At 43.3% G+C, this 72,089-nt stretch overlaps 1 protein-coding gene and 1 pseudogene across 1 annotated transcript; one reads left to right on the top strand and one right to left on the bottom strand.

Moving 5' to 3' along the window:
* Window positions 1–21,457: 21,457 nt before the first annotated feature.
* Window positions 21,458–58,550, bottom strand: NCR3LG1 (natural killer cell cytotoxicity receptor 3 ligand 1). Its single transcript, XM_063437598.1, has 13 exons — window positions 58,380–58,550; window positions 51,580–51,930; window positions 50,621–50,947; window positions 49,359–49,457; window positions 48,350–48,826; window positions 47,603–47,977; window positions 44,595–44,912; window positions 42,113–42,421; window positions 39,670–39,978; window positions 38,337–38,645; window positions 27,876–27,935; window positions 23,734–23,793; window positions 21,458–22,115 (listed from the first exon to the last, which is right to left on the bottom strand). The coding sequence occupies exons 1-13, from the start codon at window positions 58,465–58,467 to the stop codon at window positions 21,811–21,813; spliced, it is 3,387 nt and encodes a 1,128-aa protein (XP_063293668.1). The 5' UTR covers window positions 58,468–58,550; the 3' UTR covers window positions 21,458–21,810.
* Window positions 53,122–53,724, top strand: LOC134579074 (keratin-associated protein 5-1-like; annotated as a pseudogene).
* Window positions 58,551–72,089: the final 13,539 nt, after the last annotated feature.

The following is a 72,089-nucleotide window of genomic DNA, read 5'->3' as shown; positions in this document are numbered from 1 at the left end:
ATGCGGGCTGGTTGTTTATTTGACCTTCGAGAAAACAGGGGGCTGGCTGCACTCACCTGAACATGCATAAATAGGGTGCTGCTGGGAGTCAATTTATACAATACAAAAGAAAATCCAGAGCGCACTCCCTTATCCACTAAACACTATTTGATCTTGTCGGAAAATAATTCCAAATTATTTACTATTTTTTCATAACATTTTTAAATAATTGAATGTAATTAAACATATTTTCATTTTGTAATATGTTGATTTTATATGCTATATTGGTATATTTATTTTATATGGGATATATTATTTGATAATTTAATATGTTGAAAAAAACATTTTAAAAGTTTATCCAACAATATGAAATAGAGGGTGTTGTATAAAATCCAGTCATCGATATATGCAGAATTGTTTTGTGCTCCCTTCCTCAGGGTGTGTTCACTGTAGCAACGAAGCTATTGTAACATTCGGTATTATCTATCTCTGATAACACTTGGATTACTTGCACTGTTTCATGCGCATATTTGTATTGTATTCTTGTTTATTTTCTTATGTGCATATATGTATTGTATTTATGTTTATTGGTTACCATAGAAATGCTGATATCCTTCATGCTGTCCGCCCACGCCTCCCATGCCTTACCCTTCTGTCAGTTCCTACATTGCCTTGCTGTAAGATATAGGGCTTAATTCAAAATTCTGGTTCTTGCTTTCAAATCTGCTCCCACCTATCTATCCTCCCTAAAACACAAGTATGTCCCGTCTAGGCCCTTACGCTCTGCTGCAGACTTACATCTATCTTCTGTCCGTACTCCCACCTCTGATGCTCGCCTTCAAGTCTTCTCAAGGGCTGCACAGTTCCTGTGGAACTCGCTTCCCTCCTCCGTTAGATGCTCAGTGTCACGATTCGGGGAACCCAACACGCTAACACACACACACACAGAAAAGGTGCAGTACCGGACCTTAGAGTGACCGGGCTAAGCACACACAGAATAGTCAGGAGACAAGCCGAGTAAGGGGAACCAGAAGACAGAATAACGAGCAACAAGCCGAGGTCAAAGGGTAGGAGAACATCACAAAGTCAGATTAACAAGCCAGAGAGTACGTAACCAGAAACACAAGTTCAGTATCAATACTAGCAAGCAAAGACCACAACAGGGCAGGGAGGAACAGGAAAGGTAAGTATTTAAACCATAAGGTTAATTCTGATTGGATAATTTCCAATCAGAATTAACAATCACACGTGGGAGATATCTAAACCTCCCAGTGTGATTGAGGCACTGTGCCTTTAACGCCGAGTCAGGTGACTGACCCCGGCATGTAATATATTGGGCGGTCTCCCAGCGTGCAGCGTCATGCATGCTGCCGCTGGGGGACGTGGAGGAAGACGCGGGCGGCATCCGAGGCTGGAGGGATGCCGCTCGCCGAGCCCAGGAGGAGGAGGGGACCGCGGTCGGCTGGAGGGTTAGTACCGCGAGCGGAGTGCAGCCTCCCCTCGCAGCCGCCCGCGGGCTCCCGACATTACCCCCCCTCGAAGAACTCCCGGAGGGCGGGAAGCAGAAGGCTTCAAAGGAAACCGGGCATGAAAGGAGCGGACCAAAGAGGGAGCGTGCAGATCAGAGCTAGAAACCCAAGACCGCTCCTCAGGACCGTACCCCTTCCAATCCACCAGATATTGCAGCCGGCCCCTAGAAACACGAGAGTCAAGAAGGGCAGCCACCTCGTACATGTCACTAGGGACAGCGCGAGGGGAAACGGGCCACCCGAGGGGGACGAGAGAAACGGTTACACAGCAAGGGCTTCAAAAGCGAGACGTGAAACGTGTTCGGAATACGCATGGAAGGAGGCAAGTCAAGGGAGTAGGAAACGGGGTTAACCCTACGTGACACCTTGTAGGGACCAATAAATCTGGGAGCAAATTTCATCGAGGGAACCTTGAGACGGAGGTTCCTGGAGGACAAGCATACCCTATCACCCGGAACATAAAAAAGGGGCCGCAACCCTACGGCGATCAGCAAACTTCTTCTGAGCAGCTGCTGAACGAGACAGTGCAACATGGACCTGATCCCACATCTTCCGCAAAGAGGCGAGGTGCTGGTCCAAGGCAGGCATTCCCTTGTCGGAGAACGCACCGGGAAGGGCAGAAGGCCGAAACCCATAAGCAACCTCAAAAGGACTTAAGCCAGTAGACAAATGAGACACCGTATTCCAGGCAAATTCAGCCCACGGAAGGAGGTGAGACCAGTCATCCTGGTGCGCATTAGTGAAGCAGCGCAAATACAATTCCACAGACTGATTAGCACGTTCGGCCGCACCATTAGATTGCGGGTGATAGGAGGAAGTGAACGACAAGGAGACCCCCATCTCAGCACAAAAGCCCCTCCAAAAGCGATAGACAAATTGAGGGCCCCTGTCAGATACGATATCCTGAGGTACCCCATGCAAGCGGAACACTTCTTTGGCAAACACCTGAGCTAGCTGAACCGCAGAAGGCTTAATTCTTAAGCGGAATAAAGTGCGCCATTTTAGAGAATCTATCCGTCACAGTCAATATCACTGTCTGACCATCAGAAAGAGGAAGGTCTACAATGAAATCCATGGATAAGTGGGTCCATGGTTTCTTGGGTATAGATAGAGGCATCAGTAGACCCTGGGGTCTCACATTAGGGGACTTACACTGCGTACAGACCCGACAAGCCTGTACAAAATCCATTACGTCTCGCTTAAGTGAAGGCCACCAGAACTGTTGAAGGAGGCCCTTATAGGTTTTGGTAACCCCCGGATGACCAGCAATTTTGGCGGTGTGAAATAAAGTCAACAACTTTTTTCTGTCATTTGCTTTAACGTATAGTTTACCAACCGGCGTCTCAGGGGGTGCTTGGGTTTGGTATGTCTTAATACTATCAAGGAAAGGAGATGAAACAACCAAACGGGTAGCAGCTATTATCTGAGACGCAGGTACATTAGGTTCAGGAGTCGGGTTAACAAATTCTAATGGTTCATGCTGTCGAGAGATAGCATCTGCTTTGGCATTACGGCAACATTGTCTATAGGTAATCACGTATTGGAAGCGTGAAAGAAATAGAGACCATCTAGCCTGCCGGGCAGATAACCTTCTAGCATCCGCTATATAGGAGAGGTTCTTATGGTCTGTTATAACCATAATTTTGTGTCTAGAACCCTCTAATAAGTACCTCCATTCCTTAAAAGCTAACTCAATAGCTAATAGTTCCCTGTTCCCATCGTAATTCCTTTCCGGATCAGACAACCTTCCTTTTAGAAAAATAACAACAGGGATGGAGGGGTTTGTCATACGACAACCTCTGTGACATTACTGCTCCCACACCCGACTCAGAAGCGTCTACTTCCATAACAAAGGGAAGAGAAGGATTAGGGTGGTGCAACACTGAAGCAGAGGCAAATGCTTTCTTGAGAGTTTCGAAGGCCTTAAGGGCTTCAGGAGTCCAAACCCTAGGGTGTAGACCTTTTTTAGTCAGCTTCGTTATAGGAGAGATAAGTGGTGAAAAGTTTTTTATAAATTTCCTATAATAGTTGGCAAATCCTATAAAACGCTGGATAGCCTTCAGTCCTTGGGGAAGTGGCCAAGACAGTATGGCTTCCAATTTAGCAGGATCCATACTGAAACCCTGTTCAGTAATTATATATCCTAGGAATTGCTCAGAGGTCTGATCGAATAAACATTTTTCTAACTTACAGTAGAGTCCGTTCTGTAATAACCTTTAGAGCACCATCCTAACAGGGTTATGGTGTGACTTCAAATCAGGGGAATACACAAGTATGTCGTCAAGGTACACCACGGCACAGACATGCAATAGATCCCTAAGGACATCATTTATGAGGTCCTGAAACACAGCAGGAGCATTACACAGTCCAAAAGGCATGACCAGATATTCGTAATGCCCACTGCGTGTGTTGAACGCTGTCTTCCACTCGTCATTCTCCTTTATACGGACAAGGTTATAGGCCCCCCTGAGGTCTAATTTAGTGAAGAACTTAGAACCTTTAACGCGATCAAACAACTCAGTGATGAGGGGGATAGGGTAGGCGTTTTTAATCGTTATATTGTTCAGACCCCTGTAGTCTATACATGGCCTCAAATTGCCCTCCTTCTTTGCCACAAAGAAGAAACCAGCACCAGCAGGGGAGGAGGACCTTCTAATAAAACCTTTACTTAGGGATTCCCGTATGTACTCCTCCATGATCTGGTTTTCTTTCTCAGAAAGAGGGTAGACCTTTCCCCTAGGAGGCATAGTACCCGGTAACAGGTTTATGGCACAGTCATACTCAAGATGTGGAGGTAGCTTATCTGCCTCCCTTTTTTCAAAAACCAAGGCAAGGTCTGCATATACAGAAGGGACAGAAACCGAAAGTGGTTTAGCCGTGGGCACATTGAGTAAACAAACAGGATGTACATGAGCCATACAGTCTCGTTGACAAGATTCCCCCCAGGAGAGTATTTCTAAACAACCCCAGTCAAGTACAGGGTTGTGCTTAACTAACCAGGGAAAACCCAGAACGATGGAGGCAGTAGGAGAGTCAATTATTTGGAAGGTTAACCTTTCCTTGTGCAAAGCACCCACAGACATAACTATTTCCTGGGTTTCATGGGTCACCAGGGGTTTCTCAAGTGGTCTACCATCTATGGCCTCAACGGCCAAGGGTGTGGCCTTTCGGATCAAAGTCAGGGCTGCGGTTTTGGCAAAGTTCTCATCCATAAGGTTGTCTGCCGCACCTGAATCGATCAAGGCTTTGGTTGTTATAGTGGTTTTATTGACCAAAAGAGAAACCGTAATAAACGGTCTGGAGATGGACACATGAGGGGACAAAGTCATAACACCCGAGGCCGACCCCTCTATAGGCCTTAGGTGCTGTAGTTTCCCTGTACTTTAGGGCAGGTGTTACAGTGGTGCCCCCTCTTACCACAATAAAGGCATAACCCCTCCCTTCTACGGTACGCTCTTTCGGCCTCAGTTAACCCCGTAGCACCCAATTGCATGGGTTCAGGGGATGGTTGCCTAGGAGCGGGTAACGCTAGTAGTACAGTACTGGGTAGAGCAGGTAACACCCGTGTATCCAGCCGTCTTTGACTACGCCTCTCTCTAATACAGTTATCAATAAGAATCATATAGTCTATAACATCATCTAGAAGAACAGGCAATTCCCTGGATGCTATTTCATCCAGTATATAAGCGTCCAAACCCTCCTGAAAGGCTGTTACAAGGGCATCATTATTCCAAACCACTTCAGCTGCTAGAGTGCGGAATTCGATAGTGTAATCCGCTACAGATCTGTTACCCTGTTGGACCCTAAGCAGAGCTTTGCCAACAGAAGCAACCCTACCGGGTTGATCAAACGTGCGTTTGAAAGCTGTCAGAAAATCTGCAAAGGACATAGGAGACGTATTCTCCCACATGGGGTTGGCCCATGCTAAAGCTCTCCCGGACAAGTGGTTTATCGAAAAGGCAATTTTAGATCTGTCAGTGGGATAGGAACGTGGATTCATCACCAAATGGATGTCGATTTGGTTGAGGAAACCATGACACAATGCTGGGACACCGCTGTAGCGCTGTGGCGGCGTCATGTGAACTACATGAGCAGGAACGGGTACTGGAGTGGGAATGGGTTCGGGCACAGCAGCAGCAGCCTCCTGAACGGCAGGCTGCAAGTTTGCAGTACGAGCCAGTATGGCTTGCAAAGCTTGAGCAAACTGATCCATACGGTGGTCCAAGCCATCCATTCTAGCCTCCTGATTAACTAGGAGCTGTGGTATGTCAGCAGGTTCCATTATGGCCCTGTTGTAATGTCACGATTCGGGGAACCCAACACGCTAACACACACACACACAGAAAAGGTGCATTACCGGACCTTAGAGTGGCCGGGCTAAGCACACACAGAATAGTCAGGAGACAAGCCGAGTAAGGGGAACCAGAAGACAGAATAACGAGAAACAAGCCGAGGTCAAAGGGTAGGAGAACGTCACAAAGTCAGATTAACAAGCCAGAGAGTACGTAACCAGAAACACAAGTTCAGTATCAATATTAGCAAGCAAAGACCACAACAGGGCAGGGAGGAACAGGAAAGGTAAGTATTTAAACCATAAGGTTAATTCTGATTGGATAATTTCCAATCAGAATTAACAATCACACGTGGGAGATATCTAAACCTCCCAGTGTGATTGAGGCACTGTGCCTTTAACGCCGGGTCAGGTGACTGACCCCGGCGTGTAATATATTGGGCGGTCTCCCAGCGCGCAGGGTCATGCATGCTGCCGCTGGGGGACGTGGAGGAAGACGCGGGCGGCATCCGAGGCTGGAGGGATGCCGCTCGCCGAGCGCAGGAGGAGGAGGGGACCGCGGACGGCTGGAGGGTGAGTACCGCGAGCGGAGTGCAGCCTCCCCTCGCAGCCGCCCGCGGGATCCCGACACTCACCCAGTCTCCACTCCTTCAAAAAATCATTAAAAACCCACTTCTTCATAAAAGTGTATCAATTAAACTGTAAATAGCTCCCGACTGATTCCTCTCTTGCAACTGTCATTAGTCTAATACTATCCTAACCTTTTGTGTCACTTTACCCCACTCCCTCTAGCATGTAAGCTCATTGAGCAGGGCCCTCAACCCCTCTGTTCCTGTGTGTCCAACTTGTCTGGTTACAACTACATGTTTGTTCGTCCACCCACTGTAAAGCGCTGTGGAATTTTTTTGCGCTATATAAATAATAACATAATAATAATAATGCATCAGTTTTAAAAGATTTGATATGCTATAAAATTATGATTCAATATATTATATATGCTGCATTTATACTTTCAATGTATTAATATGCACTATGATAATATAATGCTCAGTATTTTGTAGGTATCCCGATAATTACCAACTTGATATGTATTATATAACGCCATTGGAGCTCTTTTCCTTCACATATTTACTTTGTTGGAATCCACTTGCAATCCCTGGGCAGGGTTCTATATCACCACTCGGACTACCTCTGAGCTAAGTATATTTAGCTTTTTACTGTGTGAATGCTATTTTGCCATTTACTGACGGATTCCCCCTTTCCTGGTTATTGTTTGTCCTGTATATTGAGCCTTTGGCCCACATTCTATAAACATATATAACTCATCACACACTATTTCTGTATTTGAAGATGATGATATACTGACTTTGTTAAACCCATTTAACTACTTCCTTACACTTTTACAATAACTTAGAGAATTATGGAAGCTCTCTTATTAAAAACTTAACATAAGTAAAACACATACTCTTCTAATTGGATTGTTTATCCAACAACTGAGTGAGCAACTTACCTAATGGGGTTACCATTCCAAAATCAGCACATATACTTTTTAAACATAACTACCAACCCTAGCTTTACCAGCTAAAATGTGAATGCCATAATTGGATACACATATGTCTCTCCTGGGAAGGCCATATAAATGTTTTCAAAATGTTTATTTTCTGTAAGTGGAGAAATGGGAGTAACTAACCTCTTTTGGTACTACCAGGCAGTGTTACTGGTCCAAGTTGTTAATATTCATTCCCCAATAGGTAAATTACAGTAGTCAGGTTTAAAGTGAGCTGCATATCCCTCGACATTACTGTTAGTCATTGTGTGGTGGGCCCCAAAAAGATATCTCCCACAGATCCTTCACTCATTCCTTACCACTAATTTTATGATTCCAGTGTGGGACTTATTCTCAGTTAAATTAGATCCCTTATTCAAATTTTTACTACAAACACCTATATCAACTTTGAATATGGATTCCTCATCATTCATGCCTTGGAAGTGGACATCAAGAGGTATTGAAAAAGTGGAATGATATCTGGGCTTGTATATTTGGTTTCTCCCAAATTTAAATACTCACAAATATTTTACAATAACTGGTTGTCTGAAATCCTGTACTTCAAAATACTATAAGGACAAATCCCGAAACAAACAAAACAGACAATAAATGAACAGTTTTATTTGATTTGTGATTTGGAATTCTGCCAGTGGCAACAAAAAAAAAAAAAAAATGATTGATAGAAAAAAGATGATTGATGGTTAGGGGACAGAAGTGGCCAAAAGAGAAACTGAGGAATAATAGAAAAATCTATCTTTATATATCGGTTGACCACATCTGATTCTTGGAGTTTGTTGTGTATATTTATAAATTATATGTTTAATAAATATATAATATAAATATAGATTGTATTACTGCTCCTCCTCTTTTCCCCTCTATTGGTAAACCAAATAACGTAGAAATGCTCCTTTCTTTGTACTGCACATTATAAACATAATATTTATGTATATAAATTATATACATAGTTTTATGTATTTAATACAGGAAAAACTTATATAGTTTTTCCCCAATTAAATGCATGGGCAAAATTCGTTCACACCAAAAACAATTTGACTTGACCAAAATATTTGAAGCTGATCCGAATATACTTTCTTTTACCAGCAATTAATAAATCTAATTCAGAAATATGCGAATGCTTCTTGGAATGACTTGTCTTCTCTGGCATTGGAAATTAGAAGCATTATTTCTTATTTTTGGAATGCCCTGATTCAGAATAAGTTACTTTCTATATGTTATAAAGCACTTGTGCATAGCATGCATCCCAAATAAGACATGTTCATATTTGAAGCAAGGAGACTGAAAGTGTTCAATCTCATTCTTTTACTAAAAACGTAGCCATCGCCAATGCATTAGAGGGCATATCTTGATGTTATAACCTTATGGAAGTCCAATAAAAGCTTATTTATAGATGGTACTCCTTTTAAATTTAAAAAAACAAATTTTTTTAGCACGTGCTCCCCTCCATCTTTGTTGGTGCTGCCTATCACAAATTGTTACATTTGGAGGGACTGCAACTATCTAACTCCCTTTATGGATGGAGATTTACATCCGAATGGCCCAACTTTGAGATAATCATATTCCTAACCAACCAGCCACTGCTTTGCTCTTGTGGTTTCCACCGTACATTCCTTATGAAGCTCAAGTTTTCGCAATTCATTTATTTTTGGTGGCTGATAGGAAATACATGGAAATCTTATCTATGACTTACATTACCCGAACTGCTTCTAAAGACCCAAACTAATTGTATGAAAAATGTGCTGCATATTCAAGCTAACATAAATGCAAACTTGGAAATGGCAGCCAGTAGGTGCAGAAACATTGGGGGTATTGGGGGCTCGTGTTTCTGCCAGAAAAGGCTTATGAGAATTGTGGTAATTATTACTGTTTGTTTTGTTATGCTTATATATTGTAACTTTATATTTTGCATTATGCTTATTGTACCAATTATTGGTTTATTAAAGTATTTGCATAACTCTTTGTAGTGATTTTAGTGTGCATTCTCTATTTGATATATTCTAAAGAGTTTAATTTAACCATGAAAATATGTTTCAACAAATCGTGTCAAAAATATACCAAAAAGACGATGATCTTCATAGAAATGGTCCTCATAGAGAACTGGATGTCACCTGACATGTTCATCATTATAAAGTCATCAAAGTAAATAAGACAATATAAACAGACAGCAAACATGTATGTAAGAGACTCCACCGATATAGTTCACAGATGTTCACATTGTAGAAATGAAAACTATTCAAACCAATAATCAAGGGTCACCATCTGTCCAGAACTTGGGGGTTGGCAATAAAACTAGAAACACAGCAGAGCACTGGGTAGAAGAGTTCTGCCCTAAATGTAATCTATCATTTCACAGTTATTCACTACAGTGAGAATTGTTGGGAATTCAAAGAAATTACAAAGTGAATTTCAAATTTGAGGCCACAATAGTTGAAGTGGGTAAGTTCTCATAATTAGCTATGCTTCCCTGTTGCCAGCGCTACCACGGGAGTAGCCTGGTTGGAGCCCAGTTAAAGGAATGTCGTAGTAGGCTCCTCACTCTAGACCTGGTACTGCTGCTGGCAGGGCCGCCACCAGAAATTTTGGGGTGCCTAACTGAGCTCAAGGTCTGGGCCCCTGGGGGCCGGCCTCCAAAACTGCCCACAGGAATACACACACAGACACAAACACATTCACTGATACAAAAGGACACAGATACACACACACACACACACACACACTGATAAACACACTGATACATACTAACACACATACTGATACGCATATAGGCATACATACTGACACACACATACTGAGACATACACACATATACAGACACACAGGCGTACATAGTGACAGACACATACTAACATACAGACATACATGCATAAGGACATACAGACACAGACACATTCATAATGACATACAGACAGACATTCATACTGACATACACACATTCATTATGACATGCAGACATACATACACTGACATTCATACACACATAATGGCATGCATACAGATAGACATACATGCATACAGACAAGCATACAGACATGCATACATACATACATTCATACTGGCATACATACATTCATACAGACACTGACATCCATACATACACACATTCATAATGACATACAGACATACATTCATACTGGTATTCACACATTCATACAGACAGATAGACAGACATACATACATACACACATTCATAATGACATGCAGACATACATACACTGACATTCATACACACATAATGACATGCATACAGATAGACATACATGCATACAGACATACAGACATGCACACAGACACAGAGGCGGCTCTCTAATTAGGCGGTTTAGGCGGCCGCCTAAGGCCTCGCGGCCGCCTAAACCGCCTGTTGGCAGAGTGTGTCAGGTCCTCGGTCACTGACCGAGGACCTGACTACAGGAGGGGGCCCGGCGGCTTGCCCGGTATGCCGCCGGGTGCGAGGCCCCTCCCGGCCACAATCGCAGACACTGGTCTGCAGCTCCGCAGTGTGCAGAGCTGCAGACCATGTGACTCGCGAGAATTGGCCAATCAGAGCGTTGCCGCGGGTTACCACGGCATCGCTCTGAAATCTCGCGAGATTACACGGTCTGCAGCTCTGAGGAGCTGCAGACCGTAAGCAGTGGCCACCGGACCACCAGGGAGCCCACTGGACCACCAGGGAAAGGTAGGCTCTCCCTCCACCACCCTCAGGCTCACCCCCAGCTTCACCACCCACCACCCTCAGCCTCACCCCCCACCACCATCACCCCCACCACCCTCAGCCTCACCCCCACTTCCACCATCACCCCCCACCACCATCACCCCCACCACCCTCAGCCTCACCCCACCACCATCACCCCTGCCACCCTCAGCCTCACCCCCCACCACCACCATCACCCCCCACCACCCTCAGCTTCACCCCCCACCACCATCACCCCCACCACCCTCAGCCTCACCACCCACCACCACAATAACCCCCAACCACCCTCAGCCTCACCCCCACCACCATCACCCCCACCACCCTCAGCCTCACCACCCACCACCACCATCACCCCCACCACCCTCAGCCTCACTCCCCACCACCACCACCCTCAGCCTCACCCCACCACCATCACCCCTCCCCACCCTCACCATCACCCCCCACCACCCTCACCATCACCCCCACCACCCTCAGCCTCACCCCCCACCACCATCACCCACCATCACCACCCTCAGCCTCACCACCATCACCCCCCACCACCCTAACCATCACCCCTCCCCACCATCACCCCTCCCCACCCTCACTCCCACCACCCTCAGCTTCACCCCCCACCACCGTCACCATCACCCCCCACCATCCTCAGCCTCACCCCCACCACCATCACCCCTCCCCACCCTCACCATCACCCCCACCACCCTCAGCCTCACCCCCACCACCATCACCCACCATCACCACCATCAGCCTCACCACCATCACCCCCCACCACCCTCACCATCACCCCTCCCCACCATCACCCCTCCCCACCCTCACTCCCACCACCCTCAGCTTCACCCCCCCACCACCGTCACCATCACCCCCCACCACCATCACCCACCATCACCATCACCACCCTCAGCTTCACCCCCCACCACCATCACCCATCACCACCCTCACCATCACCCCTCCCCACCATCACCCCCCACCACCCTCAGCTACACCCACCACCACAGTCACCATCACCCCCCACCACCCTCAGCTTCACCCCCACCACCATCACCCCTCGCCACCCTCAGCCTCGCCCCCACCACCCTCACCATTACCCTTTCACCCTCAGCCTCACCCCCCCCCACCTTCAGCCTCACCATCCCCCATAACCCCCCACCACCCTCACCATCACCCCCCACCACCCTCAGCTTCACCCCACCACCATCACCCCTCGCCACCCTCAGCCTCACCCCCACCACCCTCACCATTACCCCTTCACCCTCAGCCTCACCCCCCACCACCCTCAGCCTCACCATCCCCCATAACCCCCCACCACCCTCAGCTTCAGCACCCACCACCACCCTCAACATCACCACCCTCAGCATCACCCCCCTCACCCCCCTCAGCATCACCCCCCTCAGCCTCACCCCCCACCACCCTCAGCATCGCCCCTCACCACCCTCAGCATCGCCCCTCACCACCCTCAGCATTACCCCCCACCACCCTCAGCATCTCCACCCTCAGCCTCCCCCCACTCACCATTACCCCCTCTCACTCTCACATTACCCCCACTCTCACATTAGCCCCCCCACTCTCACATTAGCCCCCCCACTCTCACATTAGCCCCCCCCACTCTCACATTACCCCCCACTCTCACATTACCCCCCACTCTCACATTACCCCTCACTCTCGCATTACCCCTCACTCTCGCATTACCCCCTCTCACTCTCACATTACCCACTCTCACATTACCCCCTCTCACTCTCACATTACCCCCTCTCACATTACCATCACCCCCGCTCCCTCTCACATTACCATCACCCCCCGCTCCCTCTCACATTACCATCACCCCCCGCTCCCTCTGACATTACCATCACCCCCCGCTCCCTCTCACATTACCATCACCCCCCTGCTCCCTCTCACCATCACACCCCACGCTCCCTCTCACCATCACACCCCCGCTCCCTCTCACCATCACACCCCCCGCTCCCTCTCACCATCACACCCCCCGCTCCCTCTCACCATCACACCCCCCGCTCCCTCTCACCATCAGCTACCCCATACACATAGGGTCTCAGACAAAAACGCAAACATGCTCACAGAGACATACATTCGCACACACAAGGATACTCTCTGTCAGACACACTCTCAGGCACATACACAGGTAGACAGTGCATCAATGTGTATATGTGACACTTTTTTGTTAGTGGGGCCTCATGTTTGCGTTTCGCCTAAGGCCTCATAAAGTCTAGAGCCGCCTCTGCACAGACATACATACAGATATACATACAGACATGCATATATATATGCATATGCATATATATATATATATGACATATATGTCAGGGTACCTGAAGCCTCTACCTCCGAAAGAGGTAGAGACTTAGTAGTTTACTCCTCCAGCAGGTCGGCTTCCTCCATCCCTCGCGGCTCCCCTAGACACTCTCACGCCGGCCGCGAGGGACTTACTCTGTTTCCCTCTGGTATCCTTGACCCGGCTTGTTCCTCGCTCACCTGTCCTCTCGTTCCCTCGACCTCGGCTTGTTTCTGACCATTCTCTTTACTCTCCGTACGTTAGTCCGGCCATTCTAAGGTCCGGTATACGTACCCTGTCCTGTTTGTACTTTGCGTGTTGGATCCCTGTCCCGATCCTGACATTACGACAGGGCCAATGGATCCTGCAGGTACAAACAGTCAGGTTGGTCCTTCTGATTCCAGGTTTGACGCCATGGAACACAGAATGGACCAGATGGCACTAGCACTACAGGCGCTATTATCTCGTGCCAATAACCCACCTGAGGAGATCCGTACTACTTCCATCTCTCCTGTAAGTTCTGGCCTAGAGGTAGCCACTGTAGGTGCCTCTTCCCGTATTACCCCACCTGTACGTTATGGTGGTTCACCGGAGAAGTGTCGTGGTTTTTTGAACCAGATTAGTATCCACTTCGAACTGCAACCTCGCTCCTATCCCACAGATAGGGCGAAAGTTGGATTTATTATCACCCTACTCATTGAGAAAGCTCTGAGATGGGCCAACCCACTATGGGAGAATGATAACCCATTGTTATATAATTATAATGCCTTTGTAGCTGCATTTAGAAGAACTTTTGACCCTCCTGGTAGGAAGGTTAATGCAGCCAGATTACTGTTGCGCCTGAGACAGGAGAACCGAACACTTGTGGATTATGCACTAGAGTTCAGGTCTCTGGCGTCAGAAGTCAAGTGGAATGAGCAGGCTTATATAGATGTATTTTTGAACGGGCTATCAGATATTATCCTTGATGAGGTTGCTACTAGGGAGCTTCCTGAGAATTTAGAGGACTTAATTTCGTTAATTTCTCGTATTGATGAGCGTTTAAGAGAGAGACAGAACACTAGAGAGAGGAACTTCAGACCTGTCTTTAAATTAGCCCCTACATTTCAAAGTCCTGATTCCAATACCTCACTGTATCCTGAACCTATGCAGATAGGCAATACTCGCCTCTCTGAAGAGGAGAGGCAGTACAGGAGAAGGGAGGGTTTATGTATGTATTGTGGAGCCAGAGGTCATTTGCGTCTGAATTGTCCTACTCGCTCGGGAAACGCCCGCACCTAAGTTTCTCTAGAGGACAGGCCTTGGGTGTTTCTATTTTGTCCTCTACGCATAATTATAAAGATCACAGGCTTCTGCTACCAATTTCTTTAACGTGGGAGAAGGGAATGCTAAAGACCATGGCCTTGATAGATTCCGGAGCTGCTGAGAATTTTATCGACCAAGTCTTTGCTACTAAACACACTATCCCATCCCAGTTAAGGGATACACCCTTGGCCGTTGAGGCCATAGATGGTAGACCTCTACTTGAGCCTGTTATCTCTCGTGAGACTATACCCATTAACTTAACTATTGGTATCTTACACGAGGAGAACTTATCACTTATGCTCATTTCATCTCCTTCTGTTCCCATAGTCCTGGGCTACCCATGGTTAAAGAGACATAACCCTATTATCGATTGGGAATTAGGGGAGATAATCTCATGGGGCCAGGGTTGTCAGGAGAGGTGTTTACGCAGGGTGTCTCCATTGGCTATGATTAACACACCAGATAGTTCTACCCAGTCTACAGGGAGACAGATACCTCCTCTGTACATAGACTTAAAAGCAGTGTTCGATAAGAAGAACGCTGATACACTACCCCCACACAGGACCTTTGATTGTAAAATTAATCTTTTGCCCGGCACCATGCCCCCCAGGGGTAATGTATATCCTCTATCCATTAAAGAGAATTCTGTTTTAGAGGAGTATATTCAGGAGAATTTAGACAAGGGATTCATTAGGAGATCCTCTTCTCCCGCCGGGGCTGGATTTTTTTTTGTTAAAAAGAAGGATGGCTCACTCAGACCATGTATTGATTACCGAGGTTTGAATAAGATAACCATTAGGAATGCCTATCCGATCCCCTTGATTACCGAGCTCTTTGATCGGCTAAAAGGTTCTAAGATTTTCACCAAGTTGGACCTCAGAGGGGCATATAACTTGGTGAGAATTCAACAAGGTCACGAGTGGAAGACTGCGTTTAATACCCGCTACGGGCATTATGAGTACACGGTCATGCCTTTTGGACTTTGTAACGCACCGGCAGTATTCCAGGATCTGATTAACGAAGTTCTTAGGGAATTTCAACAGGATTGTGTTATTGTATACCTGGATGACATTCTCATACACTCTAGAGAGATTGAGACCCACCATAGACAAGTCAGAAAGGTATTACACAAACTTCTACAATACTGCAAATTTGAGAAATGCAGCTTTGACCAGACCCAGATAGATTTTCTTGGATACGTGATTTCTGGGGAAGGCTTTAAGATGGATCCTGACAAACTCCAGTCTATTCTAGATTGGCCATTGCCTAAGGGACTCAAGGCTATCCAGAGGTTTATTGGGTTCTCCAATTATTATAGGCGCTTCATTAAGGGTTACTCTTCTATTATTGCACCTATTACCAATATGACCAAACAAGGGGCTGATACTAAGACTTGGTCTACTGAAGCTCTCGTTGCTTTCAAAAATCTCAAAGAACTTTTTGCTTCGGCTCCAATATTAGTCCATCCTGATACGTCCTTGCCGTTCCTACTTGAGGTCGATGCCTCTGAGACAGGAGTAGGTGCCATTCTCTCACAAAGGTTGGGGGTGGATAAACCGTTACATCCTTGTGTTTTTTTTTCCAAGAAACTTTCTGGGCCTGAAAGCAGGTATGACATCAGAGACAGGGAATTGTTAGCAGTCATTAAAGCCTTGAAAGAGTGGAGACATCTATTGGAGGGCACCTTACATCCGGTTACTATTTTGACGGACCACAAAAACTTGTCCTATATTGGGGAGGCTAAGCGTTTGTCCTCTAGGCAAGCTCGTTGGTCCTTATTCCTGACTCATTTCAATTATGTGCTTACTTACAGACCTGGCTCTAAGAACTCTAAGGCCGATGCTTTGTCTCGACAATATGAACCTTTCACTGTATCTGAACCGATTCTTTCTTCTATAGTTCCTAAATGCAAGATTGTTGCTAATACGAATCTCAGGATTCATTCCCCGTTACTGGCCGAGATCATTAAGCTGCAACATCTAGCACCTAAACAGACTCCTGAGGGTCGACATTTCGTTCCTCCTACTCTTCAACTGGAGCTGTTGCAATGTTTCCATAACAGCAAGATGGCGGGACATCCTGGTATCCGCAAGACGTATGCTTTGATTTCTAAAGACTTCTGGTGGCCTGCTTTACGTAAAGATACTAAAGATTTCATCGCTGCGTGTGAAGTGTGTACTAAGACCAAACAACCTCATACGCTCCCAAGTGGATTCCTGCATCCCTTAGAGGTACCAGAGAAACCATGGTCTTGTTTGGCCATGGACTTTATTGTCGATCTACCTATCTCTAAAAAACATTTTATCCTCACCGTGGTTGACAGATTCACCAAGATGGCCCACTTCATTCCCTTGCCTAAACTTCCATCCTCCCCAGAGTTGGCAGAGATATTCGCGAGGGAGATGTTTCGCTTACATGGGATACCTTCCCAAATCGTATCTGACAGAGGGTCCCAATTTGTTTCCCGTTTTTGGAGATCCTTTTGTTCTCAACTAGGTATTAAATTAAATTTCTCTTCTGCCTATCATCCCCAGTCTAACGGAGCTGCTGAACGTACTAACCAAAAGATTGAGCAATATCTACGTTGTTTTGTTTCCGAACACCAGGACGATTGGGTCGGTTTGATTCCTTGGGCGGAGTTTGCGCACAACAATCTCGTTTGTGACTCTACTCATTCAAGCCCCTTCTTCATGAACTATGGCTTTCATCCATCTATTCTTCCCTCGGTTTCTCCTTCCCAAGGTGTACCGTCGGTTGATGTACATGTTGCCAATTTGAGGAAGTTGTGGGATCAGACTCGACAAATTCTTCTACACAATTCTATGCTGGTTAAGAAACACGCCGATAAACGTAGAAGGGCGGCTCCGATTTTCGTTCCAGGCGATAGAGTATGGTTAAGCACTAGGAATATTCGGCTTAAAGTTCCTTCCATGAAATTCGCTCCTCGATATATTGGTCCTTACAGGATCTTGACTCGAATTAACCCAGTGGCGTATCGTCTAGCTCTCCCAGCTGCCTTACGCATCCCTAACTCCTTTCACGTTTCATTGTTGAAACCCCTAGTCTGTAACAGATTCTCCTCCACGATCGCCCCTCCTCGCTCTGTTCAGGTGGAGGGTCAGGAGGAGTATGAGGTTAACTCCATCATTGATTCTCGTATCTCTCGGGGAGAGTACAATATTTGGTCGACTGGAAGGGATATGGTCCTGAGGAGAGAAGTTGGGTACCACAAGAGGATGTTCATGCTCCTCGCCTTCGCAGGGCGTTTCACTCACGCTTTCCGTCTCGTCCCGGTTCCTTCCGCCCGGTGGGCGTATCTGAGAGGGGGGGTACTGTCAGGGTACCTGAAGCCTCTACCTCCGAAAGAGGTAGAGACTTAGTAGTTTACTCCTCCAGCAAGTCGGCTTCCTCCATCCCTCGCGGCTCCCCTAGACACTCTCACGCCGGCCGCGAGGGATCCGTCTCATTTTATGACGTCACGCACGCTGCCCGACGTCATGACGTCAGTCCGGACCGATCTGTCACTCAAGTGACTGGAAGCCACTCAGGACTCGTCGGAGGCGGGTATACTCACTGTAACCAGGGTATTTAAACCTGTTTCTCCCATTCACTCATTGCCCTGTCATGGTTCTAGCCTGTCTAGTCACACAGTGCTCTGGCGATTTCAGTTATTCCTTTGGTTCCGACCCGGCTAGTTTGACTTACTCTGTTTCCCTCTGGTATCCTTGACCCGGCTTGTTCCTCGCTCACCTGTCCTCTCGTTCCCTCGACCTCGGCTTGTTTCTGACCATTCTCTTTACTCTCCGTACGTTAGTCCGGCCATTCTAAGGTCCGGTATACGTACCCTGTCCTGTTTGTACTTTGCGTGTTGGATCCCTGTCCCGATCCTGACAATATACATACATTCATACTCGCATTCAGACACTGACATCCATACATACACACATTCATAATGACATACAGACATACATACACTGACATTCATACATACACACATTCATAATGACATACAGACATACATACACTGACATTCATACACACATAATGACATGCATACAAATAGACATACATGCATACAGACCTACATACACACATCCATAATGACATGCAGACATACATACACTGACATTCATACACACATAATGACATGCATACGTACACACAGACAGACATACACACAGACAGACACAGACAGACAGACACACAGACAGACAAACAGACAGCTCATTTTCCAGCCACCCTCCTGTTTCTTACCTTGTCTTTGCAGGAGGGTGGCTGGCTGGGGCTGATGGGACTGGCAGTCGGCTGGCTCTCCCTCTTCATTGTCAGGCGGGCGCTCCTCCCAGCAGCACTTGCGCTGCGGCGGCTTTTTTTTTTTTTTTAAAGGGGCCCGGTCGCGCTATACCACGGCCACAGCGCTGAACGGGCCCCTGAAGATATGGAGCCCATCGGGTGGCCCTAAGTGCATGGGCCACCCGATGGACCCCATCAGAGTGCGGGCGCTGGTGCAACTGCACCGGCGGCAGTTCCACCGCTACACGTGGGGCCCGGGAAGCTCCTCTCTCTGACTCTCTCTCTGCTGGTGGAGGGGGGGGGACAGACTGTCTCCCCTTTCAATATATTGTCCTGCTGCTGGGGGGCGGGATCGACTGCCTCATCTGCCCCATCTGGGAGAATAGGGTCTCCCATTTGTGAATTAAGCTGCCGCTGTGGAGAGGTGGTCACTGACTCCTCTCCCTGGAACACTTTCTGCAGCTGGGAAGGAAGGACGGCACCTTCAGCTCCCTGTAACACACACTGCCGCTGGGGAGGAAGGACGGCACCTTCAGCTCCCTGTAACACACACTACCGCTGGGGAGGAAGGGTGGCACCTTCGGCTCCCTGTAACACACACTGCCGCTGGGGAGGAAGGACGGCACCTTCGGCTCCCTGTTACTCAAACTGCCACTGGGGAGGAAGGACGGCACCTTCAGCTCCCTGTAACACACACTGCAGCTGGGAAGGAAGGACGGCACCTTCTGCTCCCTGTAACACAAACTGCCGCTGGGGAGGAAGGACGGCACCTTCAGCTCCCTGTAACACACACTGCCGCTGGGGAGGAAGGGTGGCACCTTCGGCTCCCTGTAACACACACTGCTGCTGGGGAGGAAGGATGGCACCTTCGGCTCCCTGTAACTCACACTGCTGCTGGGGAGGAAGGACGACACCTTTGGCTCCCTGTAACTCACTCTGCTGCTGGGGAGGAAGAACCACACCTTTGGCTCCCTGTAACACACACTGTCGCTGGGGAGGAAGGACGACACCTTTGGCTCACTGTAACTCCCTCTGCCACTGGGAAGGGAGGACGACACCTTTGGCTCCCTGGGACTCACACTGTCGCTGGGGAGGAAGGACGACACCTTTGGCTCCCTGTAACTCACTCTGCCGCTGGGGAGGAAGGACGACACCTTTGGCTCCCTGTAACTTACTCTGCCGCTGGGGAAGAAGGACGACACCTTTGGCTCCCTGTAACTCACTCTGCCGCTGGGGAGGGGAGACGACACCTTTGGCTTCCTGGGACTCACACTGTCGCTGGGGAGGAAGGACGACACCTTTGGCTCCCTGTAACTCACTCTGCCGCTGGGCATATTCTCTCTCTTTTGCCAGCCGGAATTCTCTGTCCATCTTTGCGTTTCGCTCGGCTGTGACCTGGTTCCAGATCGCCTGGAATATATCCATGGGCACATTATCACCATACTGGGCGACTCGCTGCCTCACCTCGGCCAGCCAATCATCGCCAGAACCTTCCATACTTGTCTGCTCCAAGTCGCTGGATATCTCTGCTCCCAGGGGCGCTGCACGTGTGCTAGCGTTGCCCTCAATTTGTAACTTCACGAACGGTGTCTCCGAGCTGCTTTACCTCGCACTAGGATGCCATCCCACCACTGCCACCAATGTAACGGATCGACGGGCACCCCGACTGGGTACCTCCGTTGATGGATGCTCCTAGCGCTTTCTGAGGACTCCAAGCACTGCAGCAGACACCACAACCACCGAACCGGAGAAGCATACAAATGCTCTCAAGCATATGAATGCTGTAAACAGCTGAACAGGAAAAGCATACAATTGGCTTACACTCCTGGCAATCAGCATACAATCCAATTCCCCCAATAACGAGACGACACTTTATTTTGAGGTCAAGCAGAACTGACTGTACAGGCACATACAGCCTCTTTTATTCACAATCCACAAACAAAGTACTGCCCACAGGACTTTGAAATACAACCAATCAATCCGTACAATACACACAGACACTCCCACTCAAAATACTCCCCTCTGCATGTGATATAAGATACAGAGAAATACAGTTTTTCCACATTATTCATAACTTTAAAAGTATGCATCACATTACATTTTCCGAAGCAGCATACTCCAAATATGTCAAAATCATCCAAATTGGTCCATTGGTTCAAAAGATAGATCAAAGTCCTTTGTGACCAAATGAAGCATGGATTTTCTGCCCAAAACCAGTTCCACAGAGGCTTCTATCCTGGAGATAATTGAGAAGTAATACAATTATCTCCAAGGACAGAGGCAAAACTCCATTAAGCACATGGCAGTAAAAAGACAGTAAAATACAATAAAATACACAAGGTTACATTTATTACATAAAATACAGACATTTTTACAACAGACAAGTGTTTTATTACACAAATAGACTCCATGGCATAGCTATCTGGGTTAAATGAGTTAATTCAGTAAATCCGATAATCTACAGAACGCCAGGGCAGAAATACATGAATAAACCTTTCTGCATAGAAAAATAAAGTATTTGAATGCCGGTCCATAGTCAAAAGGCAGCAGGCAGGCAACCAGGCTCCTCCAGTGTACAGTGGCGTGGTTGGTTCCGCACAGGCACTTCAAACCCTTAAAGCACTGAAGTTGATAAATCCATCTGTACAATCTGCTAAAATCTTGTTGATTTAGAGTTGTGTTGGGTGAGTGTGTGTGTGTTCACGCTGTATGTTCATAGTAAAGATTTCAGTGTTTTTTATGAGCAACACAACAGCTCCGTTACTCTCCTACACTGTCCATTGTAATATATAAAGAGGTATCAGTACCCTGTGCTGATGAGTGACCCAAGACTAATGTCCTTCATATATACCAAGGTTTAGCGTTTCACCGATCGAACAATCATTAAGCCAGTTTAAGAACATAATTTTCTTCGATAGTTTCATAGTTAAAGGTAGCTTCAAATCGGATTTGAAATTCAGTTTCGGATATGTCTGGCTTAAAAGTAACTGTGGAGATGCAGCCAGAGCCATCACTGTTGTTGAATGCGTGGATGTTGTCTACTATGGGGAACATCCCGTTGTACCAAGAGAACACGCCATTCCTTGAATCCGGTCCGTTAATGCAACATGCTAACATGACATCATCTCCAGGTCTAGGATTGTTGGTCTTACAAATAATTCCTGTTGAACGTGGCTTTTTTCCTTCACCTTTATAAAGAAAGTAATATTGTCATCAAACTCAATCAATATATTCACAATAATTACAATAATTATATTATTTAATCACAACTTTAAAAAGAAATGTTAATTTTTTTCTGACGAGTGCGTTTCAATCTAGCAAAAGTACCTATTACATTTTTTTTTTAGATATTTCTTAAAAGTAATTCTCTGAATTCACAAATACCTTCTGAAAAAAATAATTTCATACAAAGAAACATAACCCCTTACGCCCCAAGGCTTTTTTGAGATGTGACGCTTTTGCGAGAAAGGCCTTTTTGGCACTTTTTCCATAAATTCACTCTTTTTAAAGTAGAAACATGGCTTTATATATACATAAACAAAAAAAAAAATCTTCCTCAGTTTTGCATTTAATAATTTCTACACACAAAGAAAGCTAATTCAAAATAGATTCACTAATTGTTCTTAATTGTTAAAATACGCAATATGTGTAGGATTTCAGTGCATTCTTAGAGCGAATGAACGTGTTTTAAAGCTATAACTCAGCAAAATGTGGCATACTGAGCTTACAACTTTCATAGTAGTCACAGAATCCAAAAGTACATATTTGTAGAAAGGACATCCCCAATGCAATGTAACTAAAAGCATTTTGACACTGTTCAATTAACTATTTTATCATAAATTAAGATCAAATTAATTCATTTCTTGTGTTTCCACATGGGTTTTATTTTTGGAAAATTCACAGACCACGAGTGTCCCAGTACTGCAAACACCCCATATTTGCATTCTGCCACTGTTATCGATTACAATGATACCCCACATGAATACCTTTTCCAATAATCTTGCTCCTACTCCATCCCTTAATCCCACCATTAACCCCACCATCTAACTGTGGCTCCAACTGAAAGAGGGGACTCCAGGTACCTGGGGTCCCCTTATTTTTAAATAGCAGAGTTAGAAATGCATTTAAAAGGATTTAAAGGGCTATACGCAGAGCTCAGTTTGAATGCTGCACATGGCTCATATGTCAGCTGACAAAGAGGACCTCTCCAGAAAAATATCTGGTATCCCTTGCTACAAGCAGGGATTTAACCCCTGCTGGTTACTACATGACAGTCTATGCCATCAAGGGACGTTAAAGTCTTGCACTGCATGACAGTGTATGGTCGTTAAGTGAGTACAATTCCTAAAGGAATTAAACCATTAATGTTTAACCTCAAAGTACCCCAGACACTGTCCCTTATACAAGCCCCTCTTCCACTGGCTATAGCTTCAATGCAGAATTCTTGCCCTGGTAGCACGTTATAGGTTGACAGCATCAGCTGACACTCACAATGAATGACTGGCCTCGCACTAAGAAAAATGCATTAGAAATCTATTTATGTACGACCTGTACATCAAGGCACCAGGGAGATTCTAGACTGCATGGAGAGTTGTCTTAATTAACAGCAAGATAACTGGAGACAGGTGCTACGGCAAATGTGTTGCTACCGGACGGGAATACTTGTGCTGGCTGGTGGTAGTATTATTAGTATTTACCCTATAATGGTTATACCACACGTCTACTCTGAAATTATTCTGAAACCGTACAAAAACTGTCATAGGAAACAGTGTAAAGGTCTATTCCCATATGGTTAATGCTACTTACCGGATTTTGGCACAATTGGATCTCTAGGACCTCCGTCTACAGGTCTGATTCCAGGATTCCCTAACAGATAGAAATATAATTTGCAATCAGTGAACTAACGTAAAAATATATGTACATATTGTCAACCAGAGCACAGTTATACACTACAGTGAGAATTGTTGGGAATTCAAAGAGAAGACAACGTGAATTTCACATTTTTTTATTTTTTTTGTCAATCTTTATTTTATTGAGGCATATTAGGTTTCGAGTACAGAATAAAGAAGGGAAGACAATAATAAGTTGTACAAGTCGGGAATGTCACATCGCAAAACATATTATCTTAGAGAATCGACAGCCTCATTTTTTTTTATGAAGAACAAGTATATAACGGCTTAGCAAATATAACCATAAACAGTGCTTATCTAGGTGAGTTATCAAAATAAAGAGTCTGTAAGCTATATAACACCATAGATATGCTGTAGGCGATTTAAGTGGCAGGTTGAAATAACGTATAATGAAGTAGTTGAGAGGGTAGCTTTGCAAAAACCAAACGGTTAAACATGAGACCTGAGTAACATCCAGGTTTAGTCAGCAAGTTAATTGCATGTTAGTCTGCGGGCTAGGCAGGTGGATGCTCGGAACTATGGCTAGGAACGATCCTGGTCGCAGAATTTAAAAGAATGGGCGCAAGCATAGAAAAATGGTTATACGACGGCCTAGGCTGCTGAATTCCGAGTTAGCTTAGTTTTAGTCTGGATGCAGTAGCAGTCCAAAGTATTTACCCCCAGCAATATGCCTATTTGAGTAAGTCAGGGGTGCGTCACATACTATTACAGCGGAAAGATACTGGAAAATGCCACCTGGTGGCTGCATGATTGAATTACACAACTTAAATAACTAGTAAAAACGTAAGTGTAGTATTTGGTAACGCAAAACCTGAGGGCTATCATATCCCTTAAGTAGGTTGCTGGGGTAATATTGCGCCATGTTGAAAGTGTCCGTCAGCTTGTGGTCCGGCCTATTATTTCTGAGATCTTGGAATCATTCAGCCGATGCCGGTCAGGATCAAGGTTGGTGTTGGACGGAGGGATGGTCGGTTGTTCAGCAGTGTAGGTGTCAGTGGGGTAAACGTGAAGAAGGGTTGAGTGCGGTGCGAAGCTTCTCCCCAGCTCCAGGCTTTACGTTGGGCCCACACCTTGTGTCCACAGACTCGGGTACCTCTCTGGGCCGGGTCTTTCCCTTTGTGGGCGCTGTGGAGGGATCTGATGGTTCTCCGCCGCCGGCGGCGGTCGACCCTCCTGCGGTGTGGTCGGTGTTTTGGAGAGATTCTCCTGTTGGGCCTCTGCCTAGAAGGGCACTCCGCCGTTGAGTATATGGCGGCCATGTCCGGGATCTGCCCTCTCCGACTCGTGGCCTCCCGCTTCCCCACTACTGCAGGTTGGTTGGGGGTTCGCTGTATTTGCCGCTGCTCCAGTTTCTCCCAAAAACTGCTCAACAGAGCATCCAGGCGTTCATGGAGGGGTTGAGTGGCTGCAGGCTCTGTGTTAAGGGTTGTGGTCGCCATTTTGCGGTTCACAGCCTGCTGGTGCAGAACCTGCTGTGGAGTGTCATCGGTTTTTGCATCATTTGTGGGCTGATGGTACATGCTGATGGGGACCGGGATAACGCCCGCCGGTCCTGGGGGGGGGGAGGGAGGTCCGATACTGCGGGTGCTGCGAGGTTCGGCGAGCTGGGAGAGCGGCCGCCTCTCTCCAGCTCTGCGAGATGTAGGCCTCGGCCCTCCGGTTCAGCATCACAGCAGGCATGTAGGCGTTCAAGGTGTCCCCCGGTACCCCTGCTCCTGTGTGACAAGGCAAGGTGAACTGGGGTGCAGGAATTGTCGATTACCCACTGATTTTTGCCTAAAACCGGGATCAGGCCCAGGAGCTCTCAGTAAACGTGTCTGTTCAGCTCCCCGGTCAGGCTCCGCCCCCGAATTTCACATTTTAAGCCAAAAGGTTGAAGTGGAAAAATTCTCCAAGTCAGCTACGCTTCCAGTTCAACATCTTTCGCATACAATTATGAATTTATTTTTATTTCTCACTTTAATGTATAACCCTGTTGAATAGTGAATAAATCTGTCAATCACAGAGAGTTTTTAAAGAGGCACTTCAAACACTTAGAGCACTGAAGTTCCTGAAGTTCTATAGTGGTTATCTGCACGTAAAGTGCATTATATTTATAGCATATATAATGATTTCTCCCTTTACTAGTTTCTGAACTCCATCTATATTTTTCCATAATTTAATAAAATCTTACTTAAGAAAAAAGTTATGTAATTTTAGAGTTAGTTGAAGATAATATCTTGTTTTTTTCCCCCTTTGTTAATTTCATTATGAAAACTAATGTTTATTCTGTATTTGTGTGTTTTATGTTTGTGTTAGTTCTGGGTTTGTTCCATGTTTAACAAAGTATTTTTGAGAAATATATAGCCTCCAATATCTGCATGGAGGCTCAATGCTAAATACATACAGGTGATACTCAAAAAATTTGAATATCGTGCAAACGTTGTGTCCCACTCTAATCAGCTAAGTAAGTCCTAACACCTGCAAAGGGTTTCTGAGCCTTTAAATGGTCTCTCAGTCTGGTTCAGTATGAATCACAATCATGGGGAAGACAGACTGCTGACCTGACAGTTGTGCAGAAAACCATAATTGACACCCTCCATAAGGAGGGAAAGCCTCAAAAGGTAAATACGAAGGAAGTTGGATGTTCCCAAAGTGCTGTATCAAAGCACATTAATAGAACGTTATGTGGAAGGGAAAGTGTGGAAGAAAAAGGTGCACAAGCAGCAGGGATGACCGCAGCCTGGAGAGGATTGTCAAGAAAAGGCCTTCAAATGTGTTAGGACTTTCACAAGGAGTGGACTGAGGCTGGAGTCAGTGCATCAAGAGCCACCACACACAGACGGATCCTGGGCATGGGCTTCAGATGTCGTATTCCTCTTGTCAAGCCGCTCCTGAACAACAAACAACGTCAGAAGCATCTTACCTGGGCTAAAGAAAAACAGACCTGGTCTGTTGCTCAGTGGTCCAAAGTCCTCTTTTCTGATAAGAGTAACTTTTGCATCTCATTTGGAAACCAAGGACCCAGAGTCTGGAGGAAGAATGGAGAGGCACACACTGCAAGATGCTTAAAGTCCAGTGTGAAGTTTCTACAGTCTATGTTGATTTGGGGAGCCATGTCATCTGCTGGTGTTGGTCCACTGTGCTTCATTAAGTCCAGGGTCAACGCAGTAATCTACCGGGAGATTTTGGAGCACTTCATGCTTCATTCCGCAGATGAGCTTTATGGGGATGCTGACTTCATTTTTCAGCAGGACTGGGCACCTGCCCACACTGCCAAAAGTACCAAAGCCTGGTTCAATGACCGTGGGATTACTGTGGTTAATTGGCCAGCAAACTCACCTGACCTGAACCCCACAGAGAATCTATGGGGCATTGCCAAGAAAAAGACGAGAGACATGAGACAGAACAAGGCAGCTATTGAAGCATCCTGGTCTTCCATAACTTCTCAGCAGTGCCACAGGCTGATAGCTTCCATGCCATGTCGCATTGAGGCAGTAATTGCTGCAAAAGGGGCCCAAACCAAGTACTGAGTCCATATGCATGCTTATACTTTTCAGAGGTCTGATATTGTTCTATGTACACTCCTTGTTTTATTGATTGCATGTAATATTCTAATTTACTGAGATTACTTGGGGTTTTCATGAGCTGTAAGCCATAATCATCGCACTTATGACAAATCACGGCTTTAACTATCTTGCTTTGCATGTAATGCGTTTATCTCATATATTAGTTTCCCCTTTTACATTGCATTACTGAAATAAATGAACTTTTTCACGATATTCTAATTTTTGGAGTATCACCTGTAGATAGCTCTCAGAAGGCATTTAGTAGGCAATCTACTAAATGAGAGAGGTCTGCTACCATTTTTGATCCTGGTTTATTGCCACAATATTAAAATATATTAAGATTATTATTTCCCTTAATGTTTGGATACATTTCTCCAGCATTTACTTTGTATTGCACGCCTACTCTGAAATCATTTTGAAACCGTATAAAAACTGTCATAGGCAACATTATAAAGATTGGGTTTATTCCCATATGGTTAACGTTACTTACCGAATTGTGGCATAACTGGATTTGTAGGACCTCCGTCTTCAGACACAATTCCAGGATTCCCTAACAAATACAAATATAATTTGCAATCAGTGAACTAACGTAAAAATATATGTATATATTGTCAAAATTAACTCTTTGCTTTATTTATAGACACAAATGTTGGTTTTAACAAGCTTTTTATAGTTTTTTTGATTTGTAAAACACAAACAGTTAGCAAAACTAGCAAGGTTTATAACATCATATAATTCAGGTCAACAGTGTAAGAACTCATGTGCTAAGTAAAGACAACAGAAGTGCTTACTAACAATGCAGGGAAAAGTGTTCAAATTTAACTTTTATTAGAAACCATTTAAAATGCAAACAATATCATAGATCAGTGGTTCCCAAACTTTTTAGGTTCAAAGCGCCCTTAATATTTCAATAATTTTCCAAGGCACCCCAAGTCAAAATTACTAGTTTGTATATCTGTACAGCGCTGCGGCATATACTGGCACTATAGTGTAATGTACAGTGTTGGTGTTTGAAGAGGTGCTTGTATATAGTTTTTGTGTTTTAATATAGGGGTGTGTTTCTATTATTATTTACAAATATTTTACCAGTCAGGATACATTCAGATTTCTCTAGTTTTCAAGTATGTCCTGGGTGTAATGTTTGCGTTTGATTGCAGGGGTGTGTGTGAATGTCTTGTTCACTTTTAAATGCAGGTGTACATTTATGTGAAGTATTTGTGTTTGAGTGAAACAGTGTGTTTGTATATCCTTTTGGGGTTTGAATGTAGGGGTGTGTTTGTATGTAATATTTGTGTTAGATTGCAGGAGTGTGTTTGTATGCTGTGTTGGTGTATGACTGCTTGGATGTATGCACAAACACTACCACATACATACATACATACACACAAATTCATATAGACACCGACACATACACACACATAGATACACACCAACACATACACACACACACACACTAAAACATACCTTAACACACACATACACCAGCATATACATACACACACACTGATACATACCTTAACACATGTATACACCAACATATACACACACTTGCAAACTGACACACACAAACATTGATACATGCACACACCATGAATGATACAGATACGCACACTGACTTAGAACATACAATGACACACAGATGCACATACGCACATGCATATCCTGACACACAGATGTGTGTGCGCACACAGACACACACTGACACAGACGCACACTGCCATGTATACACACACACAGATGCACAACCTGACACACACCCACACTCATATATACACACACACAGACACACACATACATACACACTCATACATACACACACACACAACACACTCATACATACACACACAGACACACACATACATACACACACACTAATACATACATACACCCACACACACACACACTCATACATACATACACACTCATACACACAAGTGATATTTTTAATATATCCAGACACAGCCACCCTCCTGTCCAGGAGGGGGGCTTGGAGTTCTGCTGCTGCTGGTGGGAGTGATGGGAGCTCTTTGTGCTCCTCTCCCATAATGCTTCGGATGCCTCCTCTCCCTCCCGTGCTGTCTAACTGCATGTCACTCCCAGACGGCTGATGTTACAGGGGCCCGGTCGCGGTCTTAAAGGACCGTGGCACCCAATCGGGCCTCTGTTCAGCAGTAATGTTTCAGTAATGTTCAGCAGAAACATTACACGGCACCCCTGTGTGTCTCTTGCCGTGTCCTAGGGTGCAGCGGCACACAGTTTGGGAACCGCTGACATAGATGTATTATTTTATTTGTATGATACTGTAGATGTGTATTAATTCAGACGTGAGAGAAAAACAACAAACACCTCAAAATCACATCTCAAAAGTAGATGAGATTTGTAGATCTGACTAATGACGAGTGGGAGGCATAAACTCTCTGTATAATTGCATAAGCTAGTTTTCTATTGCAACTTAACAGAGTTATTTAATATAGTGAGAATTGTTGGAAATTCAAAGTGATTTAATGTCAAAATAGTCAAACTGTAAAAAAAATAAAAAATCTTTAGATTTTTGATTTTTAGATCCAGTGGTTTCCTAGCAGATACTCAAAGGGACACTATAGGCACTAAAGAGAGGTATGTCTAGAGTTGTATAAACAAATTGATTTAACTCAGAGAAAAAGTCAGGAAGGTCCAAGTTGAATAGTAAAACAAGTCTATTATTTAAGTTGGACCTCCCTGATTTTTAATCTCTGAAGATTTTATCTGCAGGATTCACACTTTTATTTCCTTGGTGGGGAAGATACCACCTACACTGTATGGGATTGAGCAAATCCTTCTTTTTGCTCTCCTTATGTGAGTATATCACCTTTTATTCACTTTCATCCTAGTCCTACAGAGAGCACTATATTCTGATTTTATTCTCATTCCATATACTGGTGAATTTCCACTGCCACAACGCTGCATTTTGGAGGAGAATACTGGCAAACGCTTGGTTCCACAAGTCATCTCTTGGTCTAGAACACCTTCCTATAAGGTGACGAGCTCAGCAACATATCCATAAGTGGGGATTGTATTGCCCAGGCGACATATCTGGAGCTGATCGGGGGAGCAGTGATGACATGAGCATGCATGTCTAGTCGCTCTAGAAACCAAGGGCTGAGGCACGACAAACTGACGACCTGCTGGAGCGGCCACACATGGACGCAGACAGAGGGAGTCCCTGCTGTGGAGTTGGAATGTCGTGGTGGGCATCGGAGTGGGCAGTGCTCCCTTGGTAGAGAGACAGAGGGGACAGAGAGCTTCCACCCCGATGAGTGAACTTAGCATAAAGGAGATGAAGGAGCATTTGATATTCCTCAAAGCCAAACTAGGATGAATATAAGGCAGTAACTACTTGCTTCCCCTTTCATGGCAGATTTTTATTGCTCCATAAGATTTTCCATCGATGCTGTGAGTAACATACTCTTTTTTTTTTTCTCTAGAAATATTATGGTAAACTTCTTATATAACTTTATAAGTGAGGAATTTGAAAAAACTAGCTTTTGGCACATTAAGACTTGAAGACGCATGAATTGTTTATGTCAGACATTGGTAGATATAAAGCGGTCTCACCAGTTGTATCTATCTTACTACTTGCATCTGGATCACTGTGAGTTTTTTTTACTATTACAGGGGCAAGCTAGTCTTTTTTTTTTTTGGAATAATTTATGGCACAAGTGCTTATTATGAAATATAAATCAGTACCATCAGCAGTGTAAAGGCTAATTATGGTCTAAATGGCTGGACCAAGTTAAATGTTTGAAATAATATGATTTGACTTGCAGTAAAAACTGTTTTTTGCCTGTCATCAAGGATAAGAGATCTAATTAAGGTGAAGGGGAAAGCAGAATAATGCTATAGCAGAGCTGAATACCCAACTAAAAAAAAAAAATCATAATTGGTGTTTTATACTCTGAAATATACTTTGCTTATAATATTTCCTGTGAAATTTTTGCAAATGTCTGCTATTAGAAGTAGAGGAGGGTAGGAGAGAGGGGTGGGTCTTCCTTATCCCCTGCAACTTGGATTTAGGAAAAAGACGGAAAATTAATTGAAAAAAATGACTAACAGAAAACCTCCTGGGAAACCGCCAAGAAAAGATCGAAAAACAAATAAAGATCAAGAGCAAAAAAAGAAGGAAGAGAAGAGCTTATCTACCTTTTCCTTCCAGATAACACACAAAGGAGTTTTGGATAATACTGCAGACACCTCTATACAAGGAGCATAAAGTGGTATTATAGGCCCTGCAATCTTGGAGGAGTCACCGATAAATTCTCCAGAAAGGAATGAGCAAGAAGTCAACTCTCTACAGCTGGAAAATCACAACTTTTAGAACAACTTAAAAGTGAGATTCGAGTGAACTCTAAGGGAATTAAAAATGATATTATAGCCCTAAGTAACCGTGTGGGGAAGATGGAAGAAAACATTGACTCATCCTTTCACACAAAAAAAGAGAATGTGGTTCAAATCGTAACGTTGGAAAACAATGTTTCTACGCTGGAAATAAAAATGTCAGACCTGGAAGTCAGATCCACACGCCTTAATTTACTTTTCTGGAATATCTCAGAGGACATCTCCCAAGACAAAATAGAGAATTTTTATATATATATTTTTTTAAATATAGGTGCAAAAAGAGAGCTAGTATGTTTCTCTATCATCCTCAAAATGTGCAAAAAGAGAGAGCTAATATGTTTCTCTATCAACCCCAAATATAAAGAAGCTGTCCTAAAAAAAAAAAGAGTAAATACTGAAAGAGGTATGAAATTTAAAGATATTTTAATTTTGCGAGACTCATCCTTCTATATTAGACAAATAATTAAGTCCTTTTCAGGGCCGGATTAACATAGGGGCTGATGGAGCTGCAGCTCCAGGCCCAGGCCCATGGAATAGGCCCATTGATTTAAAAAAAAAAAAAAAATTTTTTTTTTTTTAATTTATTTTTTACACACTACGCATAGGGTTGCCAGGTATTTCTCATGTATTTCTTAGGGTTGCCAGGTATTTCTCAGAAGTATTTCTCAGGTATTTGAGGCTGCCTAGCCGGTGCCGGTATTGCAGTAATACCGGCAATACAAATGTCTGTCTCAGTATAAACAGAGATTATTCTGCAGTACCAGCGCCGGCCAGTAGGGGTCGCTGTTTGTGTGGATAGAGGCAGTGATAAGAAGTTACGGCATCTCCCTCCCTGCCTCTCTCTACTCACTGATCCACGGGGGAGCAGCTCTGCACAGAGAGTCCAGACAGCAGCTCCAAGACATGGGGATGCTGAGACATTGGGACACTGGGGAACATGGAGACCCTGAGACACTAGGGACACAGTGGCCCCATGTCTCGCAGTGGCCACTAGTCTGTGTCCCCATGTCTCCCAGCCACTGTCCCTAGTGTCTCAGTGGCCCCATGTCTGCCAGTGTTACCATGTGTCCCCATGTCTCTAAGTGTCCCCTAGTGTCCTAGTGACATTGGGACATTGGGAGACATGGGGACACAGACTCTAAGGGACACTGGAAGACATGGGGATACAAACATTAGGGGACACTGGGTGACATGGGGACACTGAGACACTAGGAGACAATGAGAGACATGGAAACACTGGGGGACACAGGGAGACATGGGGACACTGGGCGACTTTGAGACCTAGGAGACATGGGGCACTCCCAGTGTCCCCACATCTCCCAGCCAGTGTGCCTAGTATCTCAGTATCCCCATGTGTCCCTGGTGTCTCTCAGTGTCTGTAGTGTGCCAGTGTCCCTAGTGTTTCCTAGTCTCCCAAAGTCCCCTAGTCCCCCAATGTCCCCATGTCTCCTAGTGTCTCAGTGTCCCCTAGTATAAAAGAAAAAATCTCAGGCACTCACTGTAATAGATTTAGGCAGGTTTATTGGACACCGCAACGTTTCGACCTTTACCCAGGTCTTTATCAAGTCTCCAGTGTCCCCTAGGTATCAGTGTCCCCTATGTATCAGAGTGTCTCAGTGCCCCATGTCTCTCAGTGCCCGATGTCTTTCAGTGCCCGTAGTGTCTCAGTGTCCCCTAGTATAAAATAAAAAAATCTCAGGCACTCACTGTGATAGCTTTAGGCAGGTGAATTGGACACTGCAACATTTTGACCTGTACCCAGGTCTTTATCAAGTCTCCAGTGCCCCCTACATATATCACAGTGTCTCAGTGCCCCATGTCTCCCAGTGTCCCCTCGTGTCTATCACCCTGTGTCCCCATGTCTCCCAGTGTCCCCAAGAGTCTCAGTGTCCCCAGGTCTCCCAGTGTTCCCTAGTATCTGTGTCCCCATGTCTCTCAGTGTCCCAATGTCTCTAAATGTCCCCTAGTGTCCTAGTGACATGGGGACACTGGGAGACATGGGGACTGGGAGACATGGGTACACAGACATGCACCCTTTTTGTGTATGTTCGCCCTTTCGGACGTTCTGGTTATGTGATTTGTGTCAGTGAACCCACCCTTTTACCGCATCCATAGACGTCCTGCTTTACTGCTGTTAGGGGGTATGGGTTTACTTGAAAGATGAAAGCGTGAGATTAGCAAAGGGTTTGTGTTTTCTCATAGTTGCATCCTATGAGTTTCCCTCCAGCATCATCTCCATCAGATACATGACGCTTAGGAGGTAGGACTGTTTTAGTGTTTTTGGTCAATAAGATTTTGTAATGAGGCCCATCATAATTATCAGCACCAGGCCCACTGGGCTCTTAATCCGGCCCTGGTCCTTTTAAATAATTACCAAAACTTTAAGAGAGAAAAATATAACTCTATAATTGGAGTTTTCCCGGTATGCTTGATAATCCAAGATGAAGGTAAAAGGAAATCTTTTCAGAAGCCAGAAGATGCTAAGGCATGGCTGGACAAAAGGGCCTCCTACATTATTGGGAACTGATACATAATCCCTGCGGAGCAGATACTCTTCTTCTAGGCATTTAATTATACTTGATGCGCAGAACATAATTTTTTTTTCCAGACATTGATTGTTCTGAATATTGGATTATGTCGATATTTTTTTTTCTTTCACTTTTGATGGAGGTTATGATTTGTAACAATATAGAAAGTGTGGGGGGGGGGGGGGAGGAGAGGCTTGAGGCTGCGGTTATTAGGAAGGTTTTCGGTATGTGAATATTTTGCGTGATATGGAACTTTTATAATTTTGCACATTATTATTCAAATTTTGTAATAAGCATTAATGCTTACAGTATTTTGGGTATTAATGTTATTTTCTGGGGCTTTTTTTTTCTTCTTACGACGTATCTGGAGCTGATCATAAACTCCAGAAAATTGGAAGTGTTATTCATCTTATTCTAATCCACTAGTTACCGAAAATACTACACTATATTCTGTTTTTTTTTTTTTTGTTGTTCTATCTTTCTTATTTTTTCACCACTACACGAATTTGAGGACACTGTAAAGGCACTGCTTCCCTGCACCCTTTCACATACAAACCAGTGAATGTATCAATTATACTATAGTATTTTATAAGATTCTGATAACTGCTTCTATGGGAAACCAGCATATGTAATTATGCAGGGTGTTAATGCCCCCCAGTGGCCAAAAGTCAGAACTGTGCCTTATTATAATCAACATGGGTTTTCTATCACATCTGACAATACAATTTTACACACAAGTCAAATTATTTGGTTTTAACTAAAGTTATTAGTTTGAGATATATGATTTCATAGCCCTTGCTCAATTCAGTTTATTCATTTTAAATATCAGAACTCACTTTTACCTGGAGACATAACAAGGAAGAAGGGTACATATCGGATGATCTTACCAGTTCCTGAACTCTGAGCTGAAATGTAGCCAAATCACGAACCGAACACGTTGTGCAATAGACAAGCATATTGTTTTTTATACATAATTTGGAATTCTACCCATGGCACCAAAAAAAATATTGATGATTAGGGGACAGCCACTAACTAATGTCGATTTTATTCACAGATCAAATGAGAAGTGAGAGGGAAAAAATGAGGAGCAGCAAAAAAATTAAATTAAAAAAAATGGATACTATATTTAATAAAAATATAATGCATAAATATAGATTATTTTACTGCTCCTCTATTTTCCCTCTATTGGTTATAGTTCTGCCATATGGAGGCAAAATGTTTATTTGATGTATATATTTTGCAGTACACTGATTAGTCTTTTTTCGTGCCTTTTTGTTTATCAGATTCGTTTTCCTAAATCTGTTTTTTGTTAATGAATTGAGCTGAATCTCCATATGGCAAATTAGGCTGTCCCAAAATATCTTTTTTTGTTTCAGACAAAATGTTTGGCTGTAACAAATTTTGTCGCCATGCACAAGTCTATTAAATATATCTTCATTTGGCTTGAATAATTAAAGCACATTTTACTGTTTGTTAGATTACATAGGATTTTTTTGTGTTAATATGATTAACAGGTTTAAAGTGATTGAAATTGTGTTACAGAGGCTGTTTAGGATTATTGAGTTTAGGACTAGAGTTGGGTTCATTTAGTTATTTAGTATTGGTGTACATGAGGTGTTAAACATAGGATTAAGGTGAATGGTTTAATTTCAGGTTTAGATTTAAATATATATCAGATAATGTGTCCCCTCTTATGTGTTATATGGTATATACACTGATCAGCCACAACATGTCCGCTCATGTCCCCATTGAAGACACTTTCGGCAATGGACAGGGGTGATCATGGCCAATTTGCAACTACACAACTTCATATGCAGCAAATTGCGATGCACTGTGTATTCTGACTGACACCAAGGTTTTCAGCAATCTGAGCTACAGTAGCTCTTCTTCTATGTGATTGGACCAGACGGGCTAGCCTTCACTCCCTCAATGAGCCTTGGACACTTATAACCCTGACTCCGGCCATTTTTGGTAGGTACCACTGTTGCTGAGCCCTAGTCCCGACAGGGACTTTCCTCTACTGGATCATCAAGAACAGAATCAGGAACAAGATATTGCCAAGTAAATAGTTCACTTCCTCCTCAGTAACAGGACTACACAGTTCTGGGAGTACAACTGAAGTTTAATCTACCACACACAGCTTTTATACACTGGCCACTAGCATGGGGTTTTCATATCAAGAACACAGGGGTTTCTTCCCAAGAGCCTCTGTGTTTGGGAGATAATTGAGCTCAAATTAGGATAACTCAATTATCTCTCAAACACAGAAACTTACAAACATATTTTACAATATTCCAAAAATACCAGAAAAGAATATAGGAACCCCACAAAAATCATATTCCTGAATCTTCCCGAATAGATCTGAGCGCAAAACATATCCAAAAAGCGCTCAGATTGGTTTGGTAGAATGAAAGTTATGTTAGAATAAAGTTTTGACCGACCAGCCACGTGGTGATAGCCCAAAATTGTTCTAGAGAATTGTGCAGGATGGCCAGTCGGCTTTTGGGGGTTCCTCTGCGAACACCAACGAATGCTTCCCCTGGCTGCTATGGAGCGAATGCTCCCCCTGTTTTGTAGATCCTATCTCCTGAATGCCTTTTGTCTAGTTGGTCGGGAAGTGGGACGGCAGCGATGCCATCTTTGCTTAGGTTCGCGGTGATGCAAGTCTGAAAACAGTTCCAGGCGTTTGATGACCAGTTACTGCTGTCTGCGTTCAGGAGACAAAGTGACTGCCATGCACTGGACCATGTACGTTCAGTTATACGAATGGTGGCCACCCAAGGAAAGCGCTCAAGCGAAGGTGTCAAGTTGTTAATTTGTGGTTAACAGCCAGGGGAGGTTGTTGTTTACTGGGGCATAATAAGGGGACCAAACACCAGTCATTCGGGAGACGAACAAGGGGGTATGGACAACCGAACATAAGGGAATGGAGTCTGCTACAACCACTACCACTGTATAGCAGGAAAACCTCACAAGACTTGCCTTGTTGGAGATGCTCTGACTCAGTCATCTAGCATCACTCTTTGGCCCTTGTCAAATTCACTCAGATCAGTTTGTTTGCCCATTTTTACAACACATGAAATTTAAGAACCGACAGTTGCTGCCTAATATATCCCACCCCTTGACAGGTGGCACTGTGACAAAATAATCAATGTTATTTACTTCACATGTCAGTGTCAGTGGTTTTAATGTTGTGGCTGACTAGTGTATGGTGTATATTATAAACATGTATTGTCCCCTCTACTTTATTGTGTTAAACAGGATAATGCAAAGCCTGCTGCGTGCTTTATGTGTAGCATAACGAACCCTCTGTTATATGTTTTAAATAGGATGACTAATCCCTTTCTATATGTTTTATATGTGATGATACCAAGTTATTAAAGAATACTTGTGACACCATTACCCACAGATGACATGATATTGACATTGAGTCGTGATGTCACTAATCATTAATAATGCATAAATCTAGATATGGTCTCATTACACATTGGTCTAGTTCTGACATCACTAATCACTGACGATGCATTAGTCTATTATTCTATTAATAATATATTTACACTTTGATTTTAAGGTACTAGTTCTGACACCAGTGACTTGCTGATTACAGGTTATTATTATTGTAGCTTTGACATCACTACTCAACGGCTAGAAGTTGTTACAGTCCTAAGTTATGACTCTAAGTTATTAGAGTCTAGTTATGACATCGACAAAACTTCTCGTTGGCTGTAGGTCTGACATGAATATTTATATAAATGATTATTGTATAGTTCTGACATAACTCTTCATCTACTATTTGTTATTACAGGATGGTTCTGACATCACTGCTTGCTAATTATAAGTTATTACAGTCTAATTCTGACATTGTTACTCATAGATTATAAATTATTACAGACAACTGCTGATGTCACTGCTCATTAATTATAAGGTAAAACAGTCTATCCATGACATCATTGTGTTGTTCTGTAAGAAATACCTTATCACGCAATACATGCATTGTAAATATTAAATGATTAAATAAAACACAAATGTGGGGAAGCGTAGCAACGTACCTTTGAAATTCAACTTATAGCATTTTTCTTGCCTTTTCTTGTTGGACCCATGAAGCACTTCACAACGAATCTGCTTATCATTCCCTTCTGGGATATATTTCACTGTACTTGTACAGCAAAATAAACCGCCCTGTCCAATTTTCTGTTCCGATGTTATAATATTTTCGGTTAAGATCTTGAACTCTTTAAACCATTTCACTTCTATGTGCTTTGGAGCAAACCTGGATATATTGATTGTAAAAGTGGTTTCTGTGTTGACTTCAGGCTTTAGTGGATAAACTGTGATCTCAGACAAAGTAGGTGATATTTCTGGAAGAATAAAAATGGAAAAATATGGTTATTCAATGGAAAAGGTATAATATAAGGGCATTGTAACAAGTAGATCTGGCAAACTGTTAATCCACTGTTATCAGATTTTCGCTTCTCATTTTTTAAAAAGTTTATTACATTTAATGAATTGTAATGCTTTTTTTGAACATTGGTTTTCTTGATCAATTTGACTTTTTATCTAGATAAGCAGCAATGTTGGCTCAGATTCTACTGTTTTCTGACCAACTGCTGCTCAACCTAACTTGCTGCTGCTGTGACCGCTCTATGCAATAAAAAAATTAAATTTTTTCGAAAAAATCTATATAGTTAAAAAAAATTATTAAATTGCATAAACAATGCTGGCTTCATAGTGGCAGTCGCTTCATTACTAGAAACGTCAGAGGGGGGTCTTTCGGAATTCTAAAGGTTAAAATGGTTTGTTACAGAGATATTTATGGCATCCACTGAGACCTCAAAGTCCAACGTTACTAAGTCTACTAATCCTCCCCCATGTCTATGATACACTTCTTATCCACATATGTACTTTGCTCACAGTAAAGTTTTTTTTAATTAATGGAAATGAAAATGAAATCAGAATTTTTTTCCAGACATTCTTAAGGGGCAGGGATTTTTGTATTTGACAGCTACTCAACATAACCAAATAAAGGCAAATCTTTATAGCGATGCTGTGCCTTTAATCCATACATTGAACTGGCAACATTGCAGATTAAAAGATACAGTTACTTATTCTTCAAGAGAATATCATTTTCACCCAAGCATTCAGTGGGAATGTGGTTGGGGCAATGTAAAGGTTAAATTGTATTATTTTTGACATGGCAGATGTGCCTTAATATATATTAGGTCGCAAAAGAAAATGTCAAAACAAAATGTAGCATTTATATTTATCCATCCGCAGCCCTTTCTACAAAAAACCTTTGTAACAATGTTCACATTTAATAACTTTCTTACCCACAGAGCACCTGAAAAGTTTACACACATACATTACAGAAACCCATGATCGTACCTGGAAGTTTTAATAATGTAGATGCTTTCCCGAGCAGTGTTTGCGTATCCTTGTGTTTTACCAAACAGGTATACTTCTTTGCGTAGTCCTCAGCTGTAGGGATTACTTGGAGAATAAATGATTTACACCTTTCCTGGTGGTTTTCCTTAGTTGTTGCTCTGTCAATCCTTTTAATCCGCGTTTTATTCTCTATCCACTCAGCGCTGATATCTGCGGGATTGCAGTTCACTACGTCGCAGCGAAGAGTCAGCGAATCTTCATACTTTATATTAATTGTATCACAGATGATATTCTTAACAACTGGAAGCCCTGTGAGATCGAAACATTTTATGTATTGTGTACTGTATGAGCGCAGGACTTCTCTTTTTGTATTTGTATTTACTTTGTATCACACAGCCTGGTTACAATGCTGCTACCCATCCCATGTGTTCCCTATTAAGGGTTAATAAGTAAAGGGGTGTATATAAAAAATACCCTTTTCTGTCTCATTAGAGATATCTTTGCCAGAAGCTCAAGGAAGCAGGCTGAAGGGTCAGTGTTAGGACCCGCTTAGGGGGGGTCTGCCTTGAGGTTGGCAGGCGGGCATCCCTCCAATGGCCATTGGAGCAACTAAATGACCTCCATTTGTCTAAATATACATAGGGATTAAGGAAAAAGTGTTAGGACCCGCTTAGGGGGGGTCAGCCTTGACGTTGGCAGGCGGGCATCCCTCCAATGGCCATTGGAGCAACTAAATGACCTCCATTTGTCTAAATATACATAGGGATTAAGGAAAAAGCGCAAGTAACATTTTCTTTTCTTTGGTTTTTACTACATATTGGGGCTGATGTGTGTTGTAGTCCTTGCTGCTTTAGCGCAGGACTTCTCTTTTTGTATTTGTATTTACTTTGTATCACACAGCCTGGTTACAATGCTGCTACCCATCCCATGTGTTCCCTATTAAGGGTTAATAAGTAAAGGGGTGTATATAAAAAATACCCCTTTCTGTCTCATTAGAGATATCTTTGCCAGAAGCTCAAGGAAGCAGGCTGAAGGGTCAGTGTTAGGACCCGCTTAGGGGGGGTCTGCCTTGACGTTGGCAGGCGGGCATCCCTCCAATGGCCATTGGAGCAACTAAATGACCTCCATTTGTCTAAATATACATAGGGATTAAGGAAAAAGCGCAAGTAACATTTTCTTTTCTTTGGTTTTTACTACATATTGGGGCTGATGTGTGTTGTAGTCCTTGCTGCTTTAGCGCAGGACTTCTCTTTTTGTATTTGTATTTACTTTGTATCACACAGCCTGGTTACAATGCTGCTACCCATCCCATGTGTTCCCTATTAAGGGTTAATAAGTAAAGGGGTGTATATAAAAAATACCCCTTTCTGTCTCATTAGAGATATCTTTGCCAGAAGCTCAAGGAAGCAGGCTGAAGGGTCAGTGTTAGGACCCGCTTAGGGGGGGTCTGCCTTGACGTTGGCAGGCGGGCATCCCTCCAATGGCCATTGGAGCAACTAAATGACCTCCATTTGTCTAAATATACATAGGGATTAAGGAAAAAGCGCAAGTAACATTTTCTTTTCTTTGGTTTTTACTACATATTGGGGCTGATGTGTGTTGTAGTCCTTGCTGCTTTAGCGCAGGACTTCTCTTTTTGTATAACTATTGATTGTAGTTTTATAGCAATTTATACACATTTATACATTTTTCAAAGTGCCTTTGCAAATAGACCCCAAAATGTGACTACATTCTCTCCCAACATCACTCTGCATGATATGTTATTATTATTATTAGCATTTATATAGCGCCAACATATGCCACCATGCTTTACAATATTAGAGAGGGGGAAATTTTACAATAAATTACACAATTACAAAATATTACTGGAACAATAGGTTGATGAGGACCCTGCTCGAAAGAGCTAACAATTTAGAAGAGGTGGTGTATAAAAACACAATTGGAAGGGGAACATGGGGGATAGCAATCAAGCGACATGGTGGGAAAGTAGCAGAATTAGAAGGTGAGAGTGAAGTGTGGCCTTTTAAGGGAGCATGAAAGATAAATTTGTGAAATAAAAGTTGCTCTAGGAGTCCACAGGCTATTCTGAAGAGATGTGATTTGAAGGTCGTCTTAAATGATTGAAGACTAGGGGAGAGTCTGATAGGAGTGGGCAGGCTGCTCCAAAGGAGTTAGCAGTAAGGGTACGAGCAGCGGACAGCAGAAGGTCACCAGAAGAGTGGAGCGACCAAGAAATTGCGTAGCTATGAATCAGTGAAGAAATGTATTGTGGGGTAAAGTTGTTTAGAGCTGTATAGGTAAGGGTTAGTAGGGTTCAGGTAATCAATGTAAAGATTGACGGAGGGGTGAGGTGTGAGAGGAGCGATGGCAGAGATAAATCAGTCTGGCAGCAGCATGTTAATACGTTATATATATAACAAACAATATTAATGATATGGCATACCTTCTAATTTCAGGCTAAATTTCTGTTCTGTGTTTTTTCCACAGTGATAGAGTCTCATAATAAACTGTGCACTTTGATCTTCCTCTGAAGGTGTAAATCGCAGATTTGTGGTTCTGCAGAATAAGCCAGAAGTGTCTTTGTGGGCATTTTCTGTATCTACTCCATTAGTTAACTCCTTCAAACCCCGGTACCATTTAATGTCACTGTCCTCAGGGTAGAAGTCTCTGATTGTACATGATAAAGTGACTGGTTTCCTACAAGCAGGTTTTTCAGGTTGACATTGTATATTGCTTATTTTTGGCCTAGAGACTGAAAGATATAAATGTCAAGGTGGATACATTAGAAACTTCGGGGGTTCCATAGTAAAAAATCAACAGGTTAAAGAAAAATAATCAACAGCATTAGCAATAAAACATATCTTAAAACTTGTGATTGAGTGAATAAAATATTGTGAAATGTATGTGTGCTTTAAGAAGAACCTCATAATTTCTCCCTTGTGCATATGAAAGCGGAATAAAACAAAATGGCATGTTGTTGAGGTCTGAGCACTTATGCAGGAGGTCTGATTAAAGTGTTACTTGTCCCCCGCTATTCCCTCCCTATTTTCCCCCTTATTCTTGCATGCGCTCAGGGATGCTGCAAGTTGCTTTAGAAACAGTGCCAAGGAGACGAGGAAAAAATAATATTATATGTTAAAAAAGAAAATCAGAATTTCATAATAATCGCTTTATTTTCTAGTGCAGTGATTTTCAGATTCTGTTTGATTTGAAATGAAAATGAAAAATGTCTACAAATCTCTTAATAAAGTACTAAAATAAATAATATTTTGTTTTTAAATGGCATGTAGTTAAAATTTTGTGTTTTGTCCTTAAAGGGACACTAAGCACCATAACAACTATAGCTTAATGTAGTAGTTCTGTGGCGAAGAGACTGTCCCGGCAGTTTTAGCAGTGCAATCACTGATGTTATGAGGCAGTGTCTGGGGAATACAAGGTATTAAAGGACCACTATAGTGCCAGGAAAACATACTCGTTTTCCTGGCACTATAGTGCCCTGAGGGTGCCCCCACCCTCAGGGTCCCCCTCCCGCCAGGCTCTAGGGGGAGGAAGGGGTTAAACTTACCTCTTTCTCCAGCACGGGCGGGGAGCTCTCCTCCTCTTCGTCTGAATGCGCATGCGTGGCAAGAGCCGCGCGCGCATTCAGCCAGTCCATAGGAAAACATTCTCAATGCTTTCCTATGGACACTGGCGTCTTCTCACTGTGAAAATCACAGTGAGAAGCACGCAACCGCCTCTAGCGGCTGTCAATGAGACAGCCACTAGAGGCTGGATTAACCCTAATATAAACATAGCAGTTTCTCTGAAACTGCTATGTTTATAGAAAAAAGGGTTAATCCTAGCTGGACCAGGCACCCAGATCATTTCATTAAGCTGAAGTGGTCTGGGTGTCTATAGTGGTCCTTTAAGTAAAAATAATTCTTTAGTTCACTATTTTGGGGGGAGTGGGCTCAAATGTAAATAGACACTCCACTACCTAAATGAAAATAAAATCAATATTAAGTACATATGAAAAAATTTATGGATTTTTTACACTTGGGTTATACCTAAAAACAGCTTGCAAAAGCTGCAGATCTTCCCCAGTCCAGACTTTATGTGGCTGTCCAATCACAGACTTCCCAATGCAACTCAATGAGAAGTCTTTGCAAGGCAGGTGCTCTGGGCAATTGCTGCCTTTTCAGTTTTTCACTGAGCGAAACAAACCAGGAAGTGACAGGACTGGTTATCTGATTGACAGTCAGGGAGGTGTAACAAGGTTCATTTATCAAATTCTCAGTTTCTATTAAATTCTGCACTTTTTTGTAAATTGAAAAAGAGAGGACACACTCTGCACACATAACGTTTTTCAGCAAACCAAAGTTCTTTACGAGTCTGGACTCTGGAGTGTCCCTTTAAAGGGACACAATAGGACACTTATTTGGTCACCCCATTGTCCGGCATGCAAAGGTTAAAGGACCCTCTTCCCACGAAGTCACATTAAAGGTTCCCCATAGGAATTCATTATATCAATGCTTTCCTATAGGGAATTTGAACACATATGTCCTTATGCAAAGCATGAGGCCGTCCAATGTCATTTAATGGAGTAAAATTCCTTTAGGGAACAGAAAGCGCCTCTACAGTTCGATTTAACCTGCAATGTAAACATTTTTTTGTTTTTTGAAAACGTTAAGTTTTACACTGCAGGGTTAAACAGACAGGGACACTGCACTCAGACCATTTCAATGTGGGCTGGGTACCTATAATGTCCCTTCCACAAATTTTGAGGCTTTGAATTAGCCCATGAAGTAATGGTGGATTTTACACATTTATAGGTTTTAGAAAATCCCTTCACATGTAACCCTATTGCAGTTTGAAAACTACAAATATCCTAACATCACTTTTTGGCAACAATTAAGGATCCCAGAGTAATTATTCATGATACTCACTCAGGTTTTTCAGTGTCCAGCTTTGACTTATAGGGGATTCAAGACTCTCATGGGCAACTTCACACTTGAATTCCTTCCCAATGTCCTTTATTTGAGGCCAGTATGATACGTTACTGGTAAAGTAAAATAGTCCACATGAATCAGTTAGTATTTCACTGTTTTTGAATGGGAGGATAGTGTCGCCTTTGTACCAGGTAACGGTTAGTGTCTGGTTATAATAGGAATGAATTCGACATGAGAGTTTAATATTATTCTCCAAATTCAATGGTTCTTGTGTCTCATCATGGTTGCTCTGTATTGGATCCAGCACAGGTTTAGCTAAAGACAGTAAAAAAAGAAAATAAATACTTTGATGGTGGAAGTGGGATTTCTTTGGTAATTACTTCTATGTACATGTTATTGTAATTATGTATTTAAAGTATTGTTGTGTTAGAAACCTCACTCAGGCTTATTCACTAAAGTTTGAATTGTAAGAAATGCAAAAAGACACTATAAATACCAAAACAAATGTGACTATAAGGGACACTAAAGGTACCTAAACAACGTTAGCTTAATGAAGCAGTTTTAGTGTATAGATCATGTCCCTGCACTTTCACTGCTCAATTCTCTGCCATTTAGGCGCTAAATCACTTTGTTTCTACAACCCTAATAACATATCGCTGCATGTGACTTACACAGCTTTTCTAAACATCCCTAGCCACATCTTGTTTAAGGCTTATACAGCCTCCCTGCACACTTGAAAAAATGCCTACTTTGTAAACTTTGCTTAATGTAACGTGTTTCATTTAAAAGTTATTACCGCAGCAGCTTCCTATGTGTGATTAAAGTTCAATTCAGAGAGCAGATGATAATAACTTCTAAAGTAAACACAATGTTCTGTAAAAATGAAAACTTTTTTATCAAGACTCTGTAGTCTCACTTCCTCAATCTTCAGGACTGCTTACAAAAATGGATGCGATCATAGAACGCATAGCACTTACCATCACACAAGGTTGTGGGAATTTCAATTGTGATCAGATCACTAGAACTAGTGTCACTAGTAGTCAGAAGTAGTGTCACTAGTGAGTGGGGTGGGTGTATGTGTTGCCTTCCAAGGATGCCATATTTAACCACATGTTTGCTTTTTCTTTTCTTTTCAAAACACTTCTGACAAAAACTTTCCAAAAATCTTTGAAAATTTTTTTTTTCTTCTTAAATAAACTACATGAAGTGTTACAGTAAAATTTCCTTTGCATGTTTATTTTCATATCCTTAATTTGCACCTGAACTAAGATCTGCTCATGCACAATGGTTTCAGCCTAAGGGATGGAACTCAAGGATCCTGGTCTCGATACAGTTTCCATGTCAGCCATATCTTACTCAATTGTATTGAAATTCTACAGGCCTTTAGGCTGAACACAAAGAGTAGAAAGGTGAAGAAGTTGGGAGTAGAGCCTTATTATAGCCTCCGATGATATTTGCAACAGAAGACGGGAGGGCAAAGAAAAAAGTAATATAGTGTAGTATGTAATACAACTTGTGTATCAGAAGAGAAAGGGATGGAGCTGAAAAGCTCCTCTTGATTGCGCTTGAGCGGTATAATGCCCAGCTGAGGATATTGCAGTGTGTCTCTTGGTCTTGGTAGGTGGTCCAAAGGATATGGATTAAAACACAAGAGTGGGCACTATATAGTGTAGTGTTTATAATAGCCAAGTATCACAAAACAACATAAAATAGGAAATACACTCACATTTATTGGAGCCTAATGTTATGCCTCCTTTTGACTGCATGGAGTAGTATAATCCCCACTCTATGGGTATAGGTGATGTGGTGTCTTCTCTGCAACATATTTAAAAACAGTAAACAGCTATATAGTGCACACTGTGTAAGTAAGGTGGTAAAGTGAATGAAAATACACTTATGCCTTAACAGCAAAACAGGGTTTTGCTCATTCCATACAGCTCTGGTGGTACACTCCCCACCTAGGAGAACGATCATTGGGGGAGATATTGGAACTTCCATCATAGACAGAATGGTACAGGGTAGTTAGAAGAATTAGTAACTTTATTAAGTGGAATATAATAATTAACAGATTAAAACAATTATGCCACATGCTGGTGATGTCATCACAACATTTTACCGCGAACATTTAAATTATTAGCATTGCTATAAACACTGCTATGTGTCCAGGTCTCTGTAACACTTGAAAAACAGCCCTATGCTGTGGTGAAATGTGTCATGTAACTTTTAATGTAATTGTTTTAATCTGTTAATTATAGTCTTCCACTTAATAAAGTTACTAATTCCAAGAGTTCATTCTCCGAGGTACGGAGTGTACCACCAGAGCTGTGTTTTGTTCCATATCCTTTGGATGATCTACCAAGTCCAAGAGACACACTGCAATATCTCCAGGTGGGGATTATACCGCTTATGTGCAATCAAGAGGAGCTTTTCAACTCGACCTCTTGTAAGTGCATCATTTTCACTTCTGATCCACAAGTAATATACTACCCATTATTTTTTTCGTTGCCCTCCCATCTTGTGTTGCATATTTCATCAGACGCTATAATAATGCGCTTCTCCCAGAGCTTCTTCACCTTACTACTTCAACTTCATCCGGATAAGAAAGACTCCGGCCTGGGTTGTCCGAGCTGCCTTCTTAAATGTTACTAGTATCTCTCCAGTGCTGAACCATGCTTGTTGTTGTTTCTGAGCACAAAAAAATGCTGTCTATCAGCATGTAGTGTCAATATAGGTCTAAAGAAAATCAATAAATGAGCACAATATCCATGTTATTTTTAGCATATTGCTCTTCCTCTGGGTAGCTTTGAAAATTACATACAGTTGGGCAGGACTCTTTATTCCCTGCCTCACAGCATAAGAGATTTCTCTGAGTCTAGTATAATGTTTAGTTGGGTAGCTGGGAGCAATTTGGACACTGAGTTTTTATAAAGAACTGAAAGTAATCATACTCAATATGTTATATGATTATAATATATAAATGATTATATTTCCTCATGGTAACGCACCTGAAACCTCCATAATCATGCTTTTTTCTATAGATTTGCCTGTGGAAGGGTGAAAGATCCTACAGATATATTTTGCACCATGATCTTCTTTTATGGTGGGTTTCATGGTCAGAGTACTTAGAATGCTGTACGTGTGGTCATCATCATTGGCCGTTTCAAGTCGTTTGTGAGAATATTTGGCAACTTGTATTGGCTGTCCATCCTGACCAGAAGACAGAAGTTCCGTCATGTGACCGGTGAAATCAGCTGCATCCACTTTCAACCACATGACTGTCAACGGTCGTGGCTTAAACCCATTGATGGCACAGGTGAGGGTCAGGTAATCTTTGTGGACTATTTGCAGAGGAGCCACGATTTGAGATAACTTTGGAGGAACTAAAGAAAGATAAACACAGCTTTACGTTCATATAATAACCATGTATTTTACAGTAATCATTGCCAAAATCATTTAAAGACAAAAACATTAAACATAATTTCTTCTCAGTTCTCCTCAGTTTGTGGCTTAACAAAGAATTCCATTTTTATAGGCTATGGGTTTCCACAATTCCTGCTTTAGTGAAAAACCGACAATAGCTAAAAACTGAAAAGCATTTTAAAAAGCATTATAATGTTTTAAGTTAAATCAGCTTTTCTCACATATTTTAAGCATTTTACTGCAGGGATTTGACTGAGAAGCTCTGCCTACTGTTACAGATATATAAAAATGTTATTTTTGTTTAAGTAGATCAAGAGATGATTCATGCTTACCTCCATTCACCTTCAATACACAGCGTATGGATTGTGGTTCTTTCAGAGATGCGTGTTTCACTTGCAACGTCAGAAGTGCATCATTATCTTCATCTTTGTCTGGAGTTAAATGAATGGAGCACTGGCAGCTTGAGGTGCGGTTCGTATTATTTGTTTTAATTTCAGCAGTTAGCTCCAGCTCCATTGGTGGCCTGAGAACTGAGCTGCCGTTACTAAGCCCATTTTCGTGTCCTATCACAGAAACCAGGTGGTAATCTCCCAGGATACTGTTTGTTTCTAGTGCTGTATTATTTCTAGCTCTGTTTTGCTCCTCTGATTTCCACTGGCCCGCCATCACTTTGCTTCCCCCTACCCTCTCCAGATATACAGAAATCTCAATTGCTCTTGGTCGGAAATTTGTGATTTGACACGACAGAGTCGCTCTATTCTTATGAACAAGACTTTCATGTCCAGTAATATTTGAAAGTATAGGTGACACTGTGAAAAAAACATGAACACAATCATTATTATACGTACACATAGAAAGGGGAAATGCACTAAGGGTGTCTAATCTGTTTATCAAACTGCTTAAACTGGATTTTTTATGGTATAAGTGAAAATGTAAATTTTGTGATATTTAAATGTCTGCAGGGATTTCAGATAGTGACATGTGACTTATTTTGGTTTTGTTTATATATTTGGGCCGATGAATACTATAGCCATTGCTGCCGCCTAAGAGTAGTAGGAGTTTGAGCACAGGGCTTACCTCTGTGTGTTTACATATGGTTTTTAATTTATCACAATTTGATGTTTAGTGATTTTATAAGGGTACTAAATGTTATAAGTTGTTTTTTTTAATTCCCAATATTACACACTATTTTGTATCTCCAGAAATCATTTACTGTATTCAAGTCAATCAACTCACTATGGAACTGAAACATCTCTGGTTTATACTATAGTTTATTCTTTACTTATTTACTCTGTATACTTTAAAACAATCGAATGATGTAGTTACCAACTTGCAACTTACCTTTCCTAAAAAAAATATACCATACAGCCAGCAAAATACATACAAGGAGTAGTACTGTAACACTGATCGCCACAGCAGTGATGTCTGTCTTTTCCATTTCTGAAAGAATAAAATGTAAAATTATATTAGAGAAATAATATTTTGAATTTTTTTTTCTATATGAAATTCGAATACAAAAGAAGAACTTCAGTTAATATGTTAAAACGTACCAGTTACTGGTAGGAATTACTGTTCATCTACTGATTGCTTTCAAGCCTCATTTTAATTCAGCTAATCAATTGAAAATTGTGTCACTTGTATGTCTAAATCTATTCATGGTAGAAGCTGCATCGGCCTTTCAATAATTTACAGCATTTAATTATTTGCCTGAGGATTAGTCATCAGCCAACACAGCTTTCTACCACCTGAGATGATTTGTTTAATAGAGATTCTTCCTGGGTCACGGCTGCATAAAATGCATCCAAACATTCAGTATCTCCTCCCTCTGCATGCAGACACTGAACTTTCCTCATAGAGATTCAATTCATCTCTATGAGGAGATGCTGATTGGCCAGGGCTGTGTTTGCATTGTGCTGGCTCTGCCCCTGAACTGCCTCATTGTCAGTCTCAGCCAATCCTATGGGAAAGCATTGAGATTGGATCAGGCTACCACTTCTGATGATGTCAGCAGACACCATGTTTTTCTGAGGCAAACAGCATTCAGATCTACAGCTTCAGACTTGAATACAGTAAGATTTTGCTATATTTATGGAGGCATGAGGGGCCCAGGGGGCTAGATGGTGGTTTTAACACTTTAGGGTCAGGAATACATGTTTGTGTTCCTGACCCTATAGTGATCATTTAAATGTATATATATATATATATATATATAAAGTAAAATATGTTTATTTGTCATCTGCCATTCATAAGTCTCTATATCACCACTTAAAACAAAGAACTACAGGTTCCTGAAGGCTCTATGTGTGTGTGAATAACATCAGATATTATTAAATCTATATTCCATACATATAAAACCTTAGATTAACAAACGGTATATATACTAGATGTGATCAGTAAGTAGGATATGAGATAGTATATAGTTCAGTAAACAGGAAATTGAGGTTGATATACACTAGATATTATGAGTATATACTAATTGATGTAGTATATAGATGTGGTCAGGAAGCAGGAAACTAACTTGTGTGGGGGAGCAGTCAATAAACCGGAAATGAGGCATTGTGAAGAAGTAGTCAATAAATAGTAAGTAAAGAAACATGAATTACCTTTTACAGACAGAGTAAAATTCTGAGATTGCTCATTCCTAAGTAATTTGGGAGTCACCACACAGACATAAGTATTTCCGTCATCTTGTAGTTTAGGATTTAACGTCACGTGGCTTGTTACATTGTACGTTCCATCTTTCATTAAGGCTGGGCTACTTGTGCAGACTTGTTTTTCTAATGGAATACAGTCGATGCCATTTTTCTTGTACACCACCCATTTTACATCCACAGACTTAGGGTAGAACCCAATGACAATGCATGTAACAGACTTTTCCGTACCTAATAAAATTTCCACTTTGGTGTCTGACAAACTGACAGTTGGTTGAGCTACATGGGGAAAAAACAGATAATTATTGTATTATAACTCTCAGTTTCAAACCACAGAATATTGTCCAATGGCGTCTCCTTGTATTACAAATACATATTAAGTTGAATTTAAAGCCTTTAAATTTAAAGGTTTTTATAAAGTGTCTTCTCTTCCAAGTTATGTTAAGGTGTTGAAGCCAAACAAACACCACACCGGAGTCACTGTACCCTAGTACCGCTTACCAGTATGCAAGCTCTCTCAATTATAGAAAGATGCTAATCAATCTATGTGTCTATCCATCCATCCATCCAGACCCAAATATTAAAATATCTTCCTTTATTACACACCACTCTTTCTTTCCTGCAATAGCATTTTCAGGAGAGGAGCATAATTCCCATTACTCTGTGTCCAACTTGACCATGTCTTGGTGCTGTCCTGAGATTAAGGGTCCTAACTATGAAATCTTGTGTTACGGAGAACATTGCATGGATTCATTCACTAACCATGCACTACTAGGGTATGGAGTTTGAGCAAAACACCCTTTCCTGTGAAGTTAGAGCGGGTTCCTTTTTATGCATCCTCCTTGCCAGGAGCTACCTGTTATTGTGTAAAACCATTAGTTAACACCTCCAGTATCTTCTATTTTACTCACCTGATACTTGGAGAGTGGTTTTACCAACCACTTTATTAGGAGTATAAAACACTGTGCAGGTATATTCCCCTTCATCACTGATCTGAACATGGGACATGGTCAGAGCAGCATTTCCCCTTTTAAGGTCATCTATTGAGATTCTGGACCCAGGCCGTCCAGGGGTAACACTTGCAGTCGAGTATTCATAAACTTTGTTTAAACTTCCATTCTGCAATCGGTGGGTCCATATAACTGTTAACTTTTCTAGATCAAACTCTGTGTTTGTGCCATCAGATATTAAACAGGGGAGAACAGCATCTTCACCTAGTAACTGTAAAATTGGGGAGTCACTCGTTTTCACTTGAAATGATTCTGAAATGTTAAAAAAAAAGTATTGAACAAGGTTAAATGTACGACTTGAGCATCAATACTAAAACATTTTATACGAGTGGCAGGAATGCAGTGTTATCCACTCCAAACTGGCCACAAATTGCAAGCTTATGAAAAAAATACACAATTTTGGTACAAAAGTGCAATGTGGTTATTAAAGACATTTTTAAGTCTATTTTACTAAGATGTGAATGTGTTATAGACAAATCTACTGACTGCCGTAAATATCAGGACTAAAATGTTATTAACTGCATAAAAGTTTGGCAGCCAAGACGGAGGTGACCGTCACGGTACTTAGCTTGTAGGAGCTTCCAGCTTCAGAAGAGGCAGGTAAGTAGTCAAATTGTTTGACCACTTACCCTTTGAGGGCGCCAGGGCAATCCTGGCATAATAAAAAATACAACTAGCTATAGTAGTTATGGTGCTTTTAGAGTGTTCTTTTAACATTAAACTGCTCTGAATTTAAACTTTTGGGGCACATTGTGAGATATTTTTCTCACCTTTATTCACAGAGAGTTTGCAAAAAAAAAGCCAAAATAACCAAGTTGCAAAAAGTCTTGATCTTTGGTTGGGATTTATTCACTAAATAGAGGGTTGAAGTGATTTATCTATCTATATCTGCGTAGGTGTATATCGCTGGTTGCTTGTTTGTATACTAAATCTGAGTGGCTGCTATATATGTGTATGTGTATATATTGCTAGGTGTTTGTGAGAATACTATATCTGTGAGGATGCTATATACGTGTGGGAGTATACTGCTAATTGTTTGTGTGTATCCTATATCCGTGTACGTGTATATCGCTGATTGAGTTGATGTTAAATCAGTATAGGTGTATACAGGGCCGGCCTTAGGGGTGTGCGAGCTGTGCGGCCGCACAGGGCGCCATGGAGCAGGGGGCGCCCTGCGGCCGCACAGCTCACACATGGCGGGGATAAAAAAAAAAATTGCGGCGGGGCTTAGCGTGCGGCGGGGGTGGAGCTAAAATGCCGTCTAACTGCTGCAGGGGAAGCAGGAAGGAGTCCCTGCTTCCCCCAACAACCAGAATCCAGGAGCTGCACTGCCTGTCTGCCTCCAAAAGGAACAGAGGTAACTATGTGATTGTCTACTTGTGTGTTTGTGTGTGTGTTTGTGTGTGTGTGTGTGTGTGACTGTCTGTGTGTGTGTGTGTGTGTGACTGTCTATGTGTGTGTGTGTGACTGCCTGTGTGTGTGTGTGTGACTGTCTGCCTATGTGTGTGTGTGTGTGTGACTGTCGGTGTGTGTATGTGTGTGACTGTCTGTGTGTGTATGTGTGTGACTGTCTGTGTGTGTGTGTTTGTGTGTGACTGTCTGTGTGTGTGTTTGTGTGTGTGTGTGTGACTGTCTGTGTGTGTGTGTGTGTGTGTGTGTGTGTGACTGTCTATGTGTGTGTGTGTGACTGCCTGTGTGTGTGTGACTGTCTGCCTATGTGTGTGTGTGTGACTGTCGGTGTGTGTATGTGTGTGACTGTCTGTGTGTGTATGTGTGTGACTGTCTGTGTGTGTGTGTTTGTGTGTGACTGTCTGTGTGTGTGTGTTTGTGTGTGACTGTCTGTGTGTGTGTGTGTGACTGTCTGCCTGTGTGTGTGACTGTGTGTGTGTGTGACTGTCTGTGTGTGTGTCTGTCTGTGTGTGTGTGTGTGTGACTGTGTGTGTGTGTGACTGTCTGCCTGTGTGTGTGGCTGTGAGACTGTCTGTGTGTGTGGCTGTCTGCCTGTGTGTGTGTGTGTGTGTGTGTCTGTCTGTCTGCCTGTGTGTGTGTGTGTGTGTGTGTGACTGCCTATATGTGACTGACTGGGCAGACTAGATGTGCCGAATGGTTCTTATCTGCCGTCACATTCTATGTCTGTGTGTGTGTTTGTGTGTGGCTGTCTGTGTGTGGCTGTCTGTGTGTGTCTGCCTGTGTGTGTGTGTGACAGGGTGCGTGGGAAGGGGGAAGGAGTGTGGGAGGGGGGGGACGGGAAGGGGGGCGCTGTGAAGAATTTCGCACACAAGGTGCCCAAAGGCCTAAGGCCGGCCCTGGGTGTATACTGCTTGTGATTGTGTGGATGCTGTATCTGTGATAGGTTTTTATCCCTGGCAGACAGATAGTAAAAAAAAAAAATTTTTTATCAAATTCAAAGAATCCTTTTATTTATTGTAAAAACCAAAGAAAAACAAGTTACTTGCGCTCTCTCCTCTATCCCTATGTATTTTTAAACAAATGGAGGTCTTTTAGTTACCTCCAATGACCATGAGAGGATGAGCCCACCTGCCAACATCAAGGCAGACCCCCCTAGGTGGGTCCTAACTCTAACCATTCACCTTGCTTCCTTGAGCCTCTGGCAAAAATCTCTAATGAGACAGAAAGGGGTATTTTTTTTTATATACACCCCTATACATTATTAACCCTTAATAGGGAACACATGGGATGGGTGGCTGCATTGTAACAAGGCTGAGTAATACAAAAAAATGGATACAAATGCAGAAAGAAAAGTCCTGCCCTCACTCCCATCACTACTGGGCGGCTGCAATGACTACAGTACACATCAGCCCCAATATATAGTAAAAACCAAAGAAAAACAAGTTACTTGCGCTCTCTCCTCTATCCCTATGTATTTTTAAACAAATGGAGGTCTTTTAGTTACCTCCAATGACCATGAGAGGATGAGCCCACCTGCCAACATCAAGGCAGACCCCCCTAGGTGGGTCCTAACTCTAACCATTCACCTTGCTTCCTTGAGCCTCTGGCAAAAATCTCTAATGAGACAGAAAGGGGTATTTTTTTATATACACCCCTATACATTATTAACCCTTGATAGGGAACACATGGGATGGGCGGCTGCATTGTAACAAGGCTGAGTAATACAAAAAATGGATACAAATGCAGAAAGAAAAGTCCTGCGCTCACTCCCATCACTACTGGGCAGCGACTACAGTACACATTTGGTTTTTACTATATATTGGGGCTGATGTGTACTGTAGTCATTGCAGCCGCCCAGTAGTGATGGGAGTGAGCGCAGGACTTTTTTGTATTACTCAGCCTTGTTACAATGCAGCCACCCATCCAATGCGTTCCCTATTAAGGGTTAATAATGTATAGGGGTGTATATAAAAAAAATACCCCTTTCTGTCTCATTAGAGATTTTTGCCAGAGGCTCAAGGAAGCAAGGTGAATGGTTAGAGTTAGGACCCACCTAGGGGGGTCTGCCTTGATGTTGGCAGGTGGGCTCATCCTCTCATGGCCATTGGAGGTAACTAAAAGACCTCCATTTGTTTAAAAATACATAGGGATAGAGGAGAGAGCGCAAGTAACTTGTTTTTCTTTGGTTTTTACTATATATTGGGGCTGATGTGTACTGTAGTCATTGCAGCCGCCCAGTAGTGATGGGAGTGAGCGCAGGACTTTTCTTTCTGCATTTGTATCCTTTTATTTATTGTGCCTAATAAATAGAATTAAGTCACCAAAGTAGATATTTTGAGTGTAACATATAGGTTTTGTAATCAACATTTATTGGCTTTTAATGACAGGAGTAAATTAATTGTTGCAGACTGTTAAATGGCTTAGTAAGAGAAAATAAACAGACAACACTTTTATCTATCTCTTCACAAGGTGTTTACACCCGCTCAACTAGATTCCTAAGGACCTTCAGCATGTGTTCCAAAGTTCTTTAGATAGTGAGCTAATGCTACCTTGGAGAATTTAACACAGCAACATTTCAGTAATATGAGGAGCAATGTACAGGTTCGGTAAAAGTTGGTTATGTAGCTTGTTTTTTTTAGGGTTTTGTTTTTTCATAATTTTTTATTATTATTATTATTATTATTTGTATTTACCACTTATACTTTATATTAATTACTTAACTTGGCTAAGTAAGTCCACTATTCCTGCTCCTGCCACTCTCACACTGCAGTTCCTCCTTTTTGTGTCAAAAATACCTAATTTGGGGGCGGGGCCTGACTGCCTAGATGGCCGGACGTGCATCCTGAATCCTCCAGCACCAGCAGAAACGAATCCACTAATCCTGCCCAAACCACAGGGGCTAGCAACTTTAGATGCTTGGAGCAAGATGCAGCACCTCGCAGGGATCAAAGCGATACCAGTCCGGCACCGATCCGACCTGGTAAAGTCTGAACCGGCCATGCGGCCTAAAACGGAGCGGAGCCTGCAGCACGGGAGAGGCGGCCGATCACCCGGCAAGGGGCCCGCTCCCACACGAGGCACACACACAGCCCTGTTACCCCCCCCCCCATGGACCGGCGGGGGTTATCCCGGTCCTCGCTGGGGACGGTCACCCCCAACCAAGCGACAAAATCAGCAAACAGGCAGCAACGCATGGGTCCACCCAAGATGGCGGCTCAGACGCGGCCCGCGAAGGGGAGAACCCGCATCCAACCGCCTATAAACACTCTGGATTTCTTCGACCGGCTTGGCGCGAGACTCTGGTCGGCACTCCACACTAAAGGCCAGACCTTCAAGATGGTGTTGACACAAGCAGCGGCGTGGATACGCCCTACGATCCGCCACCACTTAAACAGACACCCGCCAGCGGCTCCCAGGACGGCCACCCGTCGGTGGCTACTCCAAGCGCCCAAACGGCGGATCAAATCAACACATCTCCCGGGCGCCAGCTCCCACATGCTCGTACACCAGAGGGGGATCACCCTCCAGGCCAGAACCACTTCACGACCAGGGACATCTGAAACCTGCAAAGCGGCTCCATGTCGCATGGGCGAACATCCAGACCCCAGCACCCGAGAGAACAAGGCTGCTGAGTCGGCCTCCCACACGAGATACTCACTTGCTTCAAGAGCCGACGTCCAACCAGGCGCACATCTTCCCTTTCACAACACGGCTGATCACCGGAGAGCAGCAACCATGATCGATGACGCCAAGGCCCCATGGGACTTTTTGGTATGTGCCCTGCCAGAGCCGACCACGGGTGTAGGCTGACACTCACTAACTCCCGCTGCCGCACGGCGACCTGGACCGCTGACCAGCTACCACATCTATGCAGCCACTGAGGACTACGCCCCGCCAATACTTTAGTCTTAATATCTCATGCCTAGACCTTCATGTGACAGGCGAATGATAGGACTGCTATTAATGTTATTTGTTTTTACAACGTATTGCTTAATTAGCCTACCCACCCGTAACAGCTTAGCATTATCAGACTCAAGCTCTGTAGTTATCCGTTAAGATATGTTTTTTTTTTGTTTTTTTTATGTGCTCGGTGATGGGTGTTTGGCTCCCCTCGGAGGGTTGCCTCTGGGCCCTGCACATATCGCTACTATAAACTTACCGCATTGCACTAACCTGTGTTAGTACCTAGCTCTGTGAGCCTGTTTATCTCATGCTATTACCAGACCGACGAATAGACCTAGCCTGTTTGCAGCTTAATAATACACTTTAAGCCGATGGTATACTGCGTTATATGATCCAGCCTGTTCCTATTACATATTATAAAATTGAAATCTAAGCTAATAATCACTCATGTGCTGTTTAGCCTGCTTCAGCTTGTTTAGCCTATATAACACTATTGTTGAGACTCTCAATTGACAAAAAAAAAAAAGAGGCCGTTAATCTCGGGAGTACATGCAATCCTTGTATAAACCAGTTATGCATAACTTGTATTTTTCATTCATTAACCCCTTGTTTCTCTTTCTGTAACGATCCATCATTTGCCTCAATAAAAACAAAGATTGACAAAAAAAAAACAAAAAAACTAATTTGTCTGTATTTTCCTTTATATTTCAGAGGATACGTGCCACTTACTACAAAAAACACTATTTCAAAGAAAACAATATGTAATAGAATGACCTAGACACTGGGGATACGGTCCGTGTCCATAGTTACCCCAAATACTAGCAAATTAGGTCACTATTTAGAGCACGTCACGGCCCTTCCTTTTCAAATATTTTTTATTTTTTTACAATAATAATAAAGATTGCAACTTTTTGTCAGACAATAATGAAAAGAAAAAAGTACATTAAACATATATTGATAACCACTTCCCTTTTTGATCACATACTTTTGCATTCACTATTGTGAAGAGCTGTTATTGTATCTCTTAGAATATGACACAGTTTTTTTACTGGTTTGCCTGCCCCCTCTGTCACTGTACCCCCTGCTGCGATGTCACGTCAGGGTGTTAGCAAATTCTGCAAAGTCCCCAGATGATGACAGTGCTTTTTTCAAGGGTGAATCCGTACTCTTCAAATCCGGATAATGTTCTGTGAGTTATGGAATAAACTCCCAGCTCTGGAGACAGAGAGACCATTCTAGATACATAATCTAAAAATCCGGGACAATTAACATGTATGTGTATTTAATAAATATGGAAATGATGTCAGATCAATCTATAACCATAGCCCTCTGAGATTAGTTAGAGGCGAGAGCTCCAGTCCTCTCCCTTTATAACTTCCCCTGCTTACCTAACCGTGGAATGAAGACAGCCAAACACAGACAGCCAAAAACAGACAGACAGAAAGGATGCCTCCTCAGTTCCAGTGTTTGCCTCATGCTGGGTTTGGGTGGCCCAGATTCCACAGATACACTGGGTTTTACTGTGGCCTGTAACTTTGATCGAACATAACTACACCCTACAGAGCTCAGCAAGATAATAAGAAATACTTTCACTTTCAGCTTTAAATGTGTCAGAGTTGAAAAACAACTCCTACTTCCTGATACAGAATGCATACAGAATATTTACTATAAAGAGTGTGGTGGGTGTTAAATAGTATGACATGAGCCCATACTATAGAGATATATTGTGCTTTAGTCACTAAACTGTGAATTGCGGTGAACTGTAAACTAGACGGGTGATTCACCAAAGTGGGAATTGTCAGAATTTCCCTTTTTAGACCCAGAAAGTGTTTATCAATGTGTTACAGTGCTCCATATTCATAGTTCACAACTTTGCACTGTCTGCAAAGCCTTCTAAGAGGGCATTGCCAAGCATCCTCTCTGTATTGTCCTAGTACCCTCCGCACAGAGTGAGCATGTCTAAGCACCCAGAGTCAAGAAGGAATTGCAGGATCTTGAAATCAGGACTGTGGGAGGCATGCTTTTCACTACAACTACAGTAATGTGCAGTGTGCACAAGTGTATCACAGAGCTCCATAGTAATAAATCTCACAGTAATGTGTATTGTGTGTAGGAGAGCTCCACAGCAACAAAAACTCACATTAATGTTTAGTGTGTAGGACAGCTCCACAGCAATAAAACTCACATGAATGTGCAGTGTGTATGAGTGTATCACAGAGCTCCATAGCAGTGAAACTCATAGCAATGAGTGGTATAAGTGCTCATATGTACTTCAGTTTAACTGCAAACTTCAGCTGCATGTATGTTTGTTAATGTAGTTTTAATAAATGTTCTTAAATAACTATATTACGGAGATAGCTTTATACAGGTTATAAAATCACCTAAAACAATTGCTATTGTTTTTTTACGAACCAAATTGCTAGACTCTCTTTTAAAATAAATGTGAATGTTACTCAACGACTACTTGACATTTTGTGATTAATACATTTGTCGTATTTGGGCATCATACATTTTAATAAATGGACAGGTTCCATAACCAACCAAAGTCAGAGTGCTACTTAAAGTCAATTTTGGAGGAAATCCTCTCTGGTACCTCTTTAATTTGGGTAGAGTTTTCCTATCTTGTAATAGTATCTTATGGTATCCGGTATATATTCTCCATATCCAGATACCCCCTTACTGCTGATCTCTCTTTTAGATTTTGCCACCAACTGCCCCTCCTCTATCTCAGACTGGATACCGGCATACATTGTGACACTCACTCAATGAAAACACAACTTCTTGCTTTTCCTTCTTCATACATAAAATCTCATCTGAGATTCCCCACCGATGGACAGTTCCCCACCGTCAATCCAGGCTCTACTTTGGGGTAATATTTCACTCTGGCCTCTTTATCACTCCTCACTTATCCCATCTCTAGTCTCGATTACTGCAGCTTACTCTTCAGACGACTTGCACATGTCCATATTACCGCTTTAAAATCCCACTTGGTTAATCTCCATTACTCTCCTTTCATCTCTCCACTTTTAACTGCTCTACTTATCTCTTGTCCATGATCATTCACACATTTCTCATTGACCTCTCACAAACAATGGATCTTCCATTCTGTTATTAGATATATAATTATACTTATAAAAATGTACATTTACAGGTAAGTGGCTCTATGCCTCCCGCAGTACTGCCAGTGACTACTTTGCTCTATAAATTGTTGGTGAACATAGTAATGTGATTTGTTGTAACAGCCATAGTTTTGCTATCAACGATACAAGATGTATCATTGTCACCTTTAACACATCACTTGAGATTCCTACACACCCTATTATATTAACACTTACGTATACCTCCCATGTGTCCCTGTTTAGGAGAGACAGTCCCTATTTTGAGCTCAAATCCCTCTGCTCCTCTGCTTTTGTCCCTCTTTTCTAGGAGCTCCATATTGTTGGTGTCTGAGTGCAGGGTCTATCCTCGGGACACTAATGCCTGAGTGCAAGTATATTTTTGGCTCCCCCGGGTGGACATGGCTATATCACTAACTCCTCCCCTTTGCAAACATAACACTTCTAAACATACTCATTTTCTATGGAAACCATTCCACATCTTTGGGCTCCCAACTTCACCAGGTAACATGTCACCCACTTCCTACAGTGCCAGCTTTGCCAACAAAAAGCTTATCAGTGCCCTCTCTATCCCCATACAGCTTCCTAGTGCCATAGCTGTCTCAAAATAGCCAGTCAGTGCCATCTTTGTGCCCGAATTCCCAGTGCCCTCTCTGTCCCCATACAGCTTCCCAGTACCATGTTTGTCTCAAAATAGCCAATCAGTGCTATCTTTGTGCCCAAATAGCGTACTAATGCCATATTTGTGCCCAAATAGCTTATCAGTGCCAGGTGCAGATCCAGAACCTAATCTCAGAAGAGCACTAGAAGTGGGCTGCATTCAGATGATAGGGCATGTAATGGGGACAGGGTCTGTAGTGGGGAGATAGGGGTTGTAATTGAGGAGCCAGGGGCTGTGGTAAGAGCGTTAGTGGCTATAGTGCAGGATAGGACCTGTAATTGGTGGATAGCAAATGTAGTGGGCGATAAGGGCTGTCGTAAGGGTGTTTGGGACTGAAGTAGAGGGCAATGGCTGCGTTTGAGAAGAGAGGCTGCAGTGTGGGATATATGGACTGCAATTGGGGGAAAGGAGGCTGTAATTGGGGGAATTGGGACTATAGTTCTGGGTAGGGACTGTAGTAAGTGAATAAGGGCTGTAGTAGGGGATGTGGGTATGTTAGGGGCTGTAGGGGATAGGGGATTTCGGATATGTTGGGGGCTGTAGTAGGTGATAGTGGCTGCAAGTGCACGGGTAGAGGCTGAGAGTGGGTGAATAGGGGTTGTAAGGGGGAATAGGGACTGTAGTGTAGGTGATAGCATCTAAAGTGGGGGATAGGTGCTGTAGTGGTCAGCAATTGGGGGGTAGGGACTGTAGTGGGGGATAAGGGCTACATTTGGGGGAAGGGTAGTGTGGGGTATGGGCTGCAGTGGGGTAAGGGACTGTAGTAGGGGGGGTTGGAAACTGTATCAGTGATAAGGGCAGTGAGGGGATAGGGAATTATGTTTGATTATAAGGGCAGTAGTTGGGGGATAAGGGATTTTGTAAGATCCTGTTGTCATCAGCCTTCTAGGAAGATCTTATATTTCACAGTTCTATACTATAAGGCAGTGTGAAGGCAGATTTGTTTATACAGGTAAACAGGGCATGCATGGGATTTACTGTGGTATATTGATTTGATAAATCCTTCAGTCTGGATAAGGTAAAGGATTATATTGCTTCATGACATCTGGCAAACACAGTCAAAATGATCCTATCAAACACAGATTGTGTTCTCTGAAAATAAAAGGAAGGATCCTTAAAAATGGGGGCCTGAGGGGCGGGGCCTGACCGGGGAGCCGAGCAGACACGCTTTCTGTGAGCTCCCGAGCCTGGGCCCGATTTTCAGCGACAAACAGAGTGATACTCACCCGAATCGGTCCTTCAAACTACCGCAACTGGCACTGGGCAAGCAGGGGTACAGAAGGACACCTCGCAAGCCTGTAAATACGTTGGGAATCCGGGCCGGGAACTTGGGGCCTACAACGCATGGTGGATGGGGGAGACGGCCGCTCTCCCGACCCGCCAATACAAGCGACACCCGAAGCATCGGGCCTTCCTAACCTCCCCCCCCCCCCCAGGACCAGAGGGGGTTATCCTGGTCCACACAAGCGTGAACCTTAAGCCTAAACTGAATGCAATGGCTGAAGACAGCCGACAGCGTGAAACAAATACTCAAGCGGACGCTCCTAAAATGGCGACCTCAGGCCACACTACAGAGCATACCTACGCCCAGCCACTACACGAGCGCCTAGATGAACTGTTCAACCGGTTCTGGGAGATGCTGGACAGGCGGATGGCACATCAAACCTCTAAACGTAAAGAAGAGGTGAGGCAGTCCCAAGCTGTAAGGCGGAGCGGGCAGACCCCGGGAACAGCTGCCGCGCACCGTCGGGCGGAACACCCACCCAGGCAGGGGAACATTAGGAGACTCCCTCCTATCCACCGACCACATCGCAGGAGAGCCGCCCGCCGCTGGCGGCGGATGACCACCAGGACCCTCCACAGCGCCCATCACGGGAAAGACCCGGCCCCGAGAGGCAACCGAGTCTGTGGACACACGGTGCCAACCCTACAAGATGCCCGGAAAAAGGGAGAAGCCCCCTGCAACAGCCACTTCCACTCCTCGCTGACCCACCTGCAAACGCTGCCGGTAATCCTACCCAAAGGGGGCCTGTGCGGCGTACGCCTACCCTGTCTCACATGCAGAGCCGCCAGAACGGGCGTCGGGTGAAGTAACCCGGATCCCAGCAAGCTGCGGCCCGCAGACAACACTCCAGCCCGCAACGCAGAAACTAAATATATGGCCATACGAACTATGAACTCTAAAGCATGTCACCTACCATGGTAAACTGACCCAGTCATACAGTTAAGCATTTAATTTGTCCAGCGCACATTGTAACGTTAACATGCATGTTAATCATTCACTCAATGTTCCTTTGGCCTGTTGGCGCAAATTTGGGCTCCCTATGTGACCCACGTATACTCACTACTGCATTACTAGGCAATACTACCTGAGTTAATCAATACCTAACGTGGTCTAGCGCTGTATGTTACCCAATTTGCCACTCTTCATTTATACGTAAAATATGCTAACCTGTCAGCACAGTCACCATTATATGCATGTAGTTAAGTTTGAATAATCTTAGTTTAGCCTCATACCGTACTAACGACGGGTTTCTTGCTCTGGTTGTCTAGGCACACAGCACATCAGGCTCACATATTGCAGTCACACTGACTTAACTAACCAAGCTTCGTAGCATTTTGTGTACCTAACTCGGTTGGACGTAGGCTATGTCATTTTTGCTACCCTTATTTGCTACGGTTTTGCGTATGTTCCTACTCATGTTTTTTCTCCTATAAAAAAGAAAAAAGAGAGGCATTACTAATCTGGAAATGTGACACATTACTGTTGTATTAATCCGAAGCTGTAATCCATTTGAACATTTTTCCTGTTTTCTTTTTCTGTACCCTATCTCATATGCCTTCAATAAAAAACAGATTGACAAGAAAAATGGGGGCCTGAGACGGTCATGGCCTGACTGCTCATTTTGATGGACGCGCTCCTCAGAGGGATTCTATATAGTGATTAAACTGGTACAAATGAAACAAATAATTACCAAATCCTGTTGGATAATCCCTGCCACACCATGGCACATCAATCCTTCAAAAAGCACAAATTAAAAGCTGATAATTTGCAGATTTCAGCGCTGTCTTCACCACAGAAGAGCACCCAAGATGGCGCCAGCACACCAAGTTCTCCGACTTCAGGCTCTGAAAAGAGCAACGTTATCTCCATCTCAGTCCGCAATACTAACCCATCCTCAGAATCCTTCGTCCAGAGGATGCTCCACGAGCTTCAAGCTTTTCTGCAGTGCAAGTTCGCCAAGTTGCCCAGAGAAATCATAGTGGCCCACAATACACTGGCTGAGGCCTATGAAAGCATTGAATCACGCCTGAGCTCTCTACTCACCAAAGTAGCTTGATAAAGGCCTCTGTAGGCCAAAAATGTGCATTTTTTGTTCCAATAAACATGCCTTCCCGCAGAAATCCGGAGTGCCTGGACCTAATTTATTGTATCTACTAAACTGAGTTTTGCCAACCCTGGCCCTGATAAGAACCTGGATTCCTAAATGTGAGGGTGGTATCCTCTGTTTGTGAATAACTACTAATAAGACACAGACGACTTAAAGGGAAACTCCAGTGCCAGGAAAACAATCGGTTTTCCTGGCACTGCAGGTCCCCTCTCCCTCCCACCCCCCAATCCCCGGTTGCTGAAGGGATGAAAACCCCTTCAGTTACTTACCAGAGGCAGCGACATGTCCCACGTCGCTGCTTCTTCCTCCGCCGCCGCTCCTCCTCTTCATTACGTCAGCCGGTGAGACTGATCCCGCACACCGCCAGGGAGACCTAATGTGCATGCACATTAGAGCTCCCCATAGGAAAGCATTGAAAATGCTTTTCAATGCTTTCCTATGAAGAAATGAGCGACACCGGAGGTCCTCACACAGCGTGAGGACGTCCAGCGACGCTCTAGCACAGGTACAGGAAGTGCCCTCTAGTGGCTGTCTAGTAGACAGCTAGAGGGGGAGTTAACCCTGCAAGGTAATTATTGCAGTTTATAAAAAAAACTGCAATAATTACACTTGCAGGGTTAAGAGTTGTGGGAGATGGCACCCAGACTACTCCAATGGGCAGAAGTGGTCTGGGTGCCTGGAGTGTCCCTTTAAGCTAAAATATACTCTTTAATGGTCAGTTCATTCCCTTTGGAATGTATTCTATTTTCCTATTACTTTTTATTAATTTTCTCCCCCTTTAATAACCCTGTCCCCCTTGCCCACGCTTACTCGGGGTGCGCGACCCCATATATAAACTGAGAAAGGTTTACTTTAATGCTTAATAGACTATTGTTAATCACCGCTCAATAGGAATTCTGAGAATCAGTAATGTAGATTTATCACGAAAACGTAATAAATATATAAAAAAGAAAAAGTTAAGCTCGTTATATACATTGTGTCTTTCTCTATCCTATTACAAGATATTGTAAAATCTTCACCGTAATGTTATGTTACCACCAAGAATGTGATGTTGAAGTTTTGTGTTGTCTATCGTACACCTCCTATCATTTATCCCTATTTTTCTTTCTGTATACCTTTATAATTAATAAAATGGGGGCCTGCAAAAAGAAGAGAATCTTTATGAAGAAATTATTCAAATGTAAGTTATATATAAATTTAAACTAACACACGATGAATTATGTTCTCTGGTAAAAATCCAGCGTGAGCCTTCTAGGTAGAACTATTAATCTGCTTCCCAACAGCACACAAAACTGTTGCATTCCAGACATATTATCTAAAGTATATTATTAACTAAAGTACAAGCACTTCTCCCCAGTAGGGGCACTGCGCCTCCCGCAGTAATTCCAGTGACTACATTGCTCTATTCACTTCTTATAAGTGATGGTGAATGGAGATATGTGGGGGAGCCGAAACCTGACCCCGGAAATATTCCAGCAAGTCCCCAGGATTGCAGATTAAAGGAGAGGGGTAACCTATCCTGTCTGCAAACCCTGCCATTGTGTAGATATGCTTTTATTCATTGTTTATCTGGTGTTAAAATTGTGCTTTTAATTTGTAAGCTCTGCACTACGGTTTCTTTCTTTCCCTACATGTGCTAAAATTAATGTGAAAAATAATGTTATCCTATGATTGTTTTTTTTTTTTTTTTTTGCTATTTTATTTCAGTAGATACATTTTAGTTTTCTTAATACCAGGAACCCCAAATGCAGAATTTTCTATTATTTTTTTATATTTATCCACTATCTCTAGAAACTGCATACAAATGGGAGTAATATCCAGCATGCAGGCGAATTCCACTTTGTGTCTTCCTTTGTTTTTTTGTGCATGTACCTTGACAGCACATTTTGCATGAGCCAGCGATGATGGTCACCCCATTGGCAGAAAACTTAGCATGCCTGAGTGAACAGTCAACCAATAAAAATGCAGTACAGATTTGGGGGATTCTTGAGTTTGCATGTTAGTGAGCCTCTGGAGTGGGTCATTGTGGAAACCCGGGACACTTATTCATTTTGTTTGTTGACTTTCTGTTGGAGTGGGGACAAAGTGTTGGGCTCCAACCAGTTTGTTGGAAATCCCTTTCTTGCAGACGAGACCAATCGCAGCGCTTTCTGTTTGTGTTATATGTAAAGATATTGAAGTTTGTATGAAGAAGGAGATTTTGGTTTACGTTATATCAACAGCAGAAACATAACAGACATAACACAACCTTACAGAGCGTTTGTAGTTGAAATAACTACTAATTATCTCAGAAGTAGAGGCATTAGATGCTTAATTTAAAAAAAAGTTATGTTTACCTTGTGTGACTTCAAAGATACATTTAGCACCAGGTGTAGCAGTTACAGTAAATGGTGAAGGAAACTTTTAGAAAGTAATACAATTATTAGCAAGTTTTGAGGTAGTGTGCAATTGGAATGCTGACTGCAGGAATGTCCACCAGAGCTGTTACCTGTAAATTGTATGTTCATTTCTCTACCATAAGCCATTATCATTATTATTATCGCCATTTATACAGCACCAACAGATTCCGTAGCGCTTTACAATATTATGAGAGGGGATTTAACTATAAATAGGACAATTACAAATAAACTTACGGGAACAATAGGTTGAAGAGGACCCTGCTCAAACAAGCTTACAGTCTATAGGAGGTGGGGTGTAAAGCACAATAGGACAGGAAATGGCAATCAAATAAGGTGGGAGTAAAGCAAAGCTGGAGGAGAGAGAAGAGTGATGCCCTTTAGGAGAGAGCAAGAGACACGTATGTGAGGTAGAGGTTACTCTGGGAGGCCATAAGCTTTCCTAAAGAGATGGGTTTTAAGGCACTTCTTAAATGATAGAAGACTAGGGGAGAGTCTGATGGCGGTAGGCTATTCCATAGGAAGGGAGCCGCCCGCGAGAAGTCCTGTAAGTGTGAGCTGGCTGTACGGGTGAGTTGCTCGTACGGCCCCTACAGGCCATCTCCAAAGGCATTTCAGAGAATGTGGCAGTACATCCAACCGGCCTCACAACCACAGACCATGTGTAACCACACCAGCCCAGGACCTCCACATTCAGCATCTACACCTCCAAGATCGTCTGAGACCAGCCACCCAGACAGCTGCTGCAACAATCGGTTTGCATAACCAAAGAATTTCTGCACAAACTGTCAGAAACCGTCTCAGGGAAGCTCATCTGCATGCTCGTCATCCTCATCGGGGTCTCAGCCTGACTGCAGTTTGTCGTCGTAACCGACTTGAGTGGGCAAATGCTCACATTCGATGGCATCTTGCACTTTGGAGAGTTGTTCTCTTCACAGTTGAATCCCGGTTTTCACTGTACTGAGCAGATGGCAGACAGCGTGTATGGCGGCCTGTGGGTGAGCGGTTTGCTGATGTCAACGTTGTGGATCGAGTGGCCCATCGTAGAGGTGGGGTTATGGTATGGGCAGGCGTATGTTATGGACAACGAACACAGGTGTGTTTAATGAAGGCATTTTGAATGCACAGAGATAACTTGACGAGATCCTGAGGCCCATTGTTGTGCCATTCATTTGTGACCATCACCTCATGTTGCAGCATGATAATGCATGGTTCCATGTTGCAAGGATCTGTGCACAATTCCTGAAAGCTGAAAACATCCCAGTTCTTGCATGGCCAGCATACTCACCTGACATGTCACCCATTGAGCATGTGTATACGACAGCGTGTTTCAGGTCCTGCCAATATCCAGCAACTTTGCACAGCCATTGAAGAGGAGTGGACCAACATTCCACAGACCACAATCAATAACCTGATCAACTCTATGATAGGGAGATGTGTTGCACTGCATGAGGCAAATGGTGGTCACAAGAGATACTGACTGGTTTTCGAAAACCCCCAGACTCCCCAATACAGTAAAACTGCACCTTTTAGAATGGCCTTTTATTGTGGCCAGCCTAAGGCACACCTGTGCAATAATCATGCTGTCTAATCAGCATCTTGATATGCCACACCTGTGAGGTGGATGGATTATCTTGGCAAATGAGAAGTGCTCACTAACACAGATTTAGACAGATTTGTGAACAATATTTGAGAGAAATAGGCCTTTTGTGTACATAGAAAAAGTCTTAGATCTTTGAGTTCAGCTCTTGAAAAAGGGGGGCAAAAACAAAAGTGTTGTGTTTATAATTTTGTTTAGTGTAATTACATCATGCATTCTATTTGGGATACAAACCACAAATATCTCTTTCTACAATGTCTGGGTCCTGGTCACCGAACTGCCCACCTCACTGTGAAACTACGAATGGATTATTAAATCTGGTACGAACCCGAACTTTACAGTTTGGGTTCGCTCAAGTCTATTATGGATCCTTTGATCGCTACATGTATTACTTGGATAACTGGTAATTCTCGAGCTAATACATGACGACGAGTGCTACGGGACGGCCGCTCCGCTTTTGCACCATGCTCCCTCTTATGCTGTGCTGGTGCCTCTGTGCGACCAGCGCCTCTTCCTCCAAACTTTACAGTTTGGGTTCGCTAATGTCTATTATGGATCCTTTGATCGCTACATGTATTACTTGGATAACTGGTAATTCTCGAGCTAATACATGACGACGAGTGCTACGGGACGGCCGCTCCGCTTTTGCACCATGCTCCCTCTTATGCTGTGCTGGTGCCTCTGTGCGACCAGCGCCTCTTCCTCCAAACTGCACACGTCACTCGCATGACCTTGATTCCATGTGGGGTCTAGGACCTAATCATCTTCCACATCATCTTCCACCCACTCCTCAACCCTGCCCTCCTTGCCGGTATGCACATTGCAGAAAGCCACAGCAGTTGGCACCTGTGTTTTTCCAGCATGTAAAGTCTGCAAAGGACATATGGAAATTGTTTTAGAATTTCCTCTAGGCAACAGTTTTCCCTATAAACTGACCTCTCAGTTTGACTTGTGAGGGTATTGTCCCAGAACTACAATATTGTTGAAGTACCTCTTAGCTATTGATCACTGGTTTGAATATAGCAGCTTGTTATCTGGTAGTTTTTAGTGTAGAAAATATCAATCTGTTTTCTGTCACTTAGATCTGTGTAACAATATTACAAGTGACCGATGTAGTAAATTCGAATCAAAGTTACGCTTCGATTTGACACTCCGATATGAAGTGAACACCCCGAATATACTATTTAGCACCCAAAAAAAATTTTCTTTTTAAAACTCCAATGTAAGCAGCAGATTAGCCGCAAAACAATTAGAATGTTTACAACTGCGCAGTAAGCGCACTTTTTGACTCTCACATATGAACTGCACCGCAGGCCGCAAATGTACTATTTAGCAGATTAGCAGCAAAACAATTAGAATGTTTACAACTGCGCAGTAAGCACACTATTAGACGGTTCTATTTGACTCTCAGATATGAAGTGCACGCCCGAAAATGTACTATTTAGCAGATTAGCACCCAGAAAATAAGAATGTTTACCACTGCGCTGTAAGCACACTATTAGACGCTTCTATTTGACTCTCAGATATGAAGTGCACCCCACTAAAATACTATTTAGCAGTTTAGGACCCAACATTTTTTTAAGTTTTAAAACTGCAATGTGACAGCAGTATTTGACGCTTCTATTTGACTCTCAGATATGAAGTGCACCCCACGAATGTACTAGTTTGCAGAATTCTTTCCTAAGCTGTCCCTATCAGCGGCAGCATCCTCTCCCTACACTAATAAGACCGCATGTGCGTGCGGCGCTACGCGACTCCAGCTTATATATAGAGGCTGGGTCACATGCTGCACTGGCCAATCACAGCCATGCCATTAGTAGGCATGGCTGTGATGTCTTCTAAGGGCACACGAGTCAAACGCTTGTTGATTGGCTGCCCTGCAGCCTTTGAAAGCACGCCATTAAATCGCCGAACACCGAACTCCAACCCGAACATACAGTGATATGTCCGTGTTCAAGCCCGGGGTCCAAAAAACGTAATGTGCGGTACGAACCCGAACTTTTCAGTTCGGGTTCGCTCACCTGTAGTAAATACAAGTCAACCGTGTTTCACTTCAACTAGATTTGAAAAGCACGGTCTACTCTACAGAGACGGCGGGCACATGTTGCAATATCATACTTCCTATTTTCTTAGTCTTGCAGTGTGGTTGATCTATATTTGACGCTGGTACTAATAAATTGAAACACAGAAACATAGAACGTGACGGCGGGTAAGAACCATTCAATCCATCTAGTCTGCCCAATTTTCTAAATACTTTCATTAATCCCTGGCCTTATCTTATAGCTAAGATAGCCTTATGCCTATCCCATGCATGCTCAAACTTCTTCACTGTGTTAACCTCTACCACTTCAGCTGGAAGGCTATTCCATGCATCCACTACCCTCTCGGTAAAGTAATACTTCCTGATATTATTTTGAAACCTTTGTCCCTCTAATTTAAGACTGTCCTGGGGGCGGAGTCTAACAACTGAAGCGATCGGACGCATGGCCGCAGAGCTCCGGGACGAAATTGCAAAAAGCACCCACGAAAAGGGGGATACCCCACCCCAAACATACACCGGAGGGAACACACACCTCACCCGTACCCCATGGGTCGCAAATCCAAAAAGCAAAAGCCCGACATACCCCGACCGGGCATGAACATCGGGGAGATGTGGAAGCAGGCCCTGAGCGCACAAGGCCCCAACATGGCGTCACTGCACGGCGGCTGTTCCGACTTCGACGACGGGATGTCGGACGAAACGGAGGGGGAGTACCTACCGGTACCACAAAGGCGATCGCCGGCACGACAGGTACCCCTACCGCCCACAGCGATGTCCACGCCGGTCACGATGGAGGCAATCAGCAAACTAATGGCGGACCACCACCAAAAAATCTCAACGGAGGTGGCCACAATTCGTGACGACCTGCGCGGTCTGTCAAGCAGACTGGGAGTAGTTGAAAGTTCTTCCAATGTCCAGGAAGACCAAATCAAAGAGCTGCAGCAGGCGGTCTCGGAGCTTAAACAGCAAAATCTCCTCACGGAACGCAAACTCAACGCCCAAGAAGATAAGCGGCGTCAGAACAACTTAAAAATCAGAGGAGTTGCTCTGAGTATTACCGGAGCTGAACTACCGCATTTCACCAGGCGGCTCCTAACAGCACTTCTGTCCCCCAAGACGGCCAAAGCGACCCAACTAACGGGCATTTTTCGCATGCCGAAACCAGCCAAGGCACCGACTACTGCCACTGGGGACTTGGTGGTCCAATTCCTAAACCGCAGAGACAAAGCTGCAGTACTAGCTGCCACCAGAGCCCGGCCAACCTACCACTTCGAGGAGATGGAGCTCTCCTTCTATGCGGACCTTTCTGGTGGAACACTAGCGTGGAGGAGGTCGCTGAGACCATTCACATCCCCACTGCGCACACATCAAATGCAGTACCGATGGGGCCCAGCCAACACCCTGTTTGTCGCCAAAGGGGATATAACACATGAGATACATGACCTACAAGAAGCGGCAGCAGCTCTCAGAGGCCTAGATCTCCCCTCGGACTCCCTCGGACAGGAGGCACCTACTAACTCTAGAGGCCTAGACCCCGTACACGCAGCGGAATTCCGGCCCAGACAGAGAACCACGGAGGCCTATGCAGCGGCCACATCTTAAATCTTCTACCGCACGGAACTCACCAATGCCAAAGATGGATGGCACTGCCCGCCACGTTGCCTTTCCAAAATATTTCGGACCTGGTCTGGAACAAACTCTTGCTACAGGGACATACCTGACCTTCGGCATCACACGCAGGCTACAGGCGGACTAAGCCTCCATTCCAGCGCGGTCCCAAGCTGACAAGGTTGGGTATGCCACGAAGGGATCTCTGCAGCCTATCACTCTATGGGACTTATTCAGAGGTTACTTACTGTTGTTTTTACCGTTACAGTTTTCGTTTATATCTG

This window comes from Pelobates fuscus, chromosome 12 (genome assembly GCF_036172605.1).
Source record: "Pelobates fuscus isolate aPelFus1 chromosome 12, aPelFus1.pri, whole genome shotgun sequence".
NCBI lineage: Eukaryota > Metazoa > Chordata > Amphibia > Anura > Pelobatidae > Pelobates > Pelobates fuscus.
The sequence above is the reverse complement of the archived record's forward strand: the minus strand, read 5'-3'. Positions and strand labels throughout refer to the sequence as shown.

What these genes read in the sequence shown, in the direction of transcription:
- NCR3LG1 (XM_063437598.1), bottom strand. Translation starts at nt 58,467, where the DNA reads ATGAGGCAAACACTGGAACTGAGGAGGCATCCTTTCTGTCTGTCTGTT. An exon ending in TTTTACTCTGTCTGTAAAAG is followed by an intron (nt 49,458 to 50,620) that starts GTAATTCATGTT and finishes TTATTCTTTCAG; the next exon opens with AAATGGAAAAGACAGACATC. An exon ending in ATTTAGCCTGAAATTAGAAG is followed by an intron (nt 39,979 to 42,112) that starts GTATGCCATATC and finishes TCGATCTCACAG; the next exon opens with GGCTTCCAGTTGTTAAGAAT.